Source organism: Schistocerca piceifrons, unplaced genomic scaffold (assembly GCF_021461385.2).
Source record: "Schistocerca piceifrons isolate TAMUIC-IGC-003096 unplaced genomic scaffold, iqSchPice1.1 HiC_scaffold_1743, whole genome shotgun sequence".
NCBI lineage: Eukaryota > Metazoa > Arthropoda > Insecta > Orthoptera > Acrididae > Schistocerca > Schistocerca piceifrons.
This window is the reverse complement of record NW_025727616.1, coordinates 289,659-361,747: the sequence shown is the minus strand read 5'-3', so window position 1 is coordinate 361,747 and position 72,089 is coordinate 289,659.

The window sequence follows — 72,089 nt, the reverse complement described above, 5'->3', positions numbered from 1 at the left end:
GAAGAGTCAGTCTTCTTGTACTTAAGTCGGCATTGTGCCTTTTGTATTTAATTCCGATGCAATTTCCTTGTTTCATCGTCAATAAGAAGGTCTAAGGGATACAGTAAACCTGAAGTGAAGCATCGGAATCTATAACTAGTGTCACAGGAATGGTTAAAAGCATAGTAACTAGGAAGAGTCAGTCTTCTTGTACATAAGTCGGCATTGTGCCTTTTGTATTTAATTCCGATGCAATTTCTGTGTTTCATCGTCAATAAGAAGGTACAAGGGATGCAGCAAACCTGGAGTGAAGCATCGGAATCAATAACTAGTGTGACAGGAATGAATCGAAACATAGTCAGTAAGAATAGTCAGTCTACTTGTACTAAAGTCGGCATTGTTCCTTTTGTATTTAATTCCGATGCAATTTCTGTGTTTCATCGTCAATAAGAAGGTCCAAGGGATAAAGGAAACCTGGAGAGAAGCATCGGAATCTATAACTAGTGTCACTGGGATGGTTCAAAACATGGACGGTAAGAAGAGACAGTATTCTTGTTCATAAGCCGGCATTGTGCCTTTTGTATTTAATTCCGATGCAATTTCTGTGTTTCATCATCAATAAGAATGTCAGAGGGATACAGTAAACCTGGAGTGAAGCATCGGAATCTATAACTAGTATCACAGGAATGGTTCAAAACATAGACAGTAAGAAGAGTCAGTCTTCTTGTACTTAAGTCGGCATTGTGCCTTTTTTATTTAATTCTGATGCATTTTCTGTGTTTCATCGTCAATAAGAAGGTCAGAGGAATACAGTAAACCTGGAGTGAAGCATCGGAATCTATAACTAGTATCACAGGAATGGTTCAAAACATAGACAGTAAGAAGAGTCAGTCTTCTTGTACTTAAGTCGGCATTGTGCCTTTTGTATTTAATTCCGATGCAATTTCTGTGTTTCATCGTCAATAAGAAGGTCAGTGGGACATAGTAAATCTGAAGTGAAGCATCGGAATCTATAACTAGTGTCACAGGACTGCTTCAAAACATAGTCAGTAAGAAGAGTCAGTCTTCTTGTACTTAAGTGTGCAGTGTGCCTTTTGTATTTAATTCCGATGCAATTTCTGTGTTTCATCGTCAATAAGAAGGTCCAAGGGAAACAGTAAACCTGAAGTGAAGCATCGGAATCTATAACTAGTGTCACAGGAATGGCTCAAAGCATAGTCAGTAAGAAGAGTCAGTCTTCTTGTACTTAAGTCGGCATTGTGCCTTTTGTATTTATTTCCGATGCAATTTCTGTGTTTCATCGTCAATAAGAAAGTCCAAGGGATACAGTATACCTGAAGTGAAGCTCCGGAATCTATAACTAGGGTCACATGAATGTTTCAATACATAGCCAGTAAGAAGAGTCAGTCTTCTTGTACTTAAGTCGCCATTGTGCCTTTTGTATTTTATTGCGATGCAATTTCTGTGTTTCATCGACAATAAGAAGTTACAAGGGATACAGTAAACATGGAGTGAAGAATCGGAATATATAACTAGTGTCACAGGAATGGTTCAAACATAGACAGTAAGAAGAGTCATTCTACTTGTACTTAAGTCGGCATTGTGCCTTTTTTATTTAATTCCGATGCAATTACTGTGTTTCATCGTCAATAAGAAGGTCCAATTGATACAGTAAACCTGGAGTGAAGCATCGGAATCTATAGCTAGTGTCACAGGAATTAATCAAATCATAGTCAGTAAGGAGAGTCAGTCTACTTGTACTAAAATTGGCATTGTGCCTTTTGTATTTAATTCCGATGCAATTTTTGGGTTTCATCGTCAATAAGAAGGTACAAGGGATACAGTAAACCTGGAGTGAAGCATCGGAATCTATAGCTAGTGTCACAGGAATGAATCAAAACATAGTCAGTAATAAGAGTCAGTCTACTTGTACTAAAGTCGGCATTGTTCCTTTTGTATTTAATTCCGATGCAATTTCTGTGTTTCGTCGTCAATAAGAAGGACAGAGGGATATAGTAAACCGGGAGTGAAGCATAGGAATCCATAACTAGTGTCACAGGAATTGTTCAAAACATAGACAGTGAGAAGAGTCAGTCCTCTTGTACTTAAGTCGGCATTGTGCCTTTTTTATTTAACTCCGATGCAATCTCTGTGTTTCATCGTCAATAAGAAGGTCAGAGGGATATAGTAAATCTGAAGTGAAGCATCGGAATCTATAACTAGTGTCACATGAATGGTTCAATACATAGTCAGTAAAAAGAGTCAGTCTTCTTGTACTTAAGTCGCCATTGTGCCTTTTGTATTTTATTCCGATGCAATTTCTGTGTTTCATCGTCAATAAGTAGGTCCAAGGGATACAGTAAGCCTTTAGTGAAGCATGGGAATCTATAACTAGTGTCACAGGAATGGTTCAAAACATAAACAGTAGGAAGACTCAGTCTTCCTGTACTTAAGTCGGTATTGTACCTTTTCTATTTCATTCCGATGCTGTTTCTGTGTTTCATCGTCAATAAGAAGGTCAGAGGGATATAGTAAACCTGGAGTGAAGAATCGGAATATATAACTAGTCTCACAGGAATGGTTCAAACATAGACAGTAAGAAGAGTCTGTCTTCTTGTACTTAAGTCGGCATTGTGCCTATTTTATTTAATTCCGATGCAATTTCTGTGTTTCATCGTCAATAAGACGGTCCAAGGGATACAGTAAACCTGGAGTGAACCATCGGAATCTATAACTAGTGTCACAGGAATGGTTCAAAACATCGACAGTAAGAAGAAACAGTCTTCTTGTACTTAATTCGGCATTGTGCCTTTAGTATGTAATTCCGATGCAATTTCTGTGTTTCATCGTCAATAAGAAGGTCAGAGGGATACAGTAAATCAGAAATGAAGCATCGGAATCTATAACTAGTGTCACAGGAATGGTTCAAAACATAGTCAGTATGAAGAGTCAGTCTTCTTGTACTTAAGTCGGCATTGTGCCTTTTGTATTTAATTCCGATGCAATTTCTTTGTTTCATCGTCAATAAGAAGGTATAAGGGATACAGTAAACCTGAAGTGAAGCATCGGAATCTATAACTAGTGTCACAGGAATGGTTAAAAGCATAGTAACTAAGAAGAGTCAGTCTTCTTGTACTTAAGTCGCCATTGTGCCTTTTGTATTTTATTGCGATGCAATTTCTGTGTTTCATCGACAATAAGAAGGTACAAGGGATACAGTAAACATGGAGTGAAGAATCGGAATATATAACTAGTGTCACAGGAATGGTTCAAACATAGACAGTAAGAAGAGTCATTCTACTTGTACTTAAGTCGGCATTGTGCCTTTTTTATTTAATTCCGATGCAATTACTGTGTTTCATCGTCAATAAGAAGGTCCAATTGATACAGTAAACCTGGAATGAGGCATCGGAATCTATAGCTAGTGTCACAGGAATTAATCAAATCATAGTCAGTAAGGAGAGTCAGTCTACTTGTACTAAAATCGGCATTGTGCCTTTTGTATTTAATTCCGATGCAATTTTTGGGTTTCATCGTCAATAAGAAGGTACAAGGGATACAGTAAACCTGGAGTGAAGCATCGGAATCAATAGCTAGTGTCACAGGAATGAATCAAAACATAGTCAGTAATAAGAGTCAGTCTACTTGTACTAAAGTCGGCATTGTTCCTTTTGTATTTAATTCCGATGCAATTTCTTTGTTTCGTCGTCAATAAGAAGGACAGAGGGATATAGTAAACCGGGAGTGAAGCATAGGAATCCATAACTAGTGTCACAGGAATTGTTCAAAACATAGACAGTGAGAAGAGTCAGTCCTCTTGTACTTAAGTCGGCATTGTGCCTTTTTTATTTAACTCCGATGCAATCTCTGTGTTTCATCGTCAATAAGAAGGTCAGAGGGATATAGTAAATCTGAAGTGAAGCATCGGAATCTATAACTAGTGTCACATGAATGGTTCAATACATAGTCAGTAGAAAGAGTCAGTCTTCTTGTACTTAAGTCGCCATTGTGCCTTTTGTATTTTATTCCGATGCAATTTCTGTGTTTCATCGTCAATAAGTAGGTCCAAGGGATACAGTAAACCTTTAGTGAAGCATTGGAATCTATAACTAGTGTCACAGGAATGGTTCAAAACATAAACAGTAGGAAGACTCAGTCTTCCTGTACTTAAGTCGGTATTGTACCTTTTCTATTTCATTCCGATGCTGTTTCTGTGTTTCATCGTCAATAAGAAGGTCAGAGGGATATAGTAAACCTGGAGTGAAGAATCGGAATATATAACTAGTCTCACAGGAATGGTTCAAACATAGACAGTAAGAAGAGTCTGTCTTCTTGTACTTAAGTCGGCATTGTGCCTATTTTATTTAATTCCGATGCAATTTCTGTGTTTCATCGTCAATAAGAAGGTCCAAGGGATACAGTAAACCTGGAGTGAACCATCGGAATCTATAACTAGTGTCACAGGAATGGTTCAAAACATCGACAGTAAGAAGAAACAGTCTTCTTGTACTTATTCGGCATTGTGCCTTTAGTATGTAATTCCGATGCAATTTCTGTGTTTCATCGTCAATAAGAAGGTCAGAGGGATACAGTAAATCAGAAATGAAGCATCGGAATCTATAACTAGTGTCACAGGAATGGTTCAAAACATAGTCCGTATGAAGAGTCAGTCTTCTTGTACTTAAGTCGGCATTGTGCCTTTTGTATTTAATTCCGATGCAATTTCCTTGTTTCATCGTCAATAAGAAAGTCTAAGGGATACAGTAAACCTGAAGTGAAGCATCGGAATCTATAACTAGTGTCACAGGAATGGTTAAAAGCATAGTAACTAAGAAGAGTCAGTCTTCTTGTACTTAAGTCGGCATTGTGCCTTTTGTATTTAATTCCGATGCAATTTCTGTGTTTCATCGTCGATAAAGAGGTCCAAGGGATAAAGTAAACCTGGAGTGTGGCATCGGAATCTATAACTAGTGTCGCTGGGATGGTTCAAGACATAGTCAGCAAGAAGAGTTAGTCTTCTTGTACTTAAGTCTGCATTGTGCATTTTGTATTTAATTCCGATGCAATTTCTGTGTTTCATCGTCAATAACAAGGTCCAAGGGAAACAGTAAACCTGAAGTGAAGCATCGGAATCTATAACTGGTGTCACAGGAATGGTTCAAAGCATAGTCAGTAGGAAGAGTCAGTCTTCTTGTACTTAAGTCAGCATTGTGGCTTTAATATTTATTTCCGATGCAATTTCTGTGTTTCATCGTCAATAAGAAAGTCCAAGGGATACAGAAAACCTGAAGTGAAGCACCGGAATCTATAACTAGTGTCACAGGAATGGTTCAAAACATAGTCAGTAAGAAGAGTCAGTCTTCTTGTACTTAAGTCGGCATTGTGCCTTTTATATTTAATTAAGATGCAATTTCTGTGTTTCATCGTCAATAAGGAGGTCAAAGGGATATAGTAAACCTGGAGTGAAGCATTGGAATCTATAACTAGTCTCACAGGAATGGCTCAGTCATAGACAGCAAGAAGAGTCAGTCTTCTTGTACTTAAGTCGGCATTGTGCCTTTTGTAACTAATTCCGATGCTATTTCCTCTGTTTCATCGTCAATAAGAAGGTACAAGGGATGCAATAAACTTGGGGTGAAGCATCGGAATCTATAACTAGTGTCACAGGAATGAATCAAAGCATAGACCGTAAGAAGAGTCAGTGTACTTGTACTAAAGTCGGCATTGTTCCTTTTGTATTTAATTCCGATGCAATTTCTGTGTTACATCGTCAATTAGAAGGTCCAAGGGATAAAGTAAACCTGGAGTGAAGCATCGGAATCTATAACTAGTGTCACTGGGATGGTTCAAAACATGGACGGTAAGAAGAGACAGTATTCTTGTTCATAAGTCGGCATTGTGCATTTTGTATTTAATTCCGATGCAATTTCTGTGTTTCGTCATCAATAAGAATGTCAGAGGGATACAGTAAACCTAAAGTGAAGCATCGGAATCCATAACGAGTGTCACAGGAATGGTTCAAAACATAGACAGTAGGAAGAGTCCGTCTTCTTGTACTTAAGTCGGCATTGTGCTTTTCTATTTAATTCCTATGCAATTTCAGTGTTTCATCGCCAATAAGAAGGTCGATGGGATATAGTAAACCTGGAGTGAAGCATCGGAATCTATAACTAGTGTCACAGGAACGGTTCAAAGCATAGTCAGTAAGAAGAGTCAGTCTTCTTGTACATAAGTCGGCATTGAACCTTTTGTATTTATTTCCGATGCAATTTCTGTGTTTCATCGTCAATAAGAAAGTCCAAGGGATACAGTAAACCTGAAGTGAAGCTCCGGAATCTATAACTAGTGTCACATGAATGTTTCAGTACATAGCCAGTACGAAGAGTCAGTCTACTTGTACTTAAGTCGGTATTGTGCCTTTTTTATTTAATTCCGATGCAATTACTGTGTTTCATCGTCAATAAGAAGGTCCATTTGATACAGTAAACCTGGAGTGAAGCATCGGAATCTATAGCTAGTGTCACAGGAATGAATCAAAGCATAGTCAGTTAGAAGAGTCAGTCTACTTGTACTAAAGTCGGCATTGTTCCTTTTGTATTTAATTCCGATGCAATTTCTGTGTTTCATCGTCAATAAGAAGGACAGAGGGATATAGTAAACCGGGAGTGAAGCATTGTAATCTATAACTAGTGTCACAGGAATGGTTCAAAACATAAACAGTAGGAAGACTCAGTCTTCCTGTACTTAAGTCGGTATTGTACCTTTTCTATTTCATTCCGATGCTGTTTCTGTGTTTCATCGTCAACAAGAAGGTCAGAGGGATATAGTAAACCTGTAGTGAAGAATCGGAATATATAACTAGTGTCACAGGAATGGTTCAAACATAGACAGTAAGAAGAGTCAGTCTTCTTGTACTTAAGTCGGCATTGTGCCTTTTGTATTTAATTCCGATGCAATTTCTGTGTTTCATCGTCAATAAGAAGGTCCAAGGGATACAGTAAACCTGAAGTGAAGCATCGGAATCTATAACTAGTGTCACAGGAATGGTTCAAAACATCGACAGTAAGAAGAGACAGGCTTCTTGTACTTAATTCGGCATTGTGCCATTAGTATTTAATTCCGATGCAATTTCTGTGTATCATCGTCAATAAGAAGGTCAGAGGGATATAGTAAATCTCAAGTGAAGCATCGGAATCTATAACTAGTGTCACATGAATGGTTCAATACATAGTCAGTAAGAAGGGTCAGTCTTCTTGTACTTAAGACGGCATTGTGCCTTTTGTATTTAATTCCGATGCAATTTCTGTGTTTCATCGTCAATAAGAAGGTCCAAGGGATACAGTAAACCTGAAGTGAAGCATCGGAATCTATAACTAGTGTCACAGGAATGGTTAAATGCATAGTCACTAAGAAGAGTCAGTGTTCTTGTACTTAAGTCGGCATTGTGCCTTTTGTATTTAATTCCGATTCAATATTTGTGTTTCATCGTCAATAAGAAGGTACAAGGGATAAAGTAAACCTGGAGTGAAGCATCGGAATCTATAACTAGTGTTACTGGCATGGTTCAAGACATAGTCAGCAAGAAGAGTCAGTCTTCTTGTACTTAAGTCTGCATTGTGCCTTTTGCATTTAATTCCGATGCAATTTCTGTGTTTCATCGTCAATAAGAAGGTCAGAGGGATATAGTAAACCTGGAGTGAAGCATCGGAATCTATAACTAGTCTCAAAGAAATGGCTCAAACATAGACAGTAAGAGAAGTCAGTCTTCTTGTACTTAAGTCGGCATTGTGCCTTTTGTATTTAATTCCGATGCAATTTCTGTGTTTCATCGTCAATAAGAAGGTCTAAGGGATACAGTAAACCTGAAGTGAAGCATCGGAATGTATAACTAGTGTCACAGGAATGGTTAAAAGCATAGTCACTAATAAGAGTCAGTCTTCTTGTACTTAAGTCGGCATTGTGCCTTTTGTATTTAATTCCGATGCAATTTCTGTGTTTCATCGTCAATAAGAAGGTACAAGGGATGCAGTAAACTTGGAGTGAAGCATCGGAATCTATAACTGGTGTCACAGGAATGAATCAAAGCATAGTCAGTAAGAAGAGTCAGTGTACTTGTACTAAAGTCGGCATTGTTCCTTTTGTATTTAATTCCGATGCAATTTCTGTGTTTCATCGTCAATAAGAAGGGCCAAGGGATAAAGTAAACCTGGAGGGAAGCATCGGAATCTATAACTAGTGTCACTGGGATGGTTCAAAACATAGACAGTATGAAGAGACAGTATTCTTGTTCATAAGTCGGCATTGTGCCTTTTGTATTTAATTCCGATGCAATTTCTGTTTTTCATCTTCAATAAGAAGGTCCAAGGGATACAGTAAACCTGAAGTGAAGCATCAGAGTCTATAACTAGTGTCACAGGAATGGTTTGAAACATAGACTGTAGGAAGAGTCAGTCTTCTTGTACTTAAGTCGGCATTGTGCCTTTTCTATTTAATTCCTATGCAATTTCAGTGTTTCATCGCCAATAAGAAGGTCGAAGGGATATAGTAAACCGGAAGTGTAGCATCGGAATCTATAACTAGTGTCACAGGAATGGTTCAAAACGTAGTCAGTAAGAAGAGTCAGTCTTCTTGTACTTAAGTCGGCATTGTGCCTTTTGTATTTAATTCCGATGCAATTTCTGTGTTTCATCGTCAATAAGAAGGGCCAAGGGATAAAGTAAACCTGGAGGGAAGCATCGGAATCTATAACTAGTGTCACTGGGATGGTTCAAAACATAGACAGTATGAAGAGACAGTATTCTTGTCCATAAGTCGGCATTGTGCCTTTTGTATTTAATTCCGATGCAATTTCTGTTTTTCATCTTCAATAAGAAGGTCCAAGGGATACAGTAAACCTGAAGTGAAGCATCGGAATCTATAACTAGTATCACAGGAATGGTTCAAAACACAGACAGTAAGAAGAGTCAGTCTTCTTGTACTTAAGTCAGCATTGTGCCTTTTTTATTTAATTCTGATGCAATTTCTGTGTTTCATCGTCAATATGAAGGTCAGAGGGATGCAGTAAACCTGGAGTGAAGCATCGGAATCTATAACTAGTGTCACAGGAATGGTTCAAAACATTGACAGTAAGAAGAGTCAGTTTTCTTGTACTTAATACGGCACTGTGCGTTTTGTACTTAATTCCGATGCAATTTCTGTGTTTCATCGTCAATAACAAGGTCAGAGGGATATAGTAAATCTGAAGTGACGCATCGGAATCTATAACTAGTGTCACAGGAATGCTTCAAAACATAGTCAGTAAGAAGAGTCAGTCTTCTTGTACTTAAGTCTGCATTGTGCCTTTTGTATTTAATTCCGATGCAATTTCTGTGTTTCATCGTCAATAAGAAGGTCCAAGGGAAACAGTAAACCTGAACTGAAGCATCGGAATCTATAACTAGTGTCACAGGAATGGTTCAAAGCACAGTCAGTAAGAAGAGTCAGTCTTCTTGTACTTAAGTCGGCATTGTGCCATTTGTATTTATTTCCGATGCAATTTCTGTAGTTCATCGTCAATAAGAAAGTCCAAGGGATACAGTAAACCTGACGTGAAGCACCGGAATCTATAACTAGTGTCACATGAATGGTTCAATACATAGTCAGTAAGAAGAGTCAGTCTTCTTGTACTAGTCATTGTGCCTTTTGTATTTTATTCCGATGCAATTTCCGTGTTTCATCGTCAATAAGAAGGTCCAAGGGATACAGTAAACCTGAAGTGAAGCATCGGAATCTATAACTAGTGTCACAGGAATGGTTAAAAGCATAGTCACTAAGAAGAGTCAGTGTTCTTGTACTTAAGTCGGCATTGTGCCTTTTGCATTTAATTCCGATGCAATTTCTGTGTTTCATCGTCAATAAGAAGGTACAAGGGATAAAGTAAACCTGGAGTGAAGCATCGGAATCTATAACTAGTGTCACTGGGATGGTTCAAGACATAGTCAGCAAGAAGAGTCAGTCTTCTTGTACTTAAGACTGCATTGAGCCTTTTGTATTTAATTCCGATGCAATTTCTGTGTTTCATCGTCAATAAGAAGGTCAGAGGGATATAGTAAACCTGGAGTGAAGCATCGGAATCTATAGCTAGTGTCACAGGAATGAATCAAAGCATAGTCAGTAAGGAGAGTCAATCTACTTGTACTAAAGTCGGCATTGTTCCTTTTGTATTTAATTCCGATGCAATTTCTGTGTTTCATCGTCAATAAGAAGGACAGAGGGATATAGTAAACCGGGAGTGAAGCATCGGAATCCATAACTAATGTCACAGGAATGGTTCAAACCATAGACAGTGAGAAGAATTAGTCCCCTTGTACTTAAGTCGGCAATGTGCCTTTTTTATTTCATTCCGATGCAATCTCTGTGTTTCATCGTCAATAAGAAGGTCCAAGGGATACAGTAAACCTGGAGTGAAGCATCGGAATCTATAACTAGTGTCACAGGAATAGTTCAAAACATCGACAGTAAGAAGAGACAGTCTTCTTGTACTTAATTCGGCATTGTGCCTTTAGTATTTAATTCCGATGCAATTTCTGTGTATCATCGTCAATAAGAAGGTCAGAGGGATACAGTAAATCAGATATGAAGCATCGGAATCTATAACTAGTGTCACAGGAATGGTTCAAAACATAGTCAGTAAGAAGAGTCAGTCTTCTTGTACTTAAGTCGGCATTATGCCTTTTGTAGTTAATTCCGATTAAATTTCTGTGTTTCATCGTCAATAAGAAGGTCTAAGGGATACAGTAAACCTGAAGTGAAGCATCGGAATCTATAACTAGTGTCACAGGAATGGTTAAAAGCATAGTCACTAAGAAGAGTCAGTGTTCTTGTACTTAAGTCGGCATTGAGCCTTTTGCATTTAATTCCGATGCAATTTCTGTGTTTCATCGTCAATAAGAAGGTCAGAGGGATAAAGTAAACCTGGAGTGAAGCATCGGAATCTATAACTAGTGTCACTGGGATGGTTCAAGACATAGTCAGCAAGAAGAGTCAGTCTTCTTGTACTTAAGTCTGCATTGAGCCTTTTGTATTTAATTCCGATGCAATTTCTGTGTTTCATCGTCAATAAGAAGGTCAGAGGGATATAGTAAACCTGGAGTGAAGCATCGGAACCTATAACTAGTCTCACAGGAATGGCTCAAACATAGACAGTAAGATGAGTCAGTCTTCTTGTGCTTAAGTCGGCATTGTGCCTTTTGTATTTAATTCCGATGAAATTTCTGTGTTTCATCGTCAATAAGAAGGTACAAGGGATGCAGTAAACTTGGAGTGAAGCATCGGAATCTATAACTAGTGTCACAGGAATGAATCAAAGCATAGTCAGTAAGAAGAGTCAGTGTACTTGTACTAAAGTCGGCATTGTTCCTATTGTATTTAATTCCGATGCAATTTCTGTGTCTCATCGTCAATAAGAAGGTCCAAGGGATAAAGTAAACCTGGAGGGAAGCATCGGAATCTATAACTAATGCCACTGGGATGGTTCAAAATATAGACAGTAAGAAAAGTCAGTCTTCTTGTACTTAAGTCGGCATTGTGCCTTTTCTATTTAATTCCTATGCAATTTCAGTGTTTCATCGCCAATAAGAAGGACGAAGGGATATAGTAAACCTGGAGTGAAGCATCGGAATCTATAACTAGTATCACAGGAATGGTTCAAAACATAGACAGTAAGAAGAGTCAGTCTTCTTGTACTTAAGTCGGCATTGTGCCTTTTGTATTTAATTCCGATGCAATTTCTGTGTTTCATCGTCAACAAGAAGGTCAGAGGGATATAGTAAATCTGAAGTGAAGCATCGGAATCTATAACTAGTGTCACAGGAATGCTTCAAAACATAGTCAGTAAGAAGAGTCAGTCTTCTTGTACTTAAGTCTGCATTGTGCCTTTTGTATTTAATTCCGATGCAATTTCTGTGTTTCATCGTCAATAAGAAGGTCCAAGGGAAATAGTAAACCTGAAGTGAAGCATCGGAATCTATAACTAGTGTCACAGGAATGGTTCAAAGCACAGTCAGTAAGAAGAGTCAGTCTTCTTGTACTTAAGTTGGCATTGTGCCTTTTGTATTTATTTCCGATGCAATTTCTGTGTTTCATCGTCAATAAGAAAGTCCAAGGGATACAGTAGACCTGACGTGAAGCACCGGAATCTATAACTAGTGTCACATGAATGGTTCAATACATAGTCGGTAAGAAGAGTCAGTCTTCTTGTACTTAAGTCGTCATTGTGCCTTTTGTATTTTATTCCGATGCAATTTCTGTGTTTCATCGTCAATCATAAGGTCCAAGGGATACAGTAAACCTGGAGTGAACTATCGGAATCTATAACTAGTGTCACAGGAATGGTTCAAAACATCGACAGTAAGAAGAGACAGTCTTCTTGTTCTTAATTCGGCATTGTGCCATTAGTATTTAATTCCGATGCAATTTATGTGTATCATCGTCAAGAAGAAAGTCAGAGGGATACAGTAAATCAGAAATGAAGCATCGGAATGTATAACTAGTGTCAGAGGAATGGTTCAAAACATAGTCAATAAGAAGAGTCAGTCCTCTTGTACTTAAGTCGGCATTGTGCCTTATTTACTTAATTCTGACACAATTTCTGTGTTTCATTGTCAATAAGAAGGTCTAAGGGATACAGTAAACCTGAAGTGCAGCATCGGAATTTATAACTAGTGTCACAGGAATGGTTAAAAGCATACACACTAAGAAGAGTCAGTCTTCTTGTACTTAAGTCGGCATTGTGCCTTTTGTATTTAATTCCGATGCAATTTCTGTGTTTCATCGTCAATAAGAAGGTACAAGGGATACAGTAAACCTGGAGTGAAGCATCGGAATCTATAACTAGTGTCACAGGAATGAATCATAAGAAAGTCAGTAAGAAGAGTCAATCTACTTGTACTAAAGTCGGCATTGTTCCTTTTGTATTTAATTCCGATGCAATTTCTGTGTTTCATCGTCAATAAGAAGGACAGAGGGATATAGTAAACCGGGAGTGAAGCATCGGAATCCATAACTAGTGTCACAGGAATGGTTCAAATCATAGACAGTGAGAAGAGTCAGTCCTCTTGTACTTAAGACGGCATTGTGCCTTTTTTATTTCATTCCGATGCAATCTCTGTGTTTCATCGTCAATAAGAAGGTCCAAGGGATACAGTAAACCTGGAGTGAAGCATCGGAATCTATAACTAGTGTCACAGGAATGGTTCAAAACATCGACAGTAAGAAGAGACAGTCTTCTTGTACTTAATTCGGCATTGTGCCTTTAGTATTTAATTCCGATGCAATTTCTGTGTATCATCGTCAATAAGAAGGTCAGAGGGATACAGTAAATCAGAAATGAAGCATCGGAATCTATAACTAGTGTCACAGGAATGGTTCAAAACATAGTCAGTAAGAAGAGTCAGTCTTCTTGTACTTAAGTCGGCATTGTGCCTTTTGTAGTTAATTCCGATTAAATTTCTGTGTTTCATCGTCAATAAGAAGGTCTAAGGGATACAGTAAACCTGAAGTGAAGCATCGGAATCTATAACTAGTGTCACAGGAATGGTTAAAAGCATAGTCACTAAGAAGAGTCAGTGTTCTTGTACTTAATTCGGCATTGTGCCTTTTGTATTTAATTCCGATGCAATTTCTGTGTTTCATCGTCAATAAGAAGATACAAGGGATGCAGTAAACTTGGAGTGAAGCATCGGAATCTATAACTAGTGTCAAAGGAATGAATGAAAGCATAGTCAGTAAGAAGAGTCAGTGTACTTGTACTACAGTCGGCATTGTTCCTTTTGTATTTAATTCCGATGCAATTTCTGTGTTTCATCGTCAATAAGAAGGTCCAAGGGATAAAGTAAACCTGGAGGGAAGCATCGGAATCTATAACTAGAGTCACTGGGATGGTTCAAAACATAGACAGTAAGAAGAGACAGTATTCTTGTTCATAAGTCGGCATTGTGCCTTTTGTATTTAATTCCGATGCAATTTCTGTTTTTCATCTTCAATAAGAAGGTCGAAGGGATACAGTAAACCTGAAGTGAAGCATCGGAATCTATAACTAGTGTCACAGGAATGGTTAAAAGCATAGTCACTAAGAAGAGTCAGTGTTCTTGTACTTAAGTCGGCATTGTGCCTTTTGCATTTAATACCGATGCAATTTCTGTGTTTCATCGTCAATAAGAAGGTACAAGGGATAAAGTAAACCTGGAGTGAAGCATCGGAATCTATAACTAGTGTCACTGGGATGGTTCAAGACATAGTCAGCAAGAAGAGTCAGTCTTCTTGTACTTAAGTCTGCATTGAGCCTTTTGTATTTAATTCCGATGCAATTTCTGTGTTTCATCGTAAATAAGAAGGTCAGAGGGATATAGTAAACCTGGAGTGAAGCATCGGAACCTATAACTAGTCTCACAGGAATGGCTCAAACATAGACAGTAAGATGAGTCAGTCTTCTTGTACTTAAGTTGGCATTGTGCCTTTTGTATTTAATTCCGATGCTATTTCTGTGTTTCATCGTCAATAAGAAGGTCTAAGGGATACAGTAAACCTGAAGTGAAGCATCGGAATCTATAACTAGTGTCACAGGAATGGTTAAAAGCATAGTCACTAATAAGAGTCAGTCTTCTTGAACTTAAGTCGGCATTGTGCCTTTTGTATTTAATTCCGATGAAATTTCTGTGTTTCATCGTCAATAAGAAGGTACAAGGGATGCAGTAAACTTGGAGTGAAGCATCGGAATCTATAACTAGTGTCACAGGAATGAATCAAAGCATAGTCAGTAAGAAGAGTCAGTGTACTTGTACTAAAGTCGGCATTGTTCCTATTGTATTTAATTCCGATGCAATTTCTGTGTCTCATCGTCAATAAGAAGGTCCAAGGGATAAAGTAAACCTGGAGGGAAGCATCGGAATCTATAACTAATGCCACTGGGATGGTTCAAAACATAGACAGTAAGAAGAGTCAGTCTTCTTGTACTTAAGTCGGCATTGTGCCTTTTCTATTTAATTCCTATGCAATTTCAGTGTTTCATCGCCAATAAGAAGGACGAAGGGATATAGTAAACCTGGAGTGAAGCATCGGAATCTATAACTAGTATCACAGGAATGGTTCAAAACATAGACAGTAAGAAGAGTCAGTCTTCTTGTACTTAAGTCGGCATTGTGCCTTTTGTATTTAATTCCGATGCAATTTCTGTGTTTCATCGTCAACAAGAAGGTCAGAGGGATATAGTAAATCTGAAGTGAAGCATCGGAATCTATAACTAGTGTCACAGGAATGCTTCAAAACATAGTCAGTAAGAAGAGTCAGTCTTCTTGTACTTAAGTCTGCATTGTGCCTTTTGTATTTAATTCCGATGCAATTTCTGTGTTTCATCGTCAATAAGAAGGTCCAAGGGAAATAGTAAACCTGAAGTGAAGCATCGGAATCTATAACTAGTGTCACAGGAATGGTTCAAAGCACAGTCAGTAAGAAGAGTCAGTCTTCTTGTACTTAAGTTGGCATTGTGCCTTTTGTATTTATTTCCGATGCAATTTCTGTGTTTCATCGTCAATAAGGAAGTCCAAGGGATACAGTAGACCTGACGTGAAGCACCGGAATCTATAACTAGTGTCACATGAATGGTTCAATACATAGTCGGTAAGAAGAGTCAGTCTTCTTGTACTTAAGTCGTCATTGTGCCTTTTGTATTTTATTCCGATGCAATTTCTGTGTTTCATCGTCAATAAGAAGGTCCAAGGGATACAGTAAACCTGGAGTGAACTATCGGAATCTATAACTAGTGTCACAGGAATGGTTCAAAACATCGACAGTAAGAAGAGACAGTCTTCTTGTTCTTAATTCGGCATTGTGCCATTAGTATTTAATTCCGATGCAATTTCTGTGTATCATCGTCAAGAAGAAAGTCAGAGGGATACAGTAAATCAGAAATGAAGCATCGGAATGTATAACTAGTGTCAGAGGAATGGTTCAAAACATAGTCAATAAGAAGAGTCAGTCCTCTTGTACTTAAGTCGGCATTGTGCCTTATTTACTTCATTCTGACACAATTTCTGTGTTTCATTGTCAATAAGCAGGTCTAAGGGATACAGTAAACCTGAAGTGCAGCATCGTAATCTATAACTAGTGTCACAGGAATGGTTAAAAGCATAGTCACTAATAAGAGTCAGTCTTCTTGAACTTAAGTCGGCATTGTGCCTTTTGTATTTAATTCCGATGAAATTTCTGTGTTTCATCGTCAATAAGAAGGTACAAGGGATGCAGTAAACTTGGAGTGAAGCATCGGAATCTATAACTAGTGTCACAGGAATGAATCAAAGCATAGTCAGTAAGAAGAGTCAGTGTACTTGTACTAAAGTCGGCATTGTTCCTATTGTATTTAATTCCGATGCAATTTCTGTGTCTCATCGTCAATAAGAAGGTCCAAGGGATAAAGTAAACCTGGAGGGAAGCATCGGAATCTATAACTAATGCCACTGGGATGGTTCAAAACATAGACAGTAAGAAGAGTCAGTCTTCTTGTACTTAAGTCGGCATTGTGCCTTTTCTATTTAATTCCTATGCAATTTCAGTGTTTCATCGCCAATAAGAAGGACGAAGGGATATAGTAAACCTGGAGTGAAGCATCGGAATCTATAACTAGTATCACAGGAATGGTTCAAAACATAGACAGTAAGAAGAGTCAGTCTTCTTGTACTTAAGTCGGCATTGTGCCTTTTGTATTTAATTCCGATGCAATTTCTGTGTTTCATCGTCAACAAGAAGGTCAGAGGGATATAGTAAATCTGAAGTGAAGCATCGGAATCTATAACTAGTGTCACAGGAATGCTTCAAAACATAGTCAGTAAGAAGAGTCAGTCTTCTTGTACTTAAGTCTGCATTGTGCCTTTTGTATTTAATTCCGATGCAATTTCTGTGTTTCATCGTCAATAAGAAGGTCCAAGGGAAATAGTAAACCTGAAGTGAAGCATCGGAATCTATAACTAGTGTCACAGGAATGGTTCAAAGCACAGTCAGTAAGAAGAGTCAGTCTTCTTGTACTTAAGTTGGCATTGTGCCTTTTGTATTTATTTCCGATGCAATTTCTGTGTTTCATCGTCAATAAGGAAGTCCAAGGGATACAGTAGACCTGACGTGAAGCACCGGAATCTATAACTAGTGTCACATGAATGGTTCAATACATAGTCGGTAAGAAGAGTCAGTCTTCTTGTACTTAAGTCGTCATTGTGCCTTTTGTATTTTATTCCGATGCAATTTCTGTGTATCATCGTCAATAAGAAGGTCAGAGGGATACAGTAAATCAGAAATGAAGCATCGGAATCTATAACTAGTGTCACAGGAATGGTTCAAAACATAGTCAGTAAGAAGAGTCAGTCTTCTTGTACTTAAGTCGGCATTGTGCCTTTTGTAGTTAATTCCGATTAAATTTCTGTGTTTCATCGTCAATAAGAAGGTCTAAGGGATACAGTAAACCTGAAGTGAAGCATCGGAATCTATAACTAGTGTCACAGGAATGGTTAAAAGCATAGTCACTAAGAAGAGTCAGTGTTCTTGTACTTAATTCGGCATTGTGCCTTTTGTATTTAATTCCGATGCAATTTCTGTGTTTCATCGTCAATAAGAAGATACAAGGGATGCAGTAAACTTGGAGTGAAGCATCGGAATCTATAACTAGTGTCACAGGAATGAATGAAAGCATAGTCAGTAAGAAGAGTCAGTGTACTTGTATTACAGTCAGCATTGTTCCTTTTGTATTTAATTCCGATGCAATTTCTGTGTTTCATCGTCAATAAGAAGGTCCAAGGGATAAAGTAAACCTGGAGGGAAGCATCGGAATCTATAACTAGTGTCACTGGGATGGTCCAAAACATAGACAGTAAGAAGAGACAGTATTCTTGTTCATAAGTCGGCATTGTGCCTTTTGTATTTAATTCCGATGCAATTTCTGTTTTTCATCTTCAATAAGAAGGTCGAAGGGATACAGTAAACCTGAAGTGAAGCATCGGAATCTATAACTAGTGTCACAGGAATGGTTAAAAGCATAGTCACTAAGAAGAGTCAGTGTTCTTGTACTTAATTCGGCATTGTGCCATTTGTATTTAATTCCGATGCAATTTCTGTGTTTCATCGTCAATAAGAAGGTACAAGGGATAAAGTAAACCTGGAGTGAAGCATCGGAATCTATAACTAGTGTCACTGGGATGGTTCAAGTCATAGTCAGCAAGAAGGGTCAGTCTTCTTGTACTTAAGTCTGCATTGTGCCTTTTGTATTTAATTCCGATGCAATTTCTGTGTTTCATCGTCAATAAGAAGGTCAGAGGGATATAGTAAACCTGGAGTGAAGCATCGGAATCTATAACTAGTCTCACAGGAATGGCTCAAACATAGACAGTAAGAAGAGTCAGTCTTCTTGTACTTAAGTCGGCATTGTGCCTTTTGTATTTAATTCCGATGCAATTTCTGTGTTTCATCGTCAATAAGAAGGTCTAAGGGATACAGTAAACCTGAAGTGAAGCATCGGAATCTATAACTAGTGTCACAGGAATGGTTAAAAACATAGTCACTAATAAGAGTCAGTCTTCTTGTACTTAAGTCGGCATTGTGCCTTTTGTATTTAATTCCGATGCAATTTCTGTGTTTCATCGTCAATAAGAAGGTACAAGGGATGCAGTAAACTTGGAGTGAAGCATCAGAATCTATAACTAGTTTCACAGGAATGAACCAAAGCATAGTCAGTAAGAAGAGTCAGTGTACTTGTACTAAAGTCGGCATTGTTCCTTTTGTATGTAATTCCGACGCAATTTCTGTGTTTCATCGTCAATAAGAAGGTCCAAGGGATAAAGTAAACCTGGAGGGAAGCATCGGAATCTATAACTAGTGTCACTGGGATGGTTCAAGACAGAGACAGTAAGAAGAGACAGTATTCTTGTTCATAAGTCGGCATTGTGCCTTTTGTATTTAATTCCGATGCAATTTCTGTTTTTCATCTTCAATAAGAAGGTCCAAGGGATACAGTAAACCTGAAGTGAAGCATCAGAGTCTATAACTAGTGTCACAGGAATGGTTCAAAACATAGACAGTAGGAAGAGTCAGTCTTCTTGTACTTAAGTCGGCATTGTGCCTTTTCTATTTAATTCCTATGCAATTTCAGTGTTTCATTGCCAATAAGAAGGTCGAAGGGATATAGTAAACCTTGAGTGAAGCATCGGAATCTATAACTAGTATCACAGGAATGGTTCGAAACATAGACAGTAAGAAGAGTCAGTCTTCTTGTACTTAAGTCGGCATTGTGCCTTTTTTATTTAATTCTGATGCAATTTCTGTGTTTCATCGTCAATAAGAAGGTCAGAAGGATACAGTAAACCTGGAGTGAAGCATCGGAATCTATAACTAGTGTCACAGGAATGGTTCAAAACATTGACAGTAAGAAGAGTCAGTTTTCTTGTACTTAATTCGGAATAGTGCCTTTTGTATTTAATTCCGATGCAATTTCTGTGTTTCATCGTCAATAAGAATGTCAGAGGGATATAGTTAACCTGGAGTGAAGCATCGGAATCTATAGCTAGTGTCACAGGATTGAATCAAAACATAGTCAGTAAGAAGAGTCAATCTACTTGTACTAAAGTCGGCATTGTTCCTTTTGTATTTAATTCCGATGCAATTTCTGTGTTTCATCGTCAATACGAAGGACAGAGGGATATAGTAAACCGGCAGTGAAGCATCGGAATCCATAACTAGTGTCACAGGAATGGTTCACAACATAGACAGTGAGAAGAGTCAGTCCTCTTGTACTTAAGTCGGCATTGTGCCTTTTTTATTTCATTCCGATGCAATCTCTGTGTTTCATCGTCAATAAGAAGGTCCAAGGGATACAGTAAACCTGGAGTGAAGCATCGGAATCTATAACTAGTGCCACAGGAATGGTTCAAAACATCGACAGTAAGAAGAGACAGGCGTCTTGTACTTAATTCGGCATTGTTCCTTTTGTATTTAATTCCGATGCAATTTCTGTGTTTCATCGTCAATAAGAAGGTCAGAGGGATACAGTAAATCAGTAATGAAGCATCGAAATCTATAACTAGTGTCACAGGAATGGTTCAAAACATTGTCAGTAAGAAGAGTCAGTCTTCTTGTACTTAAGTCGGCATTGTGCCATTTGTAGTTAATTCCGATTAAATTTCTGTGTTTCATCGTCAATAAGAAGGTCTAAGGGATACAGTAAACCTGAAGTGAAGCATCGGAATCTATAACTAGTGTCACAGGAATGGTTAAAAGCATAGTCACTAAGAAGAGTCAGTGTTCTTGTACTTAAGTCGGCATTGTGCCTTTTGTATTTAATTCCGATGCAATTTCTGTGTTTCATCGTCAATAAGATGGTACAAGGGATAAAGTAAACCTGGAGTGAAGCATCGGAATCAATAACTAGTGTCACTGGGATGGTTCAAGACATAGTCAGCAAGAAGAGTCAGTCTTCTTGTACTTAAGTCTGCATTTTGCCTTTTGTATTTAATTCCGATGCAATTTCTGTGTTTCATCGTCAATAAGAAGGTCAGAAGGATATAGTAAACCTGGAGTGAAGCATCGGAATCTATAATTAGTCTCACAGGAATGGCTCAAACATAGACAGTAAAAAGAGTCAGTCTTCTTGTACTTAAGTCGGCATTGTGCCTTTTGTATTTAATTCCGATGCAATTTCTGTGTTTCATCGTCAATATGAAGGTCTAAGGGATACAGTAAACCTCAAGTGAAGCATCGGAATCTATAACTAGTGTCACAGGAATGGTTAAAAGCATAGTCACTAATAAGAGTCAGTCTTCTTGTACTTAAGTCGGCATTGTGCCTTTTTATTCAATTCCGATGCAATTTCTGTGTTTCATCGTCAATAAGAAGGTACAAGGGATGCAGTAAATTTGGAGTGAAGCATCGGAATCTATAACTAGTGTCACAGGAATGAATCGAAGCATAGTCAGTAAGAAGAGTCAGTGTACTTGTACTAAAGTCGGCATTGTTCCTTTTGTATTTAATTCCGATGCAATTTCTGTGCTTCATCGTCAATAAGAAGGTCCAAGGGATAAAATAAACCTGGAGGGAAGCATCGGAATCTATAACTAGTGTCACTGGGATGGTTCAAATCATAGACAGTAAGAAGAGACAGTATTCTTGTTCATAAGTCGGCATTGTGCCTTTTGTATGTAATTCCGATGCAATTTCTGTTTTTTATCTTCAATAAGAAGGTCCAAGGGATACAGTAAACCTGAAGTGAAGCATCAGAGTCTATAACTAGTGTCACAGGAATGATTCAAAGCACAGTCAGTAAGAAGAGTCAGTCTTCTTGTACTTAAGTCGGCATTGTGCCTTCTCTATTTAATTCCTATGCAATTTCAGTGTTTCATCGCCAATAAGAAGGTCGACGGGATATAGTAAACGTGGAGTGAAGCATCGGAATCTATAACTAGTGTCACAGGAATGCTTCAAAACATAGTCAGTAAGAACAGTCAGTCTTCTTGTACTTAAGTCTGCATTGTGCCTTTTGTATTTAATTCCGATGCAATTTCTGTGTTTCATGGTCAATAAGAAGGTCCAAGGGAAATAGTAAACCTGAAGTGAAGCATCGGAATCTATAACTAGTGTCACAGGAATAATTCAAAGCACAGTCAGTAAGAAGAGTCAGTCTTCTTGTACTTAAGTCGGCATTGTGCCTTTTGTATTTATTTCCGATGCAATTTCTGTGTTTCGTCGTCAATAAGAAAGTACAAGGGATACAGTAAACCTGACGTGAAGCACCGGAATCTATAACTAGTGTCACATGAATGGTTCAACACATAGTCAGTAAGAAGAGTCAGTCTTCTTGTACTTAAGTCGTCATTGTGCCTTTCGTATTTTATTCCGATGCAATTTCTGTGTTTCATCGTCAATAAGAAGGTCCAAGGGATACAGTAAACCTGGAGTGAACCATCGGAATCTATAACTAGTGTCACAGGAATGGTTCAAAACATCGACAGTAAGAAGAGACAGTCTTCTTGTACTTAATTCGGCATTGTGCCATTAGTATTTAATTCCGATGCAATTTCTGTGTATCATCGTCAATAAGAAAGTCAGAGGGATACAGTAAATCAGAAATGAAGCATCGGAATGTATAACTAGTGTCAGAGGAATGTTTCAAAACATAGTCAGTAAGAAGAGACAGTCCTCTTGTACTTAGGTCGGCATTGTGCCTTTTTTACTTAATTCTGATGCAATTTCTGTGTTTCATTGTCAATGAGAAGGTCTAAGGGATACAGTAAAGCTGAAGTGCAGCATCGGAATCTATAACTAGTGTCACAGGAATGGTTAAAAGCATACTCACTAAGAAGAGACAGTCCTCTTGTACTTAGGTCGGCATTGTGCCTTTTGTATTTAATTCCGATGCAATTTCTGTGTTTCATCGTCAATAAGAAGGTACAAGGGATACAGTAAACCTGGAGTGAAGCATCGGAATCTATAGCTAGTGTCACAGGAATGAATCAAAACATAGTCAGTAAGAAGAGTCAATCTACTTGTACTAAAGTCGGCATTGTTCCTTTTGTATTTAATTCCGATGCAATTTCTGTGTTTCATCGTCAATAAGAAGGACAGAGGGATATAGTAAACCGGGAGTGAAGCATCGGAATCCATAACTAGTGTCACAGGAATGGTTCAAAACATAGACAGTGAGAAGAGTCAGTCCTCTTGTACTTAAGTCGGCATTGTGCCTTTTTTATTTCATTCCGATGCAATCTCTGTGTTTCATCGTCAATAAGAAGGTCCAAGGGGTACAGTACACCTGGAGTGAAGCATCGGAATCTATAACTAGTGTCACAGGAATGGTTCAAAACATCGACTGTAAGAAGAGACAGTCTTCTTGTACTTAATTCGGCATTGTGCCTTTAGTATTTAATTCCGATGCAATTTCTGTGTATCATCGTCTGTAAGAAGGTCAGAGGGATACAGTAAATCAGATATGAAGCATCGGAATCTATAACTAGTGTCACAGGAATGGTTCAAAACATAGGCAGTAAGAAGAGTCAGTCTTCTTGTACTTAAGTCGGCATTGTGCCTTTTGTAGTTAATTCCGATTAAATTTCTGTGTTTCATCGTCAATAAGAACGTCTAAGGGGTACAGCAAACCTGAAGTGAAGCATCGGAATCTATAACTAGTGTCACAGGAATGGTTAAAAGCATAGTCACTAAGAAGAGTCAGTGGTCTTGTACTTAAGTCGGCATTGTGCCTTTTGTATTTAATTCCGATGCAATTTCTGTGTTTCATCGTCAATAAGAAGGTACAAGGGATAAATTAAACCTGGAGTGAAGCATCGGAATCTATAACTAGTGTCACTGGGATGGTTCAAGACATAGTCAGCAAGAAGAGTCAGTCTTCTTGTACTTAAGTCTGCATTGTGCCTTTTGTATTTAATTCCGATGCAATTTCTATGTTTCATCGTCAATAAGAAGGTCAGAGGGATTTAGTAAACCTGTAGTGAAGAATCGGAATCTATCACTAGTCTCACAGGAATGGCTCAAACATAGACAGTAAGAAGAGTCAGTCTTCTTGTACTTAAGTCGGCATTGTGCCTTTTGTATTTAATTCCGATGCAATTTCTGTGTTTCATCGTCAATAAGAAGGTCTAAGGGATACAGTAAACCTGAAGTGAAGCATCGGAATCTATAACTAGTGTCACAGGAATGGTTAAAAGCACAGTCACTAATAAGAGTCAGTCTACTTGTACTTAAGTCGGCATTGTGCCTTTTGTATTTAATTCCGATGTAATTTCTGTATTTCATCGTCAATAAGAAGGTACAAGGGATGCAGTAAACTTGGAGTGAAGCATCGGAATCTATAACTAGTGTCACTGGGATGGTTCAAAACATAGACAGTAAGAAGAGACAGTATTCTTGTTCATAAGTCATCATTGTGCCTTTTGTATTTAATTCCGATGCAATTTCTGTCTTTCATCTTCAATAAGAAGGTCCAAGGGATACAGTAAACCTGAAGTGAAGCATCAGAGTCTATAACTAGTGTCACAGGAATGGTTCAAAACATAGACAGTAGGAAGAGTCAGTCTTCTTGAACTTAAGTCGGCATTGTGCCTTTTCTATTTAATTCCTATGCAATGTCAGTGTTTCATCGCCAATAAGAAGGTCGAAGGGATATAGTAAACCTGGAGTGAAGCATCGGAATCTATAACTAGTATCACACGAATTGTTCAAAACATAGACAGTAAGAAGAGTCAGTCTTCTTGTACTTAAGTCGGCATTGTGCCTTTTTTATTTAATTCTGATGCAATTTCTGTGTTTCATCGTCAATAAGAAGGTCAGAGGGATACAGTAAACCTGGAGTGAAGCATCGGAATCTATAACTAGTGTCACAGGAATGGTTCAAAACATTGACAGTAAGAAGAGTCAGTTTTCTTGTACTTAATTCGGCATTGTGCCTTTTGTATTTAATTCCGATGCAATTTCTGTGTTTCATCGTCAATAAGAAGGTCAGAGGGATATAGTAAATCTGAAGTGAAGCATCGGAATCTATAACTAGTGTCACAGGAATGCTTCAAACATGGTCAGTAAGAAGAGTCAGTCTTCTTGTACTTAAGTCTGCATTGTGCCTTTTGTATTTAATTCCGATGCAATTTCTGTGTTTCATCGTCAATAAGAAAGTCCAAGGGATACAGTAAACCTGACGTGAAGCACCGGAATCTATAACTAGTGTCACATGAATGGTTCAATACATAGTCAGTAAGAAGAGTCAGTCTTCTTGTACTTAAGTCGTCATTGTGCCTTTTGTATTTTATTCCGATGCAATTTCTGCGTTTCATCGTCAATAAGAAGGTCCAAGGGATACAGTAAAACTGGAGTGAAACATCGGAATCTATAACTAGTGTCACAGGAATGGTTCAAAAAATCGACAGTAAGAAGAGACAGTCTTCTTGTACTTAATTCGGCATTGTGTCATTAGTATTTAATTCCGATGCAATTTCTGTGTATCATCGTCAATAAGAAAGTCAGAGGGATACAGTAAATCAGAAATGTAGCATCGGAATGTATAACTAGCCTCAGAGGAATGGTTCAAAACATAGTCTGTAAGAAGAGTCAGTCCTCTTGTACTTAAGTCGGCATTGTGCGTTTTTTACTTAATTCTGATCCAATTTCTGTGTTTCATTGTAAATAGGAAGGTCGAAGGGATACAGTAAACCTGAAGTGCAGCATCGGAATCTATAACTAGTGTCACAGGAATGGTTAAAAGCGTACTCACTAAGAAGAGTCAGTCTTCTTGTACTTAAGTCGGCATTGTGCCTTTTGTATTTAATTCCGATGCAATTTCTGTGTTTCATCGTCAATAAGAAGGTACAAGGGATACGTAAACCTGGAGTGAAGCATCGGAATCTATAACTAGTGTCTCATTAATGAATCAAAACATAGTCAGTAAGAAGAGTCAGTCTACTTGTACTAAAGTCCGCATTGTTCCTTTTGTATTTAATTCCGATGCAATTTCTGTGTATCATCGTCAATAAGAAGGTCAGAGGGATACAGTAAATCAGAAATGAAGCATCGGAATCTATAACTAGTGTCTCATTAATGAATCAAAACATAGTCAGTAAGAAGAGTCAGTCTACTTGTACTAAAGTCCGCATTGTTCCTTTTGTATTTATTTCTGATGCAATTTCTGTGTTTCATCGTCAATAAGAAGGTCCAAGTGATAAAGTAAACCTGGAGTGAGGCTTCGGAATCTATAACTAGTGTCACAGGGATGGTTCAAAACATAGACAGTAAGAAGAGACAGTACTCTTGTTCTTAAGTCGGCATTGTGCCTTTTGTATTTAATTCCGATGCAATTTCTGTGTTTCATCTCCAATAAGAAGGTCCAAGGGATACAGTAAACCTGAAGTGAAGCATCAGAGTCTATAACTAGTGTCAAAGGAGTGGTTCAGAACATAGACAGTGGGAAGAGTCGGTCTTCTTGTACTTAAGTCGGCATTGTGCCTTTTGTATTTAATTCCGATGCAATTTCTGTGTTTCATCATCAATAAGAAGGTCAGAGGGATACAGTGAACCTGAAGTGAAGCATCGGAATCTATAACGAGTGTCACAGGAATGGTTCAAAGCATAGTCAGTAAGAAGAGTCAGTCCTCTTGTACTTAAGTCGGCATTGTGCTTTTTGTATTTACTTTCGATGCAATTTCTGTGTTTCATCGTCAATAAGAAAGTCCAATTGATACAGTAAACCTGAAGTGAAACACCGGAATCTATAACTAGTGTCACATGAATGGTTCAAAGCATAGTCAATAAGAGGAGTCAGTCTTCTTGTACTTATGTCGCCATTGTGCCTTTTGTATTTAATTCCGATGCAATTTCTGTGTTTCATCGTCAATAAGAAGGTCTAAAGGATACAGTAAACCTGAAGTGAAGCATCGGAATCTGTAAGTAGTGTCACTGGAATGGTTAAAAGCATAGTAACTAAAAAGAGTCAGTCTTCTTGTACTTAAGTCGGCATTGTGCCTTTTGTATTTAATTCCGATGCAATTTCTGTGTTTCATCGTCAATAAGACGGTACAAGGGGTGCAGTAAACCTGGAGTGAAGCATCGGAATCTGTAACTAGTGTCACAGGAATGAATCAATACATAGTCCGTAAGGAGAGTCAGTCTACTTGTACTAAAGTCGGCATTGTTCCTTTTGTATTTAATTCCGATGCAATTTCTGTGTTTCATCGTCAATTAGAAGGTCCAAGGGATAAAGTAAATTTGGAGTGATGCATCGGAGTCTATAACTAGTGTCACTGGGATGGTTCAAAACACAGACAGTAAGAAGAGACAGTATTCTTGTCCTTAAGTCGGCATTGTGCCTTTTGTATTTAATTCCGATGCAATTTCTGTGTTTGATCTTCAATAAGAAGGTCCAAGGGATACAGTAAACCTGAAGTGAAGCATCAGAGTCTATAACTAGTGTCACAGGAATGCTTCAAAACGTAGACAGTGGGAAGAGTCAACCTTCTCGTACTTAAGTCCTCATTGTGCCTTTTGTAATTAATTCCGATGCAATGTCTGTGTTTCATCTTCAATAAGAAGGTCAGAGGGATACAGTAAACCTGAAGTGAAGCATCGGAATCTATAACGAGTGTCACAGAAATGGTTCAAACCGTAGACAGTAGGAAGAGTCAGTCTTCTTGTACTTAAGTCGGCATTGTGCCTTTTCTATTTGATTCCTATGCAATATCAGTGTTTCATCGCCAATAAGAAGGTCCCAGGGATATAGTAAACCTGGAGTGAAGCATCGGAATCTATAACTAGTATCACAGGAATGTTCAAAACATAGACAGTAAGAAGAGTCAGTCTTCTTGTACTTAAGTCGGTATTGTGCCTTTTTTATTTAATTCTGATGCAGTTTCAGTGTTTCTTCGTCAATAAGGACAGAGGGATACAGTAAACCTGGAGTGATGCATCGGAATCCATAACTAGTGTCACAGGAATGGTTCAAAACATCGACAGCAAGAAGAGTCAGTTTTCTTGTACTTAAGTCATCATTGTGCCTTTTTCTATTTAATTCCGATGCAATTTCTGTGTTTCATCGTCAATATGAAGGTCCAAGGGAAACAGTAAACCTGAAGTGAAGCATCGGAATCTATAACTAGTGTCACAGGAATGGTTCAAAGCATAGTCAGTAGGAAGAGTCAGTCATCTTGTACTTAAATCGGCATTGTGCATTTTATATTTATTTCCGATGCAATTTCTGTGTTTCATCGTCAATAAGAAAGTCCAAGGGATGCAGTAAACCTGAAGTGAAGCACCGGAATCTATAACTAGTGTCACATGAATGGTTCAAAGCATAGTCAGTAAGAAGAGTCAGTCTTCTTGTACTTAAGTCGCCATTGTGCCCTTTATATTTAATTCCGATGCAATTTCTTTGTTTCATCGTCAATTAGAAGGTCCAATGGATACAGCAAACCTTTAGTGAAGCATTGGAATCTATAACTCGTGTCACAGGAATGGTTCAAATCATAGACAGTAGGAAGAGTCAGTATTCTTGTATTTAAGTCAGTATTGTGCCTTTTATGTTTAATTCCTATGCAATTTCAGTGCTTCATCGCCAATAAGAAGGTCGAAGGGATATAGTAAACCTGGAGTGAAGCATCGGAATGTATAACTAGTATCACAGGAATGGTTCAAACCATAGACAGTAAGAAGAGTCAGTCTTCCTGTACTTAACTCGGAATTGCGCCTTTTTTATTTCATTCTGATGCAATTTCTGTGTTTCATCGTCAATAAGAAGGTAAGAGGGATACAGTAAACCTGGAGTGAAGCATCGGAATCTATAACTAGTGTCACAGGAATGGTTCACAACATCGACAGAAAGAAGAGTCAGTTTTCTTGTACTTAATTCGGCATTGTGCCTTTTGTATTTAATTCCGATGCAATTTCTGTGTTTCATCGTCAATGAGAAGGTCAGATTGATATAGTAAATCTGAAGTGAAGCATCGGAATCTATAACTAGTGACACAGGAATGGTTCAAAACATAGTCAGTGAGAAGAGTCAGTCTTCTTGTACTTAAGTCTGCATTGTGCCTTTTGTATTTAATTCTGATGCAATTTCTGTGTTTCATCGTCAATAAGAAGGTCCAAATGAAACAGTAAACCTGAAATGAAGCATCGTAATCTATAACTAGTGTCACAGGAATGGTTCAAAGCATAGTCAGTAAGAAGAGTCAGTCTTCTTGTATTTAAGTCGGCATTGTGCCTTTTTTATTTAATTCCGATGCAATTTCTGTGTTTCATCGTAAATAAGAAGGTCCAAGGGATACAGTGAACCTGGAGTGAACCATCGGAATCTATAACTAGTGTCACAGGAATGGTTCAAAACATCGACAGTAAGAAGAGATAGTCTTCTTGTACTTAATTCGGCATTGTGCCTTTAGTATTTAATTCCGATTCAATTTACGTGTTTCATCGTCAATAAGAAGGTCAGAGGGATACAGTAAATCAGAAATGAAGCATCGGAATCTATAACTAGTGTCACAGGAATGGTTCAAAACATAGTCAGTAAGATGAGTCAGTCTTCTTGTACTTAAGTCGGCATTGTGCCTTTTGTATTTAATTCTGATGCAATTTCTGTGTTTCATTGTCAATAAGAAGGTCTAAGGGATACAGTAAACCTGAAGTGCAGCATCGGAATCTATAGCTAGTGTCACAGGAATGAAGCAAAACATAGTCAGTAAGAAGAGTCAGTCTACTTGTACTAAAGTCGGCATTGTTCCTTTTGTATTTAATTCCGATGCAATTTCTGTGTTTCATCGTCAATAAGAAGGTCCAAGGGATAAAGTAAACCTGGAGTGAAGCATCGGAATCTATAACTAGTGTCACAGGGATGGTTCAATACATAGACAGTAAGAAGAGACAGTATTCTTGTTCTTAAGTCGGCATTGTGCCTTTTGTATTTAATTCCGATGCAATTTCTGTGTTTCATCTTCAATAAGAAAGTCCAAGGGATACATTTTAACCTGAAGTGAAGCATCAGAGTCTATAACTAGTGTCACAGTAATGGTTCAAAACATAGTCTGTAAGAAGAGTCTTTCTTCTTGTACTTATGTCGACATTGTGCCTTTGGTATTTAATTCCGATGCAATTTCTGTGTTTCCTCGTCAATAAGAAGGTCCAAGGTATACAGTAAACGTGAAGTGAAGCATCGGAATCTATAACTAGTGTCACATGAATGGTTCAAAACATAGAGAGTAAGAAGAGTCAGTCTTCTTGTACTTTATTCGGCATTGTGATTTTGTATTTATTTCCAATGCAATTTCTGTGTTTCATCGTCATTAAGATGGTCAGAGGGATACAGTAAACCTGAAGTGAAGCATCGGAATCTATAACTAGTGTCACAGGAATGGTTCAAACATAGTCAGTATGAAGAGTCAGTCTTCTTGTACTTAAGTCGGGATTGTGGCTTTTGTATTTTATTCCGATGCAATTTCTGTGTTTCATCGTCAATAAGAAGGTCCAAGGGATACAGTAAACCTGAAATGAAGCACCGGAATCTATAACTAGTGTCACAGGAATGGTTCTAAACATAGTCAGTAAGAAGAGTCAGTCTTCTTGTACTTAAGTCGGCATTGTGCTTTTGTATTTAATTCCGATGCAATTTCCGTGTTTCAACGTCAATATGGAGGTTCAAGGGATACAGTAAACCTGGAGTGAAGCGCCGGAATCTATAACTAGTGACACAGGAATGGTTCAAAACATAGTCAGTAAGAAGAGTCAGTCTTCTTGTACTTAAGTCGGCATTGTGCCTTTTGTATTTAATTCCGAAGCAATTTTTGTGTTTCATCGTCAATACGAAGGTCCAAGGGATACAGTAAACCGGAAGTGTAGCATCGGAATCTATAACTAGTGTCACAGGAATGGTTCAAAACGTAGTCAGTAAGAAGAGTCAGTCTTCTTGTACTTAAGTCGGCATTGTGCCTTTTGTATTTAATTCCGATGCAATTCCTATGTTTCATCGTCAACAAGAAGGTCCTAGGGATACAGTAAACCTGAAGTGAAGCATCGGAATCTATAACTAGTGTCACAGGAATGGTTCAAACATAGTCAGTATGAAGAGTCAGTCTTCTTGTACTTAAGTCGGCATTGTGGCTTTTGTATTTAATTCCGATGCAATTTCTGTGTATCATCGTCAATAAGAAGGTCCAAGGGATACAGTAAACCTGAAATGAAGCACCGGAATCTATAACTAGTGTCACAGGAATGGTTCTAAACATAGTCAGTAAGAAGAGTCAGTCTTCTTGTACTTAAGTCGGCATTGTGCTTTTGTATTTAATTCCGATGCAATTTCCGTGTTTCAACGTCAATATGGAGGTTCAAGGGATACAGTAAACCTGGAGTGAAGCGCCGGAATCTATAACTAGTGACACAGGAATGGTTCAAAACATAGTCAGTGAGAAGAGTCAGTCTTCTTGTACTTAAGTCGGCATTGTGCCTTTTGTATTTAATTCCGAAGCAATTTTTGTGTTTTATCGTCAATACGAAGGTCCAAGGGATACAGTAAACCGGAAGTGTAGCATCGGAATCTATAACTAGTGTCACAGGAATGGTTCAAAACGTAGTCAGTAAGAAGAGTCAGTCTTCTTGTACTTAAGTCGGCATTGTGCCTTTTGTATTTAATTCCGATACAATTTCTGTGTTTCATCGTCAATAAGAAGGTCAGAGGGAAAGAGTAAACCTGAAGTGAAGCATCGGAATCTATAACTAGTGTCACATAAATGGTTCAAAACATGGACTGTAGGAAGAGTCAGTCTTATTGTACTTAAGTCGGCATTGTGCCTTTTGTATTTTATTCCGATGCAATTTCTGTGTTTCATCGTCAATAAGAAGGTCTGAGGGATACAGTAAACCTGCAGTGAAGCATCGGAATCTATAAAGGGTGTCACAGGAATGGTTCAAACATAGACAGTAAGAAACGTCAGTCTTCTTGCACTTATGTCGGCAATGTGCCTTTTGTATTAAATTCCGATGCAATTTCTGTGTTTCATCGTAAATAAGAAGATCCAAGGGATACAGTAAACCTGGAGTGAAGCATCGCAATCTAAAACTAGTGTTTCAGGAATGGTTCAAAACAACATGGTAAGAAGAGTCAGTCTTCTTGTACTTAATTCGGCACTGTGCATTTTGGATTTAATTCCGATGCAATTTCTGTGTTTCATCGTCAATAAGAGGGTCAGAGGGATACAGTAAACCTGAAGTGAAGCATCGGAATCTATAACTAGTGTCACAGGAATAGTTGAAATCGTAGTCAGTAAGAAGAGTCAGTCTCCTTGACTAAAGTCTGCATTGTGCCTAATGTATTTAACTCCGATGCATTTTCTGTGTTTCATCGTCAATAAGAAGGCCCAAGGGATACAGTAAACCTGGAGTGAAGAATCGGTATCAATAACAAGTGTCACAGGGATGGTTCAAATCATAGACAGTAAGAAGAGTCAGTAATCATGTACTTAAGTCGGCATTGTGCCTTTTGTATTTAATTCCGATGCAATTTCTGTTTTTCATCTTCAATAAGAAGGTCCAAGGGATACAGTAAAACTGAGGTGAAGCATCAGAGTCTTTAACTGGTGTCACAGGAATGGTACAAAGCGTAGTCAGTAAGAAGAGTCAGTCTTCTTGTACTTAAATCGGCATTGTGCCCTTTGTATTTAATTCCGATGCAATTTCTGTGTTTCATCGTCAATAACAAGGTCCAAGTGATACAGTCAATCTGAAGTGAAGCATCGGAATCTATAACTAGTGTCACAGGAATGGTTCAACACATAGACAGTAGGAAGAGTCAGTCTTATTGTACTTAGGTCGGCATTGTGCCTTTTGTATTTTATTCCGATGCAATTTTTGTGTTTCATCGTCAATAAGAAGGTCTGAGGGATACAGTAAACCTGGAGTGAAGCATCGGAATCTATAACTAGTATCACAGTAATGGTTCAAACATAGACAGTAAGAATCGTCAGTCTTCTTTTACTTATGTCGGCAATGTGCCTTTTGTATTTAATTCCGATGCAATTTCTGTGTTTCATCGTCAACAAGAAGGGCCGAGGTATACTATAAACCTGTAGTGAAGCATCGGAATCTATAACTAGTGTCACAGGAATGGTTGAAAACATGGTCAGTAAGAAGAGTCAGTGTTCTTGTACTTAAGTCGGCATTGTGCCCTTTGTATTTAATTCCGATGCAATTTCTGTGTTTCATCGTCAATAAGTAGGTCCAAGGGATCCAGTAAACCTGAAGTGATGCACCGGAATCCATAACTAGTGTCATAGGAATGGTTCAAAATATAGTCAGTAAGAGGAGTCAGTCTTCTTGTATTTAAGTCGGCATTGTGCCTTTTGTATTAAATTCCGATGCAATTGCTGTGTTTCATCGTAAATAAGAAGGTCCAACGGATAAAGTAAACCTGGAGAGAAGCATCGCAATCTATAACTAGTGTCACAGGGATGTTTCAATACATAGACAGTAAGAAGAGACAGTATTCTTGTTCTTAAGTCGGCATTGTGCCTTTTGTATTTAATTCCGATGCAATTCCTATGTTTCATCGTCAACAAGAAGGTCCTAGGGATACAGTAAACCTGAAGTGAAGCATCGGAATCTATAACTAGAGTCACAGGAATGGTTCAAAACATAGACAGTAGAAACAGTCAGTCTTCTTGTCCTTAAGTCTGCATTGTGCCTTTTCTATTTAATTCCGATGCAATTTCTGTGTTTCATCGTCAATAAGAAGGTCCAAGGGATACAGTAAACCTGGAGTGAAGCATCGGAATCTATAACTAGTGTCTTACAAATGGTTCAAAATATAGACAGTAGGAGGAGTCAGACTTATTGTACTTAAGTTGGCATTGTGCCTTTCGTATTAATTCCGATGCAATTTCTGTGTTTCATCGTCAATAAGAAGGTCAGAGGGAAAGAGTAAACCTGAAGTGAAGCATCGGAATCTATAACTAGTGTCACAGGAATGGTTCAAAACATGGACAGTAGGAAGAGTCAGTCTTATTGTACTTAAGTCGGCATTGTGCCTTTTGTATTTTATTCCGATGCAATTTCTGTGTTTCATCGTCAATAAGAAGGTACAATTGATACAGTAGTCCTGAAGTGAAGCATCGGAACCTATAACTAGTGTCACAGGAATGGTTCAAAACATCGACAGTAAGAAGAGACAGTCTTCCTGTACTTAATTCGGCATTGGCCTTTAGTATTTAATTCCGATGCAATTTCTGTGTATCATCGTCAATAAGAAGGTCAGAGGGATACAGTAAATCAGAAATGAAGCATCGGAATCTATAACTAGTGTCTCATTAATGAATCAAAACATAGTCAGTAAGAAGAGTCAGTCTACTTGTACTAAAGTCCGCATTGTTCCTTTTGTATTAATTTCTGATGCAATTTCTGTGTTTCATCGTCAATAAGAAGGTCCAAGTGATAAAGTAAACCTGGAGTGAGGCATCGGAATCTATAACTAGTGTCACAGGGATGGTTCAAAACATAGACAGTAAGAAGAGACAGTACTCTTGTTCTTAAGTCGGCATTGTGCCTTTTGTATTTAATTCCGATGCAATTTCTGTGTTTCATCTCCAATAAGAAGGTCCAAGGGATACAGTAAACCTGAAGTGAAGCATCAGAGTCTATAACTAGTGTCAAAGGAGTGGTTCAGAACATAGACAGTGGGAAGAGTCAGTCTTCTTGTACTTAAGTCGGCATTGTGCCTTTTGTATTTAATTCCGATGCAATTTCTGTGTTTCATCATCAATAAGAAGGTCAGAGGGATACAGTGAACCTGAAGTGAAGCATCGGAATCTATAACGAGTGTCACAGGAATGGTTCAAAGCATAGTCAGTAAGAAGAGTCAGTCCTCTTGTACTTAAGTCGGCATTGTGCCTTTTGTATTTACTTCCGATGCAATTTCTGTGTTTCATCGTCAATAAGAAAGTCCAATTGATACAGTAAACCTGAAGTGAAACACCGGAATCTATAACTAGTGTCACATGAATGGTTCAAAGCATAGTCAATAAGAGGAGTCAGTCTTCTTGTACTTATGTCGCCATTGTGCCTTTTGTATTTAATTCCGATGCAATTTCTGTGTTTCATCGTCAATAAGAAGGTCTAAAGGATACAGTAAACCTGAAGTGCAGCATCGGAATCTGTAAGTAGTGTCACTGGAATGGTTAAAAGCATTGTAACTAAAAAGAGTCAGTCTTCTTGTACTTAAGTCGGCATTGTGCCTTTTGTATTTAATTCCGATGCAATTTCTGTGTTTCATCGTCAATAAGACGGTACAAGGGGTGCAGTAAACCTGGAGTGAAGCATCGGAATCTGTAACTAGTGTCACAGGAATGAATCAATACATAGTCCGTAAGGAGAGTCAGTCTACTTGTACTAAATTCGGCATTGTTCCTTTTGTATTTAATTCCGATGCAATTTCTGTGTTTCATCGTCAATTAGAAGGTCCAAGGGATAAAGTAAATATGGAGTGATGCATCGGAGTCTATAACTAGTGTCACTGGGATGGTTCAAAACACAGACAGTAAGAAGAGACAGTATTCTTGTCCTTAAGTCGGCATTGTGCCTTTTGTATTTAATTCCGATGCAATTTCTGTGTTTGATCTTCAATAAGAAGGTCCAAGGGATACAGTAAACCTGCAGTGAAGCATCAGAGTCTATAACTAGTGTCACAGGAATGCTTCAAAACGTAGACAGTGGGAAGAGTCAACCTTCTCGTACTTAAGTCCTCATTGTGCCTTTTGTAATTAATTCCGATGCAATGTCTGTGTTTCATCTTCAATAAGAAGGTCAGAGGGATACAGTAAACCTGAAGTGAAGCATCGGAATCTATAACGAGTGTCACAGAAATGGTTCAAACCGTAGACAGTAGGAAGAGTCAGTCTTCTTGTACTTAAGTCGGCATTGTGCCTTTTCTATTTAATTCCTATGCAATATCAGTGTTTCATCGCCAATAAGAAGGTCCCAGGGATATAGTAAACCTGGAGTGAAGCATCGGAATCTATAACTAGTATCACAGGAATGGTTCAAAACATAGACAGTAAGAAGAGTCAGTCTTCTTGTACTTAAGTCGGTATTGTGCCTTTTTTGTTTAATTCTGATGCAGTTTCAGTGTTTCTTCGTCAATAAGGACAGAGGGATACAGTAAACCTGGAGTGAAGCATCGGAATCCATAACTAGTGTCACAGGAATGGTTCAAAACATCGACAGCAAGAAGAGTCAGTTTTCTTGTACTTAAGTCATCATTGTGCCTTTTTCTATTTAATTCCGATGCAATTTCTGTGTTTCATCGTCAATATGAAGGTCCAAGGGAAACAGTAAACCTGAAGTGAAGCATCGGAATCTATAACTAGTGTCACAGGAATGGTTCAAAGCATAGTCAGTAGGAAGAGTCAGTCATCTTGTACTTAAATCGGCATTGTGCATTTTATATTTATTTCCGATGCAATTTCTGTGTTTCATCGTCAATAAGAAAGTCCAAGGGATGCAGTAAACCTGAAGTGAAGCACCGGAATCTATAACTAGTGTCACATGAATGGTTCAAAGCATAGTCAGTAAGAAGAGTCAGTCTTCTTGTACTTAAGTCGCCATTGTGCCCTTTATATTTAATTCCGATGCAATTTCTTTGTTTCATCGTCAATTAGAAGGTCCAATGGATACAGCAAACCTTTAGTGAAGCATTGGAATCTATAACTCGTGTCACAGGAATGGTTCAAATCATAGACAGTAGGAAGAGTCAGTATTCTTGTATTTAAGTCAGTATTGTGCCTTTTATGTTTAATTCCTATGCAATTTCAGTGCTTCATCGCCAATAAGAAGGTCGAAGGGATATAGTAAACCTGGAGTGAAGCATCGGAATGTATAACTAGTATCACAGGAATGGTTCAAACCATAGACAGTAAGAAGAGTCAGTCTTCCTGTACTTAACTCGGCATTGCGCCTTTTTTATTTAATTCTGATGCAATTTCTGTGTTTCATCGTCAATAAGAAGGTAAGAGGGATACAGTAAACCTGGAGTGAAGCATCGGAATCTATAACTAGTGTCACAGGAATGGTTCACAACATCGACAGAAAGAAGAGTCAGTTTTCTTGTACTTAATTCGGCATTGTGCCTTTTGTATTTAATTCCGATGCAATTTCTGTGTTTCATCGTCAATGAGAAGGTCAGAGTGATATAGTAAATCTGAAGTGAAGCATCGGAATCTATAACTAGTGACACAGGAATGGTTCAAAACATAGTCAGTGAGAAGAGTCAGTCTTCTTGCACTTAAGTCTGCATTGTGCCTTTTGTATTTAATTCTGATGCAATTTCTGTGTTTCATCGTCAATAAGAAGGTCCAAATGAAACAGTAAACCTGAAGTGAAGCATCGTAATCTATAACTAGTGTCACAGGAATGGTTCAAAGCATAGTCAGTAAGAAGAGTCAGTCTTCTTGTATTTAAGTCGGCATTGTGCCTTTTTTATTTAATTCCGATGCAATTTCTGTGTTTCATCGTAAATAAGAAGGTCCAAGGGATACAGTGAACCTGGAGTGAACCATCGGAATCTATAACTAGTGTCACAGGAATGGTTCAAAACATCGACAGTAAGAAGAGATAGTCTTCTTGTACTTAATTCGGCATTGTGCCTTTAGTATTTAATTCCGATTCAATTTATGTGTTTCATCGTCAATAAGAGGGTTAGAGGGATACAGTAAATCAGAAATGAAGCATCGGAATCTATAACTAGTGTCACAGGAATGGTTCAAAACATAGTCAGTAAGATGAGTCAGTCTTCTTGTACTTAAGTCGGCATTGTGCCTTTTGTATTTAATTCTGATGCAATTTCTGTGTTTCATTGTCAATAAGAAGGTCTAAGGGATACAGTAAACCTGAAGTGCAGCATCGGAATCTTTAGCTAGTGTCACAGGAATGAAGCAAAACATAGTCAGTAAGAAGAGTCAGTCTACTTGTACTAAAGTCGGCATTGTTCCTTTTGTATTTAATTCCGATGCAATTTCTGTGTTTCATCGTCAATAAGAAGGTCCAACGGATAAAGTAAACCTGGAGTGAAGCATCGGAATCTATAACTAGTGTCACAGGGATGGTTCAATACATAGACAGTAAGAAGAGACAGTATTCTTGTTCTTAAGTCGGCATTGTGCCTTTTGTATTTAATTCCGATGCAATTTCTGTGTTTCATCTTCAATAAGAAAGTCCAAGGGATACATTTAACCTGAAGTGAAGCATCAGAGTCTATAACTAGTGTCACAGTAATGGTTCAAAACATAGTCTGTAAGAAGAGTCTTTCTTCTTGTACTTAAGTCGGCATTGTGCCTTTGGTATTTAATTCCGATGCAATTTCTGTGTTTCCTCGTCAATAAGAAGGTCCAAGGTATACAGTAAACGTGAAGTGAAGCATCGGAATCTATAACTAGTGTCACAGGAATGGTTCAAACATAGTCAGTATGAAGAGTCAGTCTTCTTGTACTTAAGTCGGCATTGTGGCATTTGTATTTTATTCCGATGCAATTTCTGTGTTTCATCGTCAATAAGAAGGTCCAAGGGATACAGTAAACCTGAAATGAAGCACCGGAATCTATAACTAGTGTCACAGGAATGGTTCTAAACATAGTCAGTAAGAAGAGTCAGTCTTCTTGTACTTAAGTCGGCATTGTGCTTATGTATTTAATTCCGATGCAATTTCCGTGTTTCAACGTCAATATGGAGGTTCAAGGGATACAGTAAACCTGGAGTGAAGCGCCGGAATCTATAACTAGTGACACAGGAATGGTTCAAAACATAGTCAGTAAGAAGAGTCAGTCTTCTTGTACTTAAGTCGGCATTGTGCCTTTTGTATTTAATTCCGAAGCAATTTTTGTGTTTCATCGTCAATACGAAGGTCCAAGGGATACAGTAAACCGGAAGTGTAGCATCGGAATCTATAACTAGTGTCACAGGAATGGTTCAAAACGTAGTCAGTAAGAAGAGTCAGTCTTCTTGTACTTAAGTCGGCATTGTGCCTTTTGTATTTAATTCCGATGCAATTCCTATGTTTCATCGTCAACAAGAAGGTCCTAGGGATACAGTAAACCTGAAGTGAAGCATCGGAATCTATAACTAGTGTCACAGGAATGGTTCAAACATAGTCAGTATGAAGAGTCAGTCTTCTTGTACTTAGGTCGGCATTGTGGCTTTTGTATTTAATTCCGATGCAATTTCTGTGTATCATCGTCAATAAGAAGGTCCAAGGGATACAATAAACCTGAAATGAAGCACCAGAATCTATAACTAGTGTCACAGGAATGGTTCTAAACATAGTCAGTAAGAAGAGTCAGTCTTCTTGTACTTAAGTCGGCATTGTGCTTTTGTATTTAATTCCGATGCAATTTCCGTGTTTCAACGTCAATATGGAGGTTCAAGGGATACAGTAAACCTGGAGTGAAGCGCCGGAATCTATAACTAGTGACACAGGAATGGTTCAAAACATAGTCAGTGAGAAGAGTCAGTCTTCTTGTACTTAAGTCGGCATTGTGCCTTTTGTATTTAATTCCGAAGCAATTTTTGTGTTTCATCGTCAATACGAAGGTCCAAGAGATACAGTAAACCGGAAGTGTAGCATCGGAATCTATAACTAGTGTCACAGGAATGGTTCAAAACGTAGTCAGTAAGAAGAGTCAGTCTTCTTGTACTTAAGTCGGCATTGTGCCTTTTGTATTTAATTCCGATGCAATTTCTGTGTTTCATCGTCAATAAGAAGGTCAGAGGGAAAGAGTAAACCTGAAGTGAAGCATCGGAATCTATAACTAGTGTCACATAAATGGTTCAAAACATGGACAGTAGGAAGAGTCAGTCTTATTGTACTTAAGTCGGCATTGTGCCTTTTGTATTTTATTCCGATGCAATTTCTGTGTTTCATCGTCAATAAGAAGGTCTGAGGGATACAGTAAACCTGCAGTGAAGCATCGGAATCTATAAAGGGTGTCACAGGAATGGTTCAAACATAGACAGTGAGAATCGTCAGTCTTCTTGCACTTATGTCGGCAATGTGCCTTTTGTATTAAATTCCGATGCAATTTCTGTGTTTCATCGTAAATAAGAAGATCCAAGGGATACAGTAAACCTGGAATGAAGCATCGGAATCTAAAACTAGTGTTTCAGGAATGGTTCAAAACAACATGGTAAGAAGAGTCAGTCTTCTTGTACTTAATTCGGCACTGTGCATTTTGGATTTAATTCCGATGCAATTTCTGTGTTTCATCGTCAATAAGAGGGTCAGAGGGATACAGTAAACCTGAAGTGAAGCATCGAAATCTATAACTAGTGTCACAGGAATGGTTCAAAACATAGACAGAAGAAGAGTCAGTCATCTTGTACTTAAGTCGGCATTGTCCCTTTTGTATTTAATTCTGTTGCAATTTCAGTGTTTCATCGTCAATACGAAGGGCAGAGGGATACAGCAAACCTGAAGTGAAGCATCGGAATCTATAAGTAGTGTCACAGGAATGGTACAAAACATAGACTGTAGGAAGAGTCAGACTTCTTGTACTTAAGTCGGCATTGTGCCTGCTCTATTTAATTCCGATGCAATTGGTGTGTTTCATCGTCAGTAAGAAGGTCCAAGGGATACAGTAAACCTGATGTGAAGCATCTGAATGTATAACTAGTGTCACAGAAATGGTTCAAACATAGTCAGTAAGAAAAGTCAGTCATCTTGTACTTATGTCGGCATTGTGCCTTTTGTATTTAATTCCGATGCAATTTCGGTCTTTCGTCGTCAATACGAAGGTCCAAGGGAAACAGTAAACCTGGAGTGAAGCATCGGAATCTGTAACTAGCGGCACAGGAATGGTTCAAAACATATACAGTAAGATGAGTCAGTCTTGTAGTACTTAAGTCGGCATTGTGCCTTTTTTATTTAATTCCGACGCAATTTCCGTGTTTCATCGTCAATACGAACGTCAGAGGGATCCAGTAAATCTGAAGTGAAGCATCGGAATCTTTAACTAGTGTCACAGGAATAGTTGAAATCGTAGTCAGTAAGAAGAGTCAGTCTCCTTGACTAAAGTCTGCATTGTGCCTAATGTATTTAACTCCGATGCATTTTCTGTGTTTCATCGTCAATAAGAAGGCCCAAGGGATACAGTAAACCTGGAGTGAAGAATCGGTATCAATAACAAGTGTCACAGGGATGGTTCAAATCATAGACAGTAAGAAGAGTCAGTAGTCATGTACTTAAGTCGGCATTGTGCCTTTTGTATTTAATTCCGATGCAATTTCTGTTTTTCATCTTCAATAAGAAGGTCCAAGGGATACAGTAAATCTGAGGTGAAGCATCAGAGTCTTTAACTGGTGTCACAGGAATGGTGCAAAGCGTAGTCAGTAAGAAGAGTCAGTCTTCTTGTACTTAAATCGGCATTGTGCCCTTTGTATTTAATTCCGATGCAATTTCTGTGTTTCATCGTCAATAACAAGGTCCAAGTGATACAGTCAATCTGAAGTGAAGCATCGGAATCTATAACTAGTGTCACAGGAATGGTTCAACACATAGACAGTAGGAAGAGTCTGTCTTATTGTACTTAGGTCGGCATTGTGCCTTTTGTATTTTATTCCGATGCAATTTTTGTGTTTCATCGTCAATAAGAAGGTCTGAGGGATACAGTAAACCTGGAGTGAAGCATCGGAATCTATAACTAGCATCACAGTAATGGTTCAAACATAGACAGTAAGAATCGTCAGTCTTCTTTTACTTATGTCGGCAATGTGCCTTTTGTATTTAATTCCGATGCAATTTCTGTGTTTCATCGTCAACAAGAAGGTCCGAGGTATACTATAAACCTGTAGTGAAGCATCGGAATCTATAACTAGTGTCACAGGAATGGTTGAAAACATGGTCAGTAAGAAGAGTCAGTGTTCTTGTACTTAAGTCGGCATTGTGCCCTTTGTATTTAATTCCGATGCAATTTCTGTGTTTCATCGTCAATAAGTAGGTCCAAGGGATCCAGTAAACCTGAAGTGATGCACCGGAATCCATAACTAGTGTCATAGGAATGGTCCAAAATATAGTCAGTAAGAGGAGTCAGTCTTCTTGTATTTAAGTCGGCATTGTGCCTTTTGTATTAAATTCCGATGCAATTGCTGTGTTTCATCGTAAATAAGAAGGTCCAAGGGATAAAGTAAACCTGGAGAGAAGCATCGCAATCTATAACTAGTGTCACAGGAATGGTTCAAAGCATAGTCAGTAAGAAGAGTCAGTCTTCTTGTACTTAAGACGGCATTGTCCATTTTGTATTTAATTTCGATGCAATTTTTGTGTTTCATCGTCAATAAGAAGGTCCAACGGATACAGTAAATTTGAAGTCAAGCATCAGAGTCTATTACTAGTGTCACAGGAATGGTTCAAAACATAGTCTGTAAGAAGAGTCAGTCTTCTTGTACTTAAGTCGGCATTGTGCCTTTTGTATTTAATTCCGATGCAATTTCTGTGTTTCATCGTCACTAAGATGGGCAGAGGGATACAGTAAACCTGAAGTGAAGCATCGGAATCTATAACTAATGTCACAGGAATGGTTCATACATTGTCAGTATGAAGAGTCAGTCTTCTTGTACTTAAGTCGGCATTGTGGCTTTTGTATTTAATTCCGATGCAATTTCTGTGTTTCATCGTCAATAAGAAGGTCCAAGGGATACAATAAACCTGACATGAAGCACCGGAATCTATAACTAGTGTCACAGGAATGGTTCTAAACATAGTCAGTAAGAAGAGTCAGTCTTCTTGTACTTAAGTCGGCATTGTGCTTTTGTATTTAATTCCGATGCAATTTCTGTGTTTCAACGTCAATAAGGAGGTTCAAGGGATACAGTAAACCTGGAGTGAAGCGCTGGAATCTATAACTAGTGACACAGGAATGGTTCAAAACATAGTCAGTAAGAAGAGTCAGTCTTCTTGTACTTAAGTCGGCATTGTGCCTTTTGTGTTTAATTCCGAAGCAATTTTTGTGTTTTATCGTCAATACGGAGGTCCAAGGGATACAGTAAACCGGAAGTGTACCATCGGAATCTATAACTAGTGTCACAGGAATGGTTCAAAACGTAGTCAGTAAGAAGAGTCAGTCTTCTTGTACTTAAGTCGGCATTGTGCCTTTTGTATTTAATTCCGATGCAATTTCTATGTTTCATCGTCAACAAGAAGGTCCTAGGGATACAGTAAACCTGAAGTGAAGCATCGGAATCTATAACTAGAGTCACAGGAATGGTTCAAAACATAGACAGTAGAAACAGTCAGTCTTCTTGTCCTTAAGTCTGCATTGTGCCTTTCCTATTTAATTCCCATGCAATTTCTGTGTTTCATCGTCAATACGAAGGTCCAAGGGATACAGTAAACCTGGAGTGAAGCATCGGAATCTATAACTAGTGTCTTACAAATGGTTCAAAATATAGACAGTAGGAGGAGTCAGTCTTCTTGTACTTAAGTTGGCATTGTGCCTTTCGTATTAATTCCGATGCAATTTCTGTGTTTCATCGTCAATAAGAAGGTCAGAGGGAAAGAGTAAACCTGAAGTGAAGCATCGGAATCTATAACTAGTGTCACAGGAATGGTTCGAAACATGGACAGTAGGAAGAGTCAGTCTTATTGTACTTAAGTCGGCATTGTGGCTTTTGTATTTTATTCCGATGCAATTTCTGTGTTTCATCGTAAATAAGAAGGTCCAAGGGATACAGTAAACCTGGAGTGAAGCATCGGAATCTAAAACTAGTGTTTCAGGAATGGTTCAAAACAACATGGTAAGAAGAGTCAGTCTTCTTGTACTTAATTCGGCATTGTGCATTTTGGATTTAATTCCGATGCAATTTCTGTGTTTCATCGTCAATAAGAGGGTCAGAGGGATTCAGTAAACCTGAAGTGAAGCATCGAAATCTATAACTAGTGTCACAGGAATGGTTCAAATCATAGACAGAAGAAGAGTCAGTCATCTTGTACTTAAGTCGGCATTGTCCCTTTTGTATTTAATTCCGTTGCAATTTCAGTGTTTCATCGTCAATAAGAAGGGCAGAGGGATACAGTAAACCTGAAGTGAAGCATCGGAATCTATAAGTAGTGTCACAGGAATGGTACAAAACATAGACTGTAGGAAGAGTCAGTCTTCTTGTACTTAAGTCGGCATTGTGCCTGCTCTATTTAATTCCGATGCAATTGGTGTGTTTCATCGTCAATAAGAAGGTCCAAGGGATACAGTAAACCTGATGTGAAGCATCTGAATGTATAACTAGTGTCACAGGAATGGTTCAAACATAGTCAGTAAGAAAAGTCAGTCATCTTGTACTTATGTCGGCATTGTGCCTTTTGTATTTAATTCCGATGCAATTTCGGTGTTTCATCGTCAATAAGAAGGTCCAAGGGAAACAGTAAACCTGGAGTGAAGCATCGGAATCTGTAACTAGCGGCACAGGAATGGTTCAAAACATAGACAGTAAGATGAGTCAGTCTTGTAGTACTTAAGTCGGCATTGTGCCTTTTTTATTTAATTCCGACGCAATTTCCGTGTTTCATCGTCAATAAGAACGTCAGAGGGATACAGTAAATCTGAAGTGAAGCATCGGAATCTATAACTAGTGTCACAGGAATAGTTGAAAACGTAGTCAGTAAGAAGAGTCAGTCTCCTTGACTAAAGTCTGCATTGTGCCTAATGTATTTAACTCCGATGCAATTTCTGTGTTTCATCGTCAATAAGAACGCCCAAGGGATACAGTACACCTGGAGTGAAGAATCGGTATCAATAACAAGTGTCACAGGGATGGTTCAAAGCATAGACAGTAAGAAGAGTCAGTATTGATGTACTTAAGTCGGCATTGTGCCTTTTGTATTTAATTCCGATGCAATTTCTGTGTTTCATCTTCAATAAGAAGGTCCAAGGGATACAGTAAATCTGAGGTGAAGCATCAAAGTCTTTAACTGGTGTCACAGGAATGGTTCAAAGCGTAGTCAGTAAGAAGAGTCAGTCTTCTTGTACTTAAATCGGCATTGTGCCCTTTGTATTTAATTCCGATGCAATTTCTGTGTTTCATCATCAATAACAAGGTCCAAGGGATACAGTAAACCTGAAGCGAAGCATCGGAATCTATAACTAGTGTCACAGGAATGGTTCAACACATAGACAGTAGGAAGAGTCAGTCTTATTGTACTTAGGTCGGCATTGTGCCTTTTGTATATTATTCCGATGCAATTTTTGTGTTTCATCGTCAATAAGAAGGTCTGAGGGATACAGTAAACCTGGAGTGAAGCATCGGAAATTATAACTAGTGTCACAGGAATGGTTCAAACATAGACAGTAAGAATCGTCAGTCTTCTTTTACTTATGTCGGCAATGTGCCTTTTGTATTTCATTCCGATGCAATTTCTGTGTTTCATCGTCAACAAGAAGGTCCGAGGTATACTATAAACCTGTAGTAAAGCATCGGAATCTATAACTAGTGTCACAGGAATGGTTGAAAACATGGTCAGTAAGATGAGTCAGTGTTCTTGTACTTAAGTCGGCATTGTGCCCTTTGTATTTAATTCCGATGCAATTTCTGTGTTTCATCGTCAATAAGTAGGTCCAAGGGATCCAGTAAACCTGAAGTGATGCACCGGAATCCATAACTAGTGTCACAGGAATGGTTCAAAATATAGTCAGTAAGAGGAGTCAGTCTTCTTGTATTTAAGTCGGCATTGTGCCTTTTGTATTGAATTCCGATGTAATTTCTGTGTTTCATCGTAAATAAGAGGGACCAAGGGATACAGTAAACCTGGAGTGAAGCATCGGAATCTATAACTAGTGTTTCAGGAATGGTTCAAAACAACTTGGTAAGAAGAGTCAGTCTTCTTGTACTTATTTCGGCACTGTGCATTTTGGGTTTATTTCCGATGCAATTTCTGTGTTTCATCGTGAATACGAAGGTCAGAGGGATACAGTAAACCTGAAGTGAAGCATCGGAATCTATAACTAGTGTCACAGGAATGGTTCTAAACATAGTCAGTAAGATGAGTCAGTCTTCTTGTACTTAAGTCGGCATTGGGCGTTTTGTATTTAATTCCGAAGCAATTTCTGTGTATCATCGTCAATAAGAAGGCCCAAGGGATACAATAAACCTGAAGTGAAGCATCGAAATCTATAACTAGTGTCACAGGAATGGTTCAAAACATAGACAGAAGAAGTGTCAGTCATCTTGTACTTAAGTCGGCATTGTCCCTTTTGTATTTAATTCCGTTGAAATTTCAGTGTTTCATCGTCAATAAGACGGGCAGAGGCATACAGTGAACCTGTAGTGAAGCATCGGAATCTATAACTAGTGTCACAGGAATGGTACAAAACATAGACAGTAGGAAGAGTCAGTCTTCTTGTACTTAAGTCGGCATTGTGCCTGCTCTATTTCATTCCGATGCAATTGGTGTGTTTCATCGTCAATAAGAAGGTCCAAGGGATACAGTAAACCTGATGTGAAGCATCGGAATCTATAACTATTGTCACAGGAATGGTTCAAACTTAGTCAGTAAGAAGAGTCAGTCTTCTTGTACTTATGTCGGCATTGTGCCTTTCGTATTAATTCCGATGCAATTTCTGTGTTTCATCGTCAATAAGAAGGTCAGAGGGATAGAGTAAACCTGAAGTGAAGCATCGGAATCTATAACTAGTGTTTCAGGAATGGTTCAAAACAACATGGTAAGAAGAGTCAGTCTTCTTGTACTTAATTCGGCATTGTGCATTTTGGATTTAATTCCGATGCAATTTCTGTGTTTCATCGTCAATAAAAGGGTCAGAGGGATACAGTAAACCTGAAGTGAAGCATCGAAATCTATAACTAGTGTCACAGGAATGGTTCAAAACATAGACAGAAGAAGAGTCAGTCATCTTGTACTTAAGTCGGCATTGTCCCTTTTGTATTTAATTCCGTTGCAATTTCAGTGTTTCATCGTCAATAAGAAGGGCAGAGGGATACAGTAAACCTGAAGTGAAGCATCGGAATCTATAAGTAGTGTCACAGGAATGGTACAAAACATAGACTGTTGGAAGAGTCAGTCTTCTTGTACTTAAGTCGGCATTGTGCCTGCTCTATTTAATTCCGATGCAATTGGTGTGTTTCATCGTCATAAGAAGGTCCAAGGGATACAGTAAACCTGATGTGAAGCATCTGAATGGATAACTAGTGTCACAGGAATGGTTCAAACATAGTCAGTAAGAAAAGTCAGTCATCTTGTACTTATGTCGGCATTGTGCCTTTTGTATTTAATTCCGATGCAATTTTGGTGTTTCATCGTCAATAAGAAGGTCCAAGGGAAACAGTAAACCTGGAGTGAAGCATCGGAATCTGTAACTAGCGGCACAGGAATGGTTCAAAACATAGACAGTAAGATGAATCAGTCTTGTAGTAATTAAGTCCGCATTGTGCCTTTTTTATTTAATTCCGACGCAATTTCCGTGTTTCATCGTCAATAAGAACGTCAGAGGGATACAGTAAATCTGAAGTGAAGCATCGGAATCTATAACTAGTGTCACAGGAATAGTTGAAAACGTAGTCAGTAAGAAGAGTCAGTCTCCTTGACTAAAGTCTGCATTGTGCCTAATGTATTTAATTCCGATGCAATTTCTGTGTTTCATCGTCAATAAGAAGGCCCAAGGGATACAGTAAACCTGGAGTGAAGAATCGGTATCAATAACAAGTGTCACAGGGATGGTTCAAAGCATAGACAGTAAGAAGAGTCAGTATTGATGTACTTAAGTCGGCATTGTGCCTTTTGTATTTAATTCCGATGCAATTTCTGTGTTTCATCTTCAATAAGAAGGTCCAAGGGATACAGTCAATCTGAGGTGAAGCATCAGAGTCTTTAACTGGTGTCACAGAAATGGTTCAAAGCGTAGTCAGTAAGAAGAGTCAGTCTTCTTGTACTTAAATCGGCATTGTGCCGTTTGTATTTAATTCCGATGCAATTTCTGTGTTTCATCGTCAATAACAAGGTCCAAGGGATACAGTAAACCTGAAGTGAAGCATCGGAATCTATAACTAGTGTCACAGGAATGGTTCAACACATAGACAGTAGGAAGAGTCAGTCTTATTGTACTTAGGTCGGCATTGTGCCTTTTGTATATTATTCCGATGCAATTTTTGTGTTTCATCGTCAATAAGAAGGTCTGAGGGATACAGTAAACCTGGAGTGAAGCATCGGAAATTATAACTAGTGTCACAGGAATGGTTCAAACATAGACAGTAAGAATCGTCAGTCTTCTTTTACTTATGTCGGCAATGTTCCTTTTGTAATTAATTCCGATGCAATTTCTGTGCTTCATCGTCAACAAGAAGGTCCGAGGTATACTATAAACCTGTAGTGAAGCATCGGAATCTATAACTAGTGTCACAGGAATGGTTCAAAGCATAGACAGAAGAAGTGTCAGTCATCTTGTACTTAAGTCGTCATTGTCCCTTTTGTATTTAATTCCGTTGAAATTTCAGTGTTTCATCGTCAATAAGACGGGCAGAGGCATACAGTGAACCTGTAGTGAAGCATCGGAATCTTTAACTAGTGTCACAGGAATGGTACAAAACATAGACAGTAGGAGGAGTCAGTCTTCTTGTACTTAAGTCGGCATTGTGCCTGCTCTATATCATTCCGATGCAATTGGTGTGTTTCATCGTCAATAAGAAGGTCCAAGGGATACAGTAAACCTGATGTGAAGCATCGGAATCTATAACTATTGTCACAGGAATGGTTCAAACTTAGTCAGTAAGAAGAGTCAGTCTTCTTGTACTTATGTCGGCATTGTGCCTTTTGTATTAATTCCGATGCAATTTCTGTGTTTCATCGTCAATAAGAAGGTCAGAGGGATAGAGTAATCCTGAAGTGAAGCATCGGAACCTATAACTAGTGTCACAGGAATGGTTGAAAACATAGTCAGTAAGAAGAGTCAGTGTTCTTGTACTTAAGTCGGCATTGTGCCCTTTGTATTTAATTCCGATGCAATTTCTGTGTTTCATCGTCAATAAGTAGGTCCAAGGGATCCAGTAAACCTGAAGTGAAGCACCGGAATCCATAACTAGTGTCACAGGAATGGTTCAAAAAATTGTCAGTAAGAGGAGTCAGTCTTCTTGTATTTAAGTCGGCATTGTGCCTTTTGTATTAAATTCCGATGCAATTTGTGTGTTTCATCGTAAATAAGAAGGTCCAAGGGATACAGTAAACCTGGACTGAAGCATCGGAATCTATAACTAGTGTTTCAGGAATGGTTCAAAACAACTTGGTAAGAAGAGTCAGTCTTCTTGTACTTAATTCGGCACTGTGCATTTTGGATTTAATTCCGATGCAATTTCTGTGTTTCATCGTCAATAAGAAGGTCCAACGGATACAATAAACCTGAAGTGAAGCATCGAAATCTATAACTAGTGTCACAGGAATGGTTCAAAACATAGACAGAAGAAGTGTCCGTCATCTTGTACTTAAGTCGGCATTGTCCCTTTTGTATTTAATTCCGTTGCAGTTTCAGTGTTTCATCGTCAATAAGAACGACAGAGGGATACAGTAAACCTGAAGTGAAGCATCGGAATCTATAACTAGTATCACAGGAATGGTTCAAAACATAGACAGTAGGAGGAGTCAGTCTTATTGTACTTAAGTCGGCATTGTGCCTTTTGTATTTTATTCCGATGCAATTTCTGTGTTTCATCGTCAATAAGAAGGTCTGAGGGAAACAGTAAACCTGGAGTGAAGCATCGGAATCTACAACTAGTGTCACAGGAATGGTTCAAACATAGACAGTAAGAATCGTCAGTCTTCTTGTACTTATGTCGGCAATGGGCCTTTTGTATTTAATTCCGATGCAATTTCTGTGTTTCATCGTCAGTAATAAGGTCAGAGGTATACAATAAACCTTTAGTGATGCATCGGAATCTATAACTAGTGTCACAGGAATGGTTGAAAACATAGTCAGTAAGAAGAGTCAGTGTTCTTGTACTTAAGTCGGCATTGTGCCCTTTGTATTTAATTCCGATGCAATTTCTGTGTTTCATCGTCAATAAGTAGGTCCAAGGGATCCAGTAAACCTGAAGTGAAGCACCGGAATCCATAACTAGTGTCACAGGAATGGTTCAAAAAATTGTCAGTAAGAGGAGTCAGTCTTCTTGTATTTAAGTCGGCTATTGTGCCTTTTGTATTAAATTCCGATGCAATTTGTGTGTTTCATCGTAAATAAGAAGGTCCAAGGGATACAGTAAACCTGGACTGAAGCATCGGAATCTATAACGAGTGTTTCAGGAATGGTTCAAAACAACTTGGTAAGAAGAGTCAGTCTTCTTGTACTTAATTCAGCACTGTGCATTTTGGATTTAATTCCGATGCAATTTCTGTGTTTCATCGTCAATAAGAAGGTCCAACGGATACAATAAACCTGAAGTGAAGCATCGAAATCTATAACTAGTGTCACAGGAATGGTTCAAAACATAGACAGAAGAAGTGTCCGTCATCTTGTACTTAAGTCGGCATTGTCCCTTTTGTATTTAATTCCGTTGCAGTTTCAGTGTTTCATCGTCAATAAGAAGGACAGAGGGATACAGTAAACCTGAAGTGAAGCATCGGAATCTATAACTAGTATCACAGGAATGGTTCAAAACATAGACAGTAGGAGGAGTCAGTCTTATTGTACTTAAGTCGGCATTGTGCCTTTTGTATTTTATTCCGATGCAATTTCTGTGTTTCATCGTCAATAAGAAGGTCTGAGGGATACAGTAAACCTGGAGTGAAGCATCGGAATCTACAACTAGTGTCACAGGAATGGTTCAAACATAGACAGTAAGAATCGTCAGTCTTCTTGTACTTATGTCGGCAATGGGCCTTTTATATTTAATTCCGATGCAATTTCTGTGTTTCATCGTCAGTAAGAAGGTCAGAGGTATACAATAAACCTGTAGTGATGCATCGGAATCTATAACTAGTGTCACAGGAATGGTTGAAAACATAGTCAGTAAGAAGAGTCAGTGTTCTTGTACTTAAGTCGGCATTGTGCCCTTTCTATTTAATACCGATGCAATTTCTGTGTTTCATCGTCAATAAGTAGGTCCAAGGGATCCAGTAAACCTGAAGTGAAGCACCGGAATCCATAACTAGTGTCACAGGAATGGTTCAAAAAATAGTCAGTAAGAGGAGTAAGTCTTCTTGTATTTAAGTCGGCATTGTGCCTATTGTATTAAATTCTGATGCAATTTCTGTGTTTCATCGTAAATAAGAAGGTCCAAGGGATACAGTAAACCTGGAGTGAAGCATCGGAATCTATAACTAGTGTTTCAGGAATGGTTCAAAACAACTTGGTAAGAAGAGTCAGTCGTCTTGTACTTATGTCGGCATTGTGCCTTTTGTATTTAATTCCGATGCAATTTCGGTGTTTCATCGTCAATAAGAAGGTCCAAGGGAAACAGTAAACCTGGAGTGAAGCATCGGAATCTGTAACTAGCGGCACAGGAATGGTTCAAAACCTAGAGAGTAAGATGAGTCAGTCTTGTTGTACTTAAGTCGGCATTGTGCCTTTTGTATTGAATTCCGATGCAATTTCTGTGTTTCATCTTCAATATGAAGGTCCAACTGATACAGTAAATCTGAGGTGAAGCATCAGAGTCTTTAACTGGTGTCACAGGAATGGTTCAAAGCATAGTCAGTAAGAAGAGTCAGTCTTCTTGTACTTAAGTCGGCATTGTGCCTTTTGTATTTAATTCCGATGCAATTCCTGTGTTTCATCGTCAATAAGGAGGTCCAAGGTGTACAGTAAACCTGGAGTGAAGCATTGGAATCTATAACTAGTGTCACAGGAATGGTTCAAAACATAGACAGTGGGAGGAGTAAGTCTTCTTGTACATAAATCGGCATTGTACCTTTTGTATTTAATTCCGATGCAATTTATGTGTTTCATCGTCAATAAGAAGGTCAGAGGGATACGGTAAACCTGAAGTAAAGCATCGGAATCTATAACTAGTGTCACAGGAATCGTTCAAAGCATAGACAGTAGGAAGAGTCAGTCTTCTAGTAATTAAGTCGGCATTGTGCCTTTTCTGTTCAATTCCGATGGAATTTCTGTATTTCATCGTCAATAAGAAGGTCAAAGGTATATAGTAAACCTGGAGTGAAGCATCGGAATCCATAATTAGTGTCACAGGTATGGTTCAAAACATAGGCAGTAAGAAGAGTCAGTCTTCTTGTACTTAAGTCGGCATTGTGACATTTTTATTTAATTCCGATGCAGTTTCTGTGTTTCATTGTCAATAAGAAGGTAGAAGGGATACAGTAAACCTGGAGTGAAGCATCGGAATCTATAACTAGTGTCACAGGGTTGGTTCAAAACATAGACAGTAAGAAGAGTCAGTATTCTAGTACTTAAGTCGGCATTAAGCCTTTTGTATTTAATTCCGTTGCAATTTCTGTGTTTCATCGTCAATAAGAAGGTCCAAGGGATACATTAGACCTGAAGTGAAGCACCGGAATCTATGACTAGTGTCACAGGAATGGTTCAAAACATAGTCAGTAAGAAGAGTCAGTCTTCTTTTACTTAAGTCGGCATTGTGCCTTTTGTGTTTAATTCCGATGCAATTTCTGTGTTTCATCGTCAATAAGAAGGTCCAAGGGATACAGTAAACCTGAAGTGAAGCATCGGAATCTATAACTAGTGTCACAGGAATGGTTCAAACATAGACGGTAGGAAGAGTCAGTCTTGTTGTACTAAGTCGGCAATGTGCATTTCTATTTAATTCCGATGCAATTTCTGTGTTTCATCGTCATTAAGAAGGTCGGAGGGATACAGAAAACCTGTAGTGAAGCATCGGATTCTTTAACTAGTGTCACAGGAATGGTTCTAAACATAGACAGTAGGAAGTGTCAGTCTTCTTGTACTTAAGTCGGCATTGTGCCGTTTCTATCTTAATCCGATGCAATTTCTGTGCTTCATCCTCAATAAGAAGGTCCAAGGGATACAGTAAACCTGAAGTGAAGCATCGGAATCTATAACCAGTGTCATAGGAATGGTTCAAAACATAGACAGTAAGAAGGGTCAGTCTTCTTGTACATACGTCGGCATTGTGCCTTTTGTATTTAATTCCGATGCAATTTCTGTGTTTCATCGTCAATAAGGAGGTCCAAGTGATACAGTAAACTGGGAGTGAAGCATCGGAATCGATAACTACTGTCACAGTAATGGTTCAAAGCATAGTCAGTAAGAAGAGTCAGTCTTCTTGTACTTAAGACGGCATTGTGCATTTTGTATTTAATTCCGATGCAATTTCTGTGTTTCATCGTCAATAAGAAGGTCCAAGTGATACAGTAAACTGGGAGTGAAGCATCGGAATCGATAACTAGTGTCACAGTAATGGTTCAAATCATAGTCAGTAAGAAGAGTCAGTCTTCTTGTACTTAAGTCTGCATTGTGCCTTTAGTATATAATTCCGATGCAATTTCTGTGTTCCATCGTCAACAAGAAGCTCCAAGGGATACAGTAAACCTGAAGTGAAGCATCGGAATCTATAACTAGACTCACAGGAATGGTTCAAAACATAGACAGTAGGAAGAGTCAGTCTTCAAGTACTTAAGTCGGCATTGTGCCTTTTCTATTTAATTCCGATGCTATTTCTGTGTTTCATCGTCAATAAGAAGGTCCAACGGATACAGAAAACCTGGAGTGAAGCATCGGAATCTGTAACTAGTGTCACAGGAATGGTTCAAAACATAGTCAGTAAGAAGAGTCAGTCTTCTTGTACTTAAGTCGGCATTGTGCCTTTTGTATTTTATTCCGATACAATTTCTGTGTTTCATCGAGCATAAGAAGGTCCAAGGGATACAGTAAACCTGGAGTGAAGCATCGGAATCAATAACTAGTGTCACAGGAATGGTTCAAAACATGGTCAGTAAGAAGAGTCAGTTTTCTTGTACTTATGTCGTCCTTGTGCCGTTTGTATTTAATTCCGATGCAATTTCTGTGTTTCATCGTCAATAAGAAGTTCCAAGGGATACAGTAAACCTGGAGTGAAGCATCGGAATCTGTAACTAGTGACACAGGAACGGTTCAAAACACAGACAGTAACAAGAGTCAGTCTTCTTGTACTTAAGTCGGCATTGTGCCTTTAGTATTTAATTCCAATGCAATTTCTGTGTTTCATCGTCAATAAGGAGGTCCAAGGTATACTGTAAATCTGGAGTGAAGCTTCGGAATCTATAACTAGTGTCACACGACAGGTTCAAAACTTAGTCAGTAAGAAGAGTTAGTCTTCTTTTACTTAAGTCGGCATTGTGCCTTTTGTATTTAATTCCGATGCAATTTCTGTGTTTCATCGTCATTAAGAAGGTCCAAGGGATACAGTAAACCGGGAGTGAAGCATCGGAATTTATAACTAGTGTCACAGGAATTGTTCAAAACATAATCAGTAAGAAGAGTCAGTCTTCTTGTACTTAAGTCGGCATTGTACCTTTTGTATTTAATTCCGATGCAATTTCTGTGTTTCATCGTCAATACGAAGGACCAAGGGCTACAGTAGACCTGGAGTGAAGCATCGGAATCTATAACTAGTGTCACAGGAATGAATCAAAGCATAGTCAGTAAGAAGAGTCAGTCTTCTTGTACTTAAGTCGGCATTGTGCCTTTTGTATTTAATTCCGATGCAATTTCTGTCTTTCATCGTCAACAAGAAGCTCCAAGGGATACAGTAAACCTGAAGAGAAGAATCGGAATCTATAACTAGTGTCACAGGAATGGTTCAAAACATAGCCAGTTGGAAGAGTCAGTCTTCTTGTACTTAAGTCGGCATCGTGCTTTTTGTATTTAATTTCGATGCAATTTCTGTGTTTCATCGTCAATAAGAAGGTAAGAGGGATATAGTAAACCTGAAGTGAGGCATCGGAATCTATAACTAGTGTCACAGGAATGGTTCAAAACGTAGACAGTGGGAAGAGTCAGTCTTCTTGTACTTATGTCGGGATTGTGCCTTTTCTATTTATTTCCAATGCAATTTCTGTGTTTCATCGTCAATAAGAAAGTCCAAGGGATACAGTAAACCTGAAGTGAAGCATCGGAATCTATAATTGGTGTCACAGGAATGGTTCAAAACATAGTCAGTAAGAAGAGTCAGTCTTCTTGTACTTAAGTCTGCATTGTGCCTTTTCTATTTAATTCCGATGCAATTTCTGTGTTTCATAGTCAATACGAAGGACCAAGGGATACAGTAAACCTGGAGTGAAGCATCGGAATCTATAGCTAGTGTCACATGAATGGTTCAAAACATAGACAGTAAGAAGAGTCAGTCTTCTTGTACTAATGTCGGCATTGTGCCCTTTGTATTTAATTCCGATGCAATTTCTGGGTTTCATCGTCAATAAGAAGGCCCAATGGATACAGTAAACCTGAAGTGAAGCATCGTAATCTAAACTGGTCCCACAGGAATCTTTCAAAACATAGACAGTAAGAAGAGTCAGTCTTCTAGTTCTTAAGTCGGCATTGTGCCTTTTGTATTTAAGTCCGATGCAATTTTTTTGTTTCATCGTCAATAAGAAGGTCCAAGGGATACAGTCTACATCTACATCTACATCTACATCTACATTGATACTCCGCAAGCCACCCAACGGTGTGTGGCGGAGGGCACTTTACGTGCCACTGTCATTACCTCCCTTTCCTGCTCCAGTCACGTATGGTTCGCGGGAAGAACGACTGTCTGAAAGCCTCCGTGCGCGCTCTAATCTCTCTAATTTTACATTCGTGATCTCCTCGGGAAGTGTAAGTAGGGGGAAGCAATATATTCGATACCTCATCCAGAAACGCACCCTCTCGAAACCTGGCGAGCAAGCTACACCGCGATGCAGAGCGCCTCTCTTGCAGAGTCTGCCACTTGAGTTTATTAAACATCTCCGTAACGCTATCACGGTTACCAAATAACCCAGTGACGAAACGCGCCGCTCTTCTTTGGGTCTTCTCTATCTCCTCTGTCAACCCGACCTGGTACGGATCCCACACTGATGAGCAATACTCAAGTATAGGTCGAACGAGTGTTTTGTAAGCCACCTCCTTTGTTGTTGGACTACATTTTCTAAGCACTCTCCCAATGGATCTCAACCTGGTACCCGCCTTACCAACAATTAGTTTTATATGAGCATTCCACTTCAAATCGCTCCGTACGCATACTCCCAGATATTTTACAGAAGTAACTGCTACCAGTGTTTGTTCCGCTATCATATAATCATACAATAAAGGATCCTTCATTTTATGTATTCGCAATACATTACATTTGTCTATGTTAAATGTCAGTTGCCACTCCCTGCACCAAGTGCCTATCCGCTGCAGATCTTCCTGTATTTCGCTACAATTTTCTAATGCAGCAACTTCTCTGTATACTACAGCATCATCCGCGAAAAGCCGCATGGAACTTCCGACACTATCTACTAAGTCATTTATATATATTGTGAAAAGCAATGGCCCCATAACACTCCCCTGTGGGACGCCAGAGGTTACTTTAACGTCTGTAGACGGCTCTCCATTGATAACAACATGCTGTGTTCTGTTTGCTAAAAACTCTTCAATCCAGCCACACAGCTGGTCTGATATTCCGTAGGCTCTTACTTTGTTTATCAGGCGACAGTGCGGAACTGTATCGAACGCCTTCCGGAAGTCAAGAAAAATAGCATCTACCTGGGAGCCTGTATCTAATATTTTCTGGGTCTCATGAACAAATAAGGCGAGTTGGGTCTCACACGATCGCTGTTTCCGGAATCCATGTTGATTCCTACATAGTAGATTCTGGGTTTCCAGAAATGACATGATACGCGAGCAAAAAACATGTTCTAAAATTCTACAAGAGATCGACGTAAGAGATATAGGTCTATAGTTTTGCGCATCTGCTCGATGACCCTTCTTGAAGACTGGGACTATCTGTGCTCTTTTCCAATCATTTGGTACCCTCCGTTCCTCTAGAGACTTGCGGTACACGGCTGTTAGAAGGGGGGCAAGTTCTTTCGCGTACTCTGTGTAGAATCGAATTGGTATCCCGTCAGGTCCAGTGGACTTTCCTCTATTGAGTGATTCCAGTTGTTTTTCTATTCCTTGGACACTTATTTCGATGTCAGCCATTTTTTCGTTTGTGCGAGGATTTAGAGAAGGAACTGCATTGCGGTCTTCCTCTGTGAAACAGCTTTGGAAAAAGGTGTTTAGTATTTCAGCTTTACGCGTGTCATCCTCTGTTTCAATGCCATCATCATCCCGTAGTGTCTGGATATGCTGTTTCGAGCCACTTACTGATTTAACGTAAGACCAGAACTTCCTAGGATTTTCTGTCAAGTCGGTACATAGAATTTTACTTTCGAATTCAATGAACGCTTCACGCATAGCCCTCCTTACGCTAACTTTGAGATCGTTTAGCTTCAGTTTGTCTGAGAGGTTTTGGCTGCGTTTAAACTTGGAGTGAAGCTCTCTTTGCTTTCGCAGTAGTTTCCTAACTTTGTTGTTGTACCACGGTGGGTTTTTCCCGTCCCTCACAGTTTTACTCGGCACGTACCTGTCTAAAACGCATTTTACGATTGCCTTGAACTTTTTCCATAAACACTCAACATTGTCAGTGTCGGAACAGAAATTTTCGTTTTGATCTGTTAGGTAGTCTGAAATCTGCCTTCTATTACTCTTGCTAAACAGATAAACCTTCCTCCCTTTTTTTATATTCCTATTAACTTCCATATTCAGGGATGATGCAACGGCCTTATGATCACTGATTCCCTGTTCTGTACATACAGATTCGAAAAGTTCGGGTCTGTTTGTTATAAGTAGGTCCAAGATGTTATCTCCACGAGTTGGTTCTCTGTTTAATTGCTCGAGGTAATTTTCGGATAGTGCACTCAGTATAATGTCACTCGATGCTCTGTCCCTACCACCCGTCCTAAACATCTGAGTGTTCCAGTCTATATCTGGTAAATTGAAATCTCCACCTAAGACTATAACATGCTGAGAAAATTTATGTGAAATGTATTCAAAATTTTCTCTCAGTTGTTCTGCCACTAATGCTGCTGAGTCGGGAGGTCGGTAAAAGGAGCCAATTATGAACCTAGTTCGGTGGTTTAGTGTAACCTCCACCCGTAATAATTCACAAGAACTATCCACTTCTACTTCACTACAGGATAAACTACTACTAACAGCGATGAACACTCCACCACCGGTTGCATGCAATCTATCCTTTGTAAAAATTTCGGCAGAATTTATCTCTGGCTTAAGCCAGCTTTCTGTACCTATAACGATTTCAGCTTCGGTGCTTTCTATCAGAGCTTGAAGTTCCGGTACTTTACCAACGCAGCTTCGACAGTTGACAATTACAATACCGATTGCTGCTTGGTCCCCGCATGTCCTGACTTTGCCCCGCACCCGTTGAGGCTGTTGCCCTTTCTGTACTTGCCCAAGGCCATCTAACCTAAAACCTGAAGTGAAGCATCGGAATCTAAAACTGGTCTTACAGGGTAGGTTCATAACAGACAGTAAGAAGAGTCAGTCTTCGTGTACTTATGACGGCATTGTGCATTTAGTAAATAATTCCTAAATCATTTCTGTGTTTCATCGTTATTAAGAAGGTCCAAGGGATACAGTAAACCTGAAGTGTAGCTTCGTAATCTAAAACTGGTCTCACAGGAATGGTTCAAACATAGACAGTAAGAAGATCCCGTCTGCTTGTTCTTAAGTCGGCATTGTGCAGTTTGTATTTAATTCCGATGCAATATCTGTGTTTCATCGTCAGTGAGAAGGTCCAAGGGATACAGTAAACTTGGAGTGAAGCATCGGAATCTATAACTAGTGTCACATGAATGGTTCAAAACATAGACAGTAAGAAGAGTCATTCTTCTTGTACTTAAGTCGGCATTGTGTCTTTTTATTTAATTCCGACGCAATTTCTGTGTTTCATCGTCAATAAGAAGGTCGGAGGGATACCGTAAACCTGTAGTGAAGCATCGGATTCTACAACTAGTGTCACAGGATGGTTCTAAACATAGACAGTAGGTAGAGTCAGTCTTCTTCTACTTAAGTCGGCATTGTGCCGTTTCTATCTAAATCCGATGCAATTTCTGTGCTTCATCGTCAATAAGAAAGTCCAAGGGATACAGTAAACCTGAAGTGAAGCATCGGAATCTATAACTAGTGTCACAGGATTGGTTCAATACATAGTCTGTAAGAAGAGTCTGTCTTCTTGTACTTTGGTCGGCATTGTGCCTTTTGTATTTAATTCCGATGCAATTTCTGTGTTTCATCGTCAATAAGAAGGTCCAAGGGATACAGTAAACTGGGAGTGAAGCATCGGAATCGATAACTAGTGTCACAGGAATGGTTCAAAGCATAGTCAGTAAGAAGAGTCAGTCTTCTTGTACTTAAGACGGCATTGTGCGTTTTGTATTTAATTCCGATGCAATTTCTGTCTCTCATCGTCAATAAGAAGGTCCAAGGGATACAGTAAACTGGGAGTGAAGCATCGGAATCGATAACTAGTGTCACAGGAATGGTACAAATCATAGTCAGTAAGAAGAGTCAGTCTTCTTGTACTTAAGCCGGCATTGTGCCTTTTCTATTTAATTCCGATGCAATTTCTGTGCTTCATCATCAATAAGAAAGTCCATGGGATACAGTAAACCTGAAGTGAAGCATCGGAATCTATAACTAGTGTCACAGGAATGGTTCAAAACATAGTCAGCAAGAAGGGTCAGTCTTCTTGTACTTAAGTCGGCATTGTGCCGTTTGTATTTATTTCCGATGCAATTTCTGTGTTTTATCGTCAATAAGAAGGTCCAAGGGATACAGTAAACCTGGAGTGAAGCATCGGAATCTGTAACTAGTGACACAGGAACGGTTCAAAACATAGACAGTAAGAAGAGACAGTCTTCTTGTACTTAAGTCGGCATTGTGCCTTTTGTACTTAATTCCAATGCAATATCTGTGTTTCATCGACAATAAGGAGGTCCAAGGTATACAGAAAACCTGGAGTGAAGCATCGGAATCTATAACTAGTGTCTCATGACAGGTTCAAAACATAGTCAGTAAGAAGAGTCAGTCTTCTTGTACTTAAGTCGGCATTGTGACTTTTGTATTTAATTCCGATGCAATTTCTGTGTTTCATCGTCAATACGAGGGTCCAAGGGATACAGTAAGCCTGGAGTGAAGCACCAGAATCTATAACTAGTGTCACAGGAATGAATCAAAACATAGTCAGTAAGAAGAGTCAGTCTTCTTGTGCTTAAGTCGGCATTGTGCCTTTTGTATTTAATTCCGATGCAATTTCTGTGTTTCATCGTCACTAAGAAGGTCCAAGGGATACCGTAAAGCTGGAGTGAAGCGTCGGAATCTATAACTAGTGTCACAGGAAGGGTTCAAAGCATAATCAGTAAGAAGAGTCAGTCTTCTTGTACTTATGTCGGCATTGTGCCCTTTGTATTTAATTCCGATGCAATTTCTGTGTTTCATCGTCAATAAGAAGGCCCAATGGATACAGTAAACCTGAAGTCAAGCATAGTAATCTAAACTGGTCCCACAGGAATCTTTCAAAACATATACTGTAAGAACAGTCAGTCTTCTAGTTCTTTAGTCGGCATTGTGCCTTTTGTATTTAAGTCCGATGCAATTTTTTTGTTTCATCGTCAATGAGAAGGTCCAAGGGATACAGTAAACCTGGGGTGAAGCATCGGAATCTATAACTAGTGTCACATGAATGGTTCAAAACATAGACAGTGGGAAGAGTCAGTCTTCTTGTTCTTAAGTCTACATTGTGTCTTATCTATTTAATTCCGATGTAATTTCTGTGCTTCATCGTCAATAGGAAAGTCCAAGGGATACAGTAAACCTGAAGTGAATCATCGGAATCTATAACTAGTGTCACAAGAATGGTTCAAAACATAGACAGTAGGAAGAGTCAGTCTTCTTGTACTTAAGTCGGCATTGTGCCTTTTCTATTTAATTGCGATGCAATTTCGGTGTTTCGTCGTCAATAAGAAGGTCCAAGGGATACAGTAAACCTGGAGTGAAGCATCGGAATCTACAACTAGTGTCACAGGAATGGTTCAAAACATAGACAGTTGGAAGAGTCAGTTTTCTTGTACTTAAGTCGGCATTGTGCGTTTTGTATTTAATTCCGATCCAATTTCTGTGTTTCATCGTCAATAAGAAGGTCAGAGGGATACAGTTAACCTGAAGTGAAGCATCGGAATCTATAACTAGTGTCACATGAATGGTTCAAAACATAGACAGTAGGAAAAGTCATTCTTCTTGAATTTAAGTCGGCATTGTGTCTTTTTATTTAATTCCGATTCAATTTCTGTGTTTCATCGTCAATAAGAAGGTCAGAGGGATACAGTAAACCTGAAGTTATGCATCGGAATCTATAACTAGTGTCACAGGAATGGTTCAAAACATAGACATTTGGAAGAGTCAGTCTTCTTGTACTTAAGTCGGCATCGTGCTTTTTGTATTTATTTTCGATGCAATTTCTGTGTTTCATCGTCAATAAGAAGGTAAGAGGGATACAGTAAACCTGAAGTGAAGCATCAGAATCTATAATTGGTGTCACAGCAATGGTTCAAAACATAATCAGTAAGAAGAGTAAGTCTTCTTGTACTTAATTCGGCATTGTGCCGTTTGTATTTAATTCCGATGCAATTTCGGTGTTTCATCGTCAATACGAAGGTCCAAGATATACAGTAAACCTGAAGTGAAGCATCATAATTTATAACTACTGTCACAGGAAGACTTCAAAACGTACACAGTATGAAGAGTCATTCTTCTTGTACTTATGTCGGCATTGTGTCTTTTCTATTTAATTCCGATGCAATTTCTGTGCTTCATCGTCAATAGGAATGTCCAAGGGATACAGTAAACCTGAAGTGAAGCATCGGAATCGATAACTAGTGTCACAGGAATGGTTCAAAACATAGACAGTAGGAAGAGTCAGCCTTCTTGTACTTATGTCGGCATTGTGCCTTTTCTATTTAATTCCGATTCAATTTCGGTGTTTCGTCGTCAATAATAAGGTCCAAGGGATACAGTAAACCTGGAGTGAAGCATCGGAATCTATAACTAGTGTCACAGGAATGGTTCAAAGCATAGTCAGTAAGAAGAGTCAGTCTTCTTGTACTTAAGTCGGCATTGCGCCTTTTGTATGTAATTCCGATGCAAGGTCTTTGTTTCATCATCAATAAGAAGGTCCAAGGGATACAGTAAACCTGGAGTGAAGCATCGGAATCTATAACTAGCGTCACAGGAATGGTTCAAAACATAGACAGTAAGAAGAGTCAGTCTTCTTGTACTTAAGTCGGCATTGTGCCTTTTGTATTTAATTCCAATGCAATATCTGTATTTCATCGTCAATAAGGAGGTCCAAGGTATACAGTAAACCTGAAGTGAAGCATCGGAATCGATAACTAGTGTCACAGGAATGGTTCAAAACATAGACCGTAGGAAGAGTCAGCCTTCTTGTACTTATGTCGGCATTGTGCCTTTTCTATTTAATTCCGATTCAATTTCGGTGTTTCGTCGTCAATAATAAGGTCAAATGGATACAGTAAACCTGAAGTGAAGCATCGTAATCTAAACTGGTCCCACAGGAATCTTTCAAAACGTAGACAGTAAGAAGAGTCAGTCTTCTAGTTCTTAAGTCGGCATTGTGCCTTTTGTATTTAAGTCCGATGCAATTTTTTTGTTTCATCGTCAATAAGAAGGTCCAAGGGATACAGTCTACATCTACATCTACATCTACATCTACATTGATACTCCGCAAGCCACCCAACGGTGTGTGGCGGAGGGCACTTTACGTGCCACTGTCATTACCTCCCTTTCCTGCTCCAGTCACGTATGGTTCGCGGGAAGAACGACTGTCTGAAAGCCTCCGTCCGCGCTCTAATCTCTCTAATTTTACATTCGTGATCTCCTCGGGAAGTGTAAGTAGGGGGAAGCAATATATTCGATACCTCATCCAGAAACGCACCCTCTCGAAACCTGGCGAGCAAGCTACACCGCGATGCAGAGCGCCTCTCTTGCAGAGTCTGCCACTTGAGTTTATTAAACATCTCCGTAACGCTATCACGGTTACCAAATAACCCAGTGACGAAACGCGCCGCTCTTCTTTGGATCTTCTCTATCTCCTCTGTCAACCCGACCTGGTACGGATCCCACACTGATGAGCAATACTCAAGTATAGGTCGAACGAGTGTTTTGTAAGCCACCTCCTTTGTTGTTGGACTACATTTTCTAAGCACTCTCCCAATGGATCTCAACCTGGTACCCGCCTTACCAACAATTAGTTTTATATGAGCATTCCACTTCAAATCGCTCCGTACGCATACTCCCAGATATTTTACAGAAGTAACTGCTACCAGTGTTTGTTCCGCTATCATATAATCATACAATAAAGGATCCTTCATTCTATGTATTCGCAATACATTACATTTGTCTATGTTAAATGTCAGTTGCCACTCCCTGCACCAAGTGCCTATCCGCTGCAGATCTTCCTGTATTTCGCTACAATTTTCTAATGCAGCAACTTCTCTGTATACTACAGCATCATCCGCGAAAAGCCGCATGGAACTTCCGACACTATCTACTAAGTCATTTATATATATTGTGAAAAGCAATGGCCCCATAACACTCCCCTGTGGGACGCCAGAGGTTACTTTAACGTCTGTAGACGGCTCTCCATTGATAACAACATGCTGTGTTCTGTTTGCTAAAAACTCTTCAATCCAGCCACACAGCTGGTCTGATATTCCGTAGGCTCTTACTTTGTTTATCAGGCGACAGTGCGGAACTGTATCGAACGCCTTCCGGAAGTCAAGAAAAATAGCATCTACCTGGGAGCCTGTATCTAATATTTTCTGGGTCTCATGAACAAATAAGGCGAGTTGGGTCTCACACGATCGCTGTTTCCGGAATCCATGTTGATTCCTACATAGTAGATTCTGGGTTTCCAGAAATGACATGATACGCGAGCAAAAAACATGTTCTAAAATTCTACAAGAGATCGACGTAAGAGATATAGGTCTATAGTTTTGCGCATCTGCTCGATGACCCTTCTTGAAGACTGGGACTATCTGTGCTCTTTTCCAATCATTTGGTACCCTCCGTTCCTCTAGAGACTTGCGGTACACGGCTGTTAGAAGGGGGGCAAGTTCTTTCGCGTACTCTGTGTAGAATCGAATTGGTATCCCGTCAGGTCCAGTGGACTTTCCTCTATTGAGTGATTCCAGTTGTTTTTCTATTCCTTGGACACTTATTTCGATGTCAGCCATTTTTTCGTTTGTGCGAGGATTTAGAGAAGGAACTGCATTGCGGTCTTCCTCTGTGAAACAGCTTTGGAAAAAGGTGTTTAGTATTTCAGCTTTACGCGTGTCATCCTCTGTTTCAATGCCATCATCATCCCGTAGTGTCTGGATATGCTGTTTCGAGCCACTTACTGATTTAACGTAAGACCAGAACTTCCTAGGATTTTCTGTCAAGTCGGTACATAGAATTTTACTTTCGAATTCAATGAACGCTTCACGCATAGCCCTCCTTACGCTAACTTTGAGATCGTTTAGCTTCAGTTTGTCTGAGAGGTTTTGGCTGCGTTTAAACTTGGAGTGAAGCTCTCTTTGCTTTCGCAGTAGTTTCCTAACTTTGTTGTTGTACCACGGTGGGTTTTTCCCGTCCCTCACAGTTTTACTCGGCACGTACCTGTCTAAAACGCATTTTACGATTGCCTTGAACTTTTTCCATAAACACTCAACATTGTCAGTGTCGGAACAGAAATTTTCGTTTTGATCTGTTAGGTAGTCTGAAATCTGCCTTCTATTACTCTTGCTAAACAGATAAACCTTCCTCCCTTTTTTTATATTCCTATTAACTTCCATATTCAGGGATGATGCAACGGCCTTATGATCACTGATTCCCTGTTCTGTACATACAGATTCGAAAAGTTCGGGTCTGTTTGTTATAAGTAGGTCCAAGATGTTATCTCCACGAGTTGGTTCTCTGTTTAATTGCTCGAGGTAATTTTCGGATAGTGCACTCAGTATAATGTCACTCGATGCTCTGTCCCTACCACCCGTCCTAAACATCTGAGTGTTCCAGTCTATATCTGGTAAATTGAAATCTCCACCTAAGACTATAACATGCTGAGAAAATTTATGTGAAATGTATTCAAAATTTTCTCTCAGTTGTTCTGCCACTAATGCTGCTGAGTCGGGAGGTCGGTAAAAGGAGCCAATTATGAACCTAGTTCGGTGGTTTAGTGTAACCTCCACCCGTAATAATTCACAAGAACTATCCACTTCTACTTCACTACAGGATAAACTACTACTAACAGCGATGAACACTCCACCACCGGTTGCATGCAATCTATCCTTTGTAAAAATTTCGGCAGAATTTATCTCTGGCTTAAGCCAGCTTTCTGTACCTATAACGATTTCAGCTTCGGTGCTTTCTATCAGAGCTTGAAGTTCCGGTACTTTACCAACGCAGCTTCGACAGTTGACAATTACAATACCGATTGCTGCTTGGTCCCCGCATGTCCTGACTTTGCCCCGCACCCGTTGAGGCTGTTGCCCTTTCTGTACTTGCCCAAGGCCATCTAACCTAAAACCTGAAGTGAAGCATCGGAATCTAAAACTGGTCTTACAGGGTAGGTTCATAACAGACAGTAAGAAGAGTCAGTCTTCGTGTACTTATGACGGCATTGTGCATTTAGTAAATAATTCCTAAATCATTTCTGTGTTTCATCGTTATTAAGAAGGTCCAAGGGATACAGTAAACCTGAAGTGTAGCTTCGTAATCTAAAACTGGTCTCACAGGAATGGTTCAAACATAGACAGTAAGAAGATCCCGTCTGCTTGTTCTTAAGTCGGCATTGTGCAGTTTGTATTTAATTCCGATGCAATATCTGTGTTTCATCGTCAGTGAGAAGGTCCAAGGGATACAGTAAACTTGGAGTGAAGCATCGGAATCTATAACTAGTGTCACATGAATGGTTCAAAACATAGACAGTAAGAAGAGTCATTCTTCTTGTACTTAAGTCGGCATTGTGTCTTTTTATTTAATTCCGACGCAATTTCTGTGTTTCATCGTCAATAAGAAGGTCGGAGGGATACAGTAAACCTGTAGTGAAGCATCGGATTCTACAACTAGTGTCACAGGATGGTTCTAAACATAGACAGTAGGTAGAGTCAGTCTTCTTCTACTTAAGTCGGCATTGTGCCGTTTCTATCTAAATCCGATGCAATTTCTGTGCTTCATCGTCAATAAGAAAGTCCAAGGGATACAGTAAACCTGAACTGAAGCATCGGAATCTATAACTAGTGTCACAGGATTGGTTCAATACATAGTCTGTAAGAAGAGTCTGTCTTCTTGTACTTTAGTCGGCATTGTGCCTTTTGTATTTAATTCCGATGCAATTTCTGTGTTTCATCGTCAATAAGAAGGTCCAAGGGATACAGTAAACTGGGAGTGAAGCATCGGAATCGATAACTAGTGTCACAGGAATGGTTCAAAGCATAGTCAGTAAGAAGAGTCAGTCTTCTTGTACTTAAGACGGCATTGTGCGTTTTGTATTTAATTCCGATGCAATTTCTGTCTTTCATCGTCAATAAGAAGGTCCAAGGGATACAGTAAACTGGGAGTGAAGCATCGGAATCGATAACTAGTGTCACAGGAATGGTACAAATCATAGTCAGTAAGAAGAGTCAGTCTTCTTGTACTTAAGCCGGCATTGTGCCTTTTCTATTTAATTCCGATGCAATTTCTGTGCTTCATCATCAATAAGAAAGTCCATGGGATACAGTAAACCTGAAGTGAAGCATCGGAATCTATAACTAGTGTCACAGGTATGGTTCAAAACATAGTCAGCAAGAAGGGTCAGTCTTCTTGTACTTAAGTCGGCATTGTGCCGTTTGTATTTATTTCCGATGCAATTTCTGTGTTTTATCGTCAATAAGAAGGTCCAAGGGATACAGTAAACCTGGAGTGAAGCATCGGAATCTGTAACTAGTGACACAGGAACGGTTCAAAACATAGACAGTAAGAAGAGACAGTCTTCTTGTACTTAAGTCGGCATTGTGCCTTTTGTACTTAATTCCAATGCAATATCTGTGTTTCATCGACAATAAGGAGGTCCAAGGTATACAGAAAACCTGGAGTGAAGCATCGGAATCTATAACTAGTGTCTCATGACAGGTTCAAAACATAGTCAGTAAGAAGAGTCAGTCTTCTTGTACTTAAGTCGGCATTGTGACTTTTGTATTTAATTCCGATGCAATTTCTGTGTTTCATCGTCAATACGAGGGTCCAAGGGATACAGTAAGCCTGGAGTGAAGCACCAGAATCTATAACTAGTGTCACAGGAATGAATCAAAACATAGTCAGTAAGAAGAGTCAGTCTTCTTGTGCTTAAGTCGGCATTGTGCCTTTTGTATTTAATTCCGATGCAATTTCTGTGTTTCATCGTCACTAAGAAGGTCCAAGGGATACCGTAAAGCTGGAGTGAAGCGTCGGAATCTATAACTAGTGTCACAGGAAGGGTTCAAAGCATAATCAGTAAGAAGAGTCAGTCTTCTTGTACTTATGTCGGCATTGTGCCCTTTGTATTTAATTCCGATGCAATTTCTGTGTTTCATCGTCAATAAGAAGGCCCAATGGATACAGTAAACCTGAAGTCAAGCATAGTAATCTAAACTGGTCCCACAGGAATCTTTCAAAACATATACTGTAAGAACAGTCAGTCTTCTAGTTCTTTAGTCGGCATTGTGCCTTTTGTATTTAAGTCCGATGCAATTTTTTTGTTTCATCGTCAATGAGAAGGTCCAAGGGATACAGTAAACCTGGGGTGAAGCATCGGAATCTATAACTAGTGTCACATGAATGGTTCAAAACATAGACAGTGGGAAGAGTCAGTCTTCTTGTTCTTAAGTCTACATTGTGTCTTATCTATTTAATTCCGATGTAATTTCTGTGCTTCATCGTCAATAGGAAAGTCCAAGGGATACAGTAAACCTGAAGTGAATCATCGGAATCTATAACTAGTGTCACAAGAATGGTTCAAAACATAGACAGTAGGAAGAGTCAGTCTTCTTGTACTTAAGTCGGCATTGTGCCTTTTCTATTTAATTGCGATGCAATTTCGGTGTTTCGTCGTCAATAAGAAGGTCCAAGGGATACAGTAAACCTGGAGTGAAGCATCGGAATCTACAACTAGTGTCACAGGAATGGTTCAAAACATAGACAGTTGGAAGAGTCAGTTTTCTTGTACTTAAGTCGGCATTGTGCGTTTTGTATTTAATTCCGATCCAATTTCTGTGTTTCATCGTCAATAAGAAGGTCAGAGGGATACAGTTAACCTGAAGTGAAGCATCGGAATCTATAACTAGTGTCACATGAATGGTTCAAAACATAGACAGTAGGAAAAGTCATTCTTCTTGAATTTAAGTCGGCATTGTGTCTTTTTATTTAATTCCGATTCAATTTCTGTGTTTCATCGTCAATAAGAAGGTCAGAGGGATACAGTAAACCTGAAGTTATGCATCGGAATCTATAACTAGTGTCACAGGAATGGTTCAAAACATAGACATTTGGAAGAGTCAGTCTTCTTGTACTTAAGTCGGCATCGTGCTTTTTGTATTTATTTTCGATGCAATTTCTGTGTTTCATCGTCAATAAGAAGGTAAGAGGGATACAGTAAACCTGAAGTGAAGCATCAGAATCTATAATTGGTGTCACAGCAATGGTTCAAAACATAATCAGTAAGAAGAGTAAGTCTTCTTGTACTTAATTCGGCATTGTGCCGTTTGTATTTAATTCCGATGCAATTTCGGTGTTTCATCGTCAATACGAAGGTCCAAGATATACAGTAAACCTGAAGTGAAGCATCATAATTTATAACTACTGTCACAGGAAGACTTCAAAACGTACACAGTATGAAGAGTCATTCTTCTTGTACTTATGTCGGCATTGTGTCTTTTCTATTTAATTCCGATGCAATTTCTGTGCTTCATCGTCAATAGGAATGTCCAAGGGATACAGTAAACCTGAAGTGAAGCATCGGAATCGATAACTAGTGTCACAGGAATGGTTCAAAACATAGACAGTAGGAAGAGTCAGCCTTCTTGTACTTATGTCGGCATTGTGCCTTTTCTATTTAATTCCGATTCAATTTCGGTGTTTCGTCGTCAATAATAAGGTCCAAGGGATACAGTAAACCTGGAGTGAAGCATCGGAATCTATAACTAGTGTCACAGGAATGGTTCAAAGCATAGTCAGTAAGAAGAGTCAGTCTTCTTGTACTTAAGTCGGCATTGCGCCTTTTGTATGTAATTCCGATGCAAGGTCTTTGTTTCATCATCAATAAGAAGGTCCAAGGGATACAGTAAACCTGGAGTGAAGCATCGGAATCTATAACTAGCGTCACAGGAATGGTTCAAAACATAGACAGTAAGAAGAGTCAGTCTTCTTGTACTTAAGTCGGCATTGTGCCTTTTGTATTTAATTCCAATGCAATATCTGTATTTCATCGTCAATAAGGAGGTCCAAGGTATACAGTAAACCTGAAGTGAAGCATCGGAATCGATAACTAGTGTCACAGGAATGGTTCAAAACATAGACCGTAGGAAGAGTCAGCCTTCTTGTACTTATGTCGGCATTGTGCCTTTTCTATTTAATTCCGATTCAATTTCGGTGTTTCGTCGTCAATAATAAGGTCAAATGGATACAGTAAACCTGAAGTGAAGCATCGTAATCTAAACTGGTCCCACAGGAATCTTTCAAAACGTAGACAGTAAGAAGAGTCAGTCTTCTAGTTCTTAAGTCGGCATTGTGCCTTTTGTATTTAAGTCCGATGCAATTTTTTTGTTTCATCGTCAATAAGAAGGTCCAAGGGATACAGTCTACATCTACATCTACATCTACATCTACATTGATACTCCGCAAGCCACCCAACGGTGTGTGGCGGAGGGCACTTTACGTGCCACTGTCATTACCTCCCTTTCCTGCTCCAGTCACGTATGGTTCGCGGGAAGAACGACTGTCTGAAAGCCTCCGTCCGCGCTCTAATCTCTCTAATTTTACATTCGTGATCTCCTCGGGAAGTGTAAGTAGGGGGAAGCAATATATTCGATACCTCATCCAGAAACGCACCCTCTCGAAACCTGGCGAGCAAGCTACACCGCGATGCAGAGCGCCTCTCTTGCAGAGTCTGCCACTTGAGTTTATTAAACATCTCCGTAACGCTATCACGGTTACCAAATAACCCAGTGACGAAACGCGCCGCTCTTCTTTGGATCTTCTCTATCTCCTCTGTCAACCCGACCTGGTACGGATCCCACACTGATGAGCAATACTCAAGTATAGGTCGAACGAGTGTTTTGTAAGCCACCTCCTTTGTTGTTGGACTACATTTTCTAAGCACTCTCCCAATGGATCTCAACCTGGTACCCGCCTTACCAACAATTAGTTTTATATGAGCATTCCACTTCAAATCGCTCCGTACGCATACTCCCAGATATTTTACAGAAGTAACTGCTACCAGTGTTTGTTCCGCTATCATATAATCATACAATAAAGGATCCTTCATTCTATGTATTCGCAATACATTACATTTGTCTATGTTAAATGTCAGTTGCCACTCCCTGCACCAAGTGCCTATCCGCTGCAGATCTTCCTGTATTTCGCTACAATTTTCTAATGCAGCAACTTCTCTGTATACTACAGCATCATCCGCGAAAAGCCGCATGGAACTTCCGACACTATCTACTAAGTCATTTATATATATTGTGAAAAGCAATGGCCCCATAACACTCCCCTGTGGGACGCCAGAGGTTACTTTAACGTCTGTAGACGGCTCTCCATTGATAACAACATGCTGTGTTCTGTTTGCTAAAAACTCTTCAATCCAGCCACACAGCTGGTCTGATATTCCGTAGGCTCTTACTTTGTTTATCAGGCGACAGTGCGGAACTGTATCGAACGCCTTCCGGAAGTCAAGAAAAATAGCATCTACCTGGGAGCCTGTATCTAATATTTTCTGGGTCTCATGAACAAATAAGGCGAGTTGGGTCTCACACGATCGCTGTTTCCGGAATCCATGTTGATTCCTACATAGTAGATTCTGGGTTTCCAGAAATGACATGATACGCGAGCAAAAAACATGTTCTAAAATTCTACAAGAGATCGACGTAAGAGATATAGGTCTATAGTTTTGCGCATCTGCTCGATGACCCTTCTTGAAGACTGGGACTATCTGTGCTCTTTTCCAATCATTTGGTACCCTCCGTTCCTCTAGAGACTTGCGGTACACGGCTGTTAGAAGGGGGGCAAGTTCTTTCGCGTACTCTGTGTAGAATCGAATTGGTATCCCGTCAGGTCCAGTGGACTTTCCTCTATTGAGTGATTCCAGTTGTTTTTCTATTCCTTGGACACTTATTTCGATGTCAGCCATTTTTTCGTTTGTGCGAGGATTTAGAGAAGGAACTGCATTGCGGTCTTCCTCTGTGAAACAGCTTTGGAAAAAGGTGTTTAGTATTTCAGCTTTACGCGTGTCATCCTCTGTTTCAATGCCATCATCATCCCGTAGTGTCTGGATATGCTGTTTCGAGCCACTTACTGATTTAACGTAAGACCAGAACTTCCTAGGATTTTCTGTCAAGTCGGTACATAGAATTTTACTTTCGAATTCAATGAACGCTTCACGCATAGCCCTCCTTACGCTAACTTTGAGATCGTTTAGCTTCAGTTTGTCTGAGAGGTTTTGGCTGCGTTTAAACTTGGAGTGAAGCTCTCTTTGCTTTCGCAGTAGTTTCCTAACTTTGTTGTTGTACCACGGTGGGTTTTTCCCGTCCCTCACAGTTTTACTCGGCACGTACCTGTCTAAAACGCATTTTACGATTGCCTTGAACTTTTTCCATAAACACTCAACATTGTCAGTGTCGGAACAGAAATTTTCGTTTTGATCTGTTAGGTAGTCTGAAATCTGCCTTCTATTACTCTTGCTAAACAGATAAACCTTCCTCCCTTTTTTTATATTCCTATTAACTTCCATATTCAGGGATGATGCAACGGCCTTATGATCACTGATTCCCTGTTCTGTACATACAGATTCGAAAAGTTCGGGTCTGTTTGTTATAAGTAGGTCCAAGATGTTATCTCCACGAGTTGGTTCTCTGTTTAATTGCTCGAGGTAATTTTCGGATAGTGCACTCAGTATAATGTCACTCGATGCTCTGTCCCTACCACCCGTCCTAAACATCTGAGTGTTCCAGTCTATATCTGGTAAATTGAAATCTCCACCTAAGACTATAACATGCTGAGAAAATTTATGTGAAATGTATTCAAAATTTTCTCTCAGTTGTTCTGCCACTAATGCTGCTGAGTCGGGAGGTCGGTAAAAGGAGCCAATTATGAACCTAGTTCGGTGGTTTAGTGTAACCTCCACCCGTAATAATTCACAAGAACTATCCACTTCTACTTCACTACAGGATAAACTACTACTAACAGCGATGAACACTCCACCACCGGTTGCATGCAATCTATCCTTTGTAAAAATTTCGGCAGAATTTATCTCTGGCTTAAGCC